The following is a 72,089-nucleotide window of genomic DNA, read 5'->3' as shown; positions in this document are numbered from 1 at the left end:
AATGTCTATTTGTACACAATATATTATTATTTCACATGGAATTGAAAATAGCAGAATATGATGTACGGGGCCAGAGAAATATAACATTGAGTAAAAAGTGAGACAACCTGCCCCAGTCTCCCATACATAGGAGTATAAAGGGTTAATGAAAAACACAATCTGATTTGTTTTGTATCTCATTCATCATATATTTACATTTTAAAACAATTTCTGGTGTTAAATCTTTATTATTATTTTCAATTTCTGGTACCTGGGAATGGTTTTAATTTTTCATCTGAAGTTGAAGTGGTTAAGTGTGAGGTAAAATTGTTAGTCCTCCTCTAGCAAGCACCTATGGAGCATTATAAGGGTCAAAATTAAATCTTTAATTCATAAATTAGTTTGTCAATTCGTAAATTAATTAATACATTAATTTGCCAATTCATAAATTAATTTGTAATTTAATTTGTCAATTCATAAATGAATGAATCAATTCATAAATCAATTAATTAATGTATTGCACTGTTTGCCAAATGATCTTTCAGTTTCATTTGCCAAATGATCTTTCAATTTCATTTGGCAAACAAACTTCTTTTTAATGCTTTCAATCACCCCAGGGGGCGGGGTTTGGCCTTCTAGAGGCACCAATCGCACGCAGCATATGTAATAGAGTGCTGTAACCCCATACACACATTTTCTCAATTTATACATTTATTTTAAAAGAATTCCAATAATTCAGTCATATAGACTACACGTAATTAGGACAGTTGTCTGCGTTAGGAGGGTCTTTACTGTGTATGTGCTGGTGTAGTGGGTAAGAAACACAGCTGAAGGTTGTGGGTGCGATTATACACAAAAGTTATTCACTATGTAGGTGTTGGATTTAAATATATATACAGCTCTGGGAAAAAATTAAGAGACCGCTCCATGTTCAGAAATCATGTGGTCTCTTAATTTTTTTTAAATAGAGTTAAATAGAACAAACAATTATAAGGCGATTAATAAGGCTTTTACATAGCTTCTCTTAATTAGAATCGCGTTTCAATAAGAACAACGCTTCAGGCAACGTGACTAATAGCAAACAGTGACACATTTAGGTGGGTGACACGATGCCCTCGGGGGCATGACAATTTGGGATAAAATGTCAAGTTTCTGTAGGTCGGAGCTCCGCCCGGGATTGGAAGTTCAGCGCTACTGGTTCTGTCCGAGTTAGATACAGTGTAACGAGCTCATATACTACACCAGTCACAGCCGCAACAGCGCTCATCCAGTGCCTGACAATACTCAACTCTTTAATCCACTATGACAGAAAGACTTCATGGACTCGTTCACCTGTGCATAAATATGGACCTCAAACTCATGTCTGTTGATGTTATTGATGAATTCAGGCATCACAACAGGACACTCGCATTCACTTAGAAACCCCTACATCAGAGTTGCGCTCCTCACCGCTTCAATCACAGCTCCACCGGAGTACATCTGTGATTGACAAGCACCAGGAACCGCGTCTCGTTTGCTGCATAATGTCGGTTGATGTGAGGTTTATTCGCCAGATTTGTCTCATAGTGATATGTGGCTGTGAAGCAAACATATATTTGATTCTGCCTAATTTCATGTATTTAATTTTCACAATGTTATTGGGGAGACCCCTGCTATGTCCTGCCTGCGCCACTGGAAGGAAATGTAATGTAATGTAACGATTGCGAGCCTCGCTAAGAGGCCTGGGTAAATTGAATTTGTAATGATTGATGCCTTTACCCAACTGTATTTTTGCACTTATGTTGTAAGTCGCCCTGGATAAGGGCATCTGCCAAGAAATAATAATAATAATAATAATAATAATAATAATAATAATAATAATAATAATAATAATAGGATCCCATGTTGGCACCAGGACCCCATAAGAATGCATTGATTATAAAACAATGTTTTTGTTGTTGTGATTATTCGAATAATTGATAATTGTATGTATAGAATAATCAATTATCATAATAATCGGTAGCTGCAGCCCTAGTTAATATTACTTGATGTAAATTACAGAATTACAGAAGCACAGAATATTGAGCTCTCATTCATCAGACGAAGTCAAAGGAAGGTGTTTAGCTGTTATTTTGTTATTTATTTCTGATTTGCAATCCAAATAAGACAATAAACATACAGGTCAGTAACTAATAATTGTTTTATGTTGTAAAATGCAGATGTAGAAAAATGTTTTACCTTCACTTGGCAGTATCATTTATTTTCTTTATACCAGCTGAAGTTTTCCTCCCCTTGACCACAGATCAAATAACATGTTTGTATTTTCAAGCAGGCTCTGTCCTGTAAGGCTTTTATTAAAATACTTGGCAACACCCCTAACCCCACCCCCATCTCAATGTGACTCAGACTGAATGCACCCATCCTCCAACCCTGAGGCTGCGGGACTGAGGGGGACAGTTTCAGTATCTCGGAATTGTTGACACATTTTATTAATATTGTAGCGACCCAGCAAATAATTAATCTAAAATTGGTTCATAGAGCAGACTTAACTCCAAAGAGATGTTATAAAATGAAACTGATCTCCAGCCCTCTGTGCACTTTCTTCTCCCAGGGTGCTATAGGCAAATTTTTACATATGTTTTGGGAGTGTCCAACTGGAGCTAACCTTTGGTAATGGATTTCATGATCTACAATCACCAGTCTTAACAAAGATAGTCCTAGCTCCGGCCAAATGTGATTCAACATTGGGGTGTCTGTGATAGGACGCTGTCTGTCACGGCACGGCTGCTGCTGACGCCCGTTGATTAGGTGCTCATGTGCCGCAGCTGTGTTGTCGCTCCCTCACTAACAGGCTGTGGACCCACGGCTGCGGGCAATGAGCACCGAGGCAACTGTGATGTCAGTGGCAGCTGTGCTTTCTCTATTGACGAAAAGAAAAATACTAAATTCAATAAAATAGTATTTCTCTATTTAATCCCTCTCCTTCCCTGATGGAGGCACCTAACCGTTGAGAAGGAGGACTGTCAGTACAACCCCTGAGTGCCCGGAGCCCCCTGTTTGTGTAGACATTTGTGTGCTTGTTTTTGCTTTGTTTTTCCAAACCTGACCCTAAATAAAGCCCGGACACCACCGCAACCCGAGACTCTCTACCTGCATTGTGTCTGGCAACAGAAGCAGATCTGGTTGGCTGGCCTCACTGCTGCCTCAAAGATGCTGGCACTGTGCTAGTAGCCTGTTCACTCCCTTTCCTGGCATCTATTACTCAGAGAGACTCAGAGGGAACTGAACCTTTTCACCCTGGAACAGAGGAGACTACGTGGGGACTTGATTCAAGTCTTCAGAATCATGAAAGGCATCGACCACATCAAACCAGAGGAGCTTTTCCAGATCAGCAGGGACACACATTCAATTCAAGACATTCAAAACAGAAAACAGGAGACACTTCTTCACACAGAGAGGCGTCACAATCTGGAACAAACTCCCCAGCGATGTGGTTGAATGGCCTCCTCTCGCTTGTACACTTTCTTATGTTCTATGGATCCTTGCATTTCTCAATATTAATTACATGGACCTTTCTATAGATCAGATCCATGTTGCCAGGTGAGGGAACTTTGGAAGCATGGTGCTGAAGCCATCAAACCATTAATACATGAATATATTTTATTTATGCATTTATTTTTATACTTATTTACAGTGAGGGGAAAAAAGTATTTGATCCCCTGCTGATTTTGTACGTTTGCCCACTGACAAAGAAATGATCAGTCTATAATTTTAATGGTAGGTGTATTTTAACAGTGAGAGACAACAAAATACAGAAAAACGCATTTCAAAAAAGTTATAAATTGATTTGCATGTTAATGAGGGAAATAAGTATTTGACCCCTTCAACTTAGTACTTGGTGGCAAAACCCTTGTTGGCAATCACAGAGGTCAGACGTTTCTTGTAGTTGGCCACCAGGTTTGCACACATCTCAGGAGGGATTTTGTCCCACTCCTCTTTGCAGATCCTCTCCAAGTCATTAAGGTTTCGAGGCTGACGTTTGGCAACTCGAACCTTCAGCTTCCTCCACAGATTCTCTATGGGATTAAGGTCTGGAGACTGGCTAGGCCACTCCAGGACCTTAATGTGCTTCTTCTTGAGCCACTCCTTTGTTGCCTTGGCTGTGTGTTTTGGGTCATTGTCATGCTGGAATACCCATCCACGACCCATTTTCAATGCCCTGGCTGAGGGAAGGAGGTTCTCACCCAAGATTTGACGGTACATGGCCCCGTCCATCGTCCCGTTGATGCTGTGCAGTTGTCCTGTCCCCTTAGCAGAAAAACACCCCCAAAGCATAATGTTTCCACCTCCATGTTTGACGGTGGGGATGGTGTTCTTGGGGTCATTCCTCCTCCTCCAAACACGGCGAGTTGAGTTGATGCCAAAGAGCTCGATTTTGGTCTCATCTGACCACAACACTTTCACCCAGTTCTCCTCTGAATCATTCAGATGTTCATTGGCAAACTTCAGACGGGCCTGTACATGTGCTTTCTTGAGCAGGGGGACCTTGCGGGCGCTGCAGGATTTCAGTCCTTCACAGTGTAGTGTGTTACCAATTGTTTTCTTGGTGACTATGGTCCCAGCTGCCTTGAGATCATTAACAAGATCCTCCCGTGTAGTTCTGGGCTGATTCCTCACTGTTCTCATGATCATTGAAACTCCACGAGGTGAGATCTTGCATGGAGCCCCAGACCGAGGGAGACTGACAGTTATTTTGTGTTTCTTCCATTTGCGAATAATCGCACCAACTGTTGTCACCTTCTCACCAAGCTGCTTGGCGATGGTCTTGTAGCCCATTCCAGCCTTGTGTAGGTCTACAATCTTGTCCCTGACATCCTTGGACAGCTCTTTGGTCTTGGTCTTGGTGGAGAGTTTGGAATCTGATTGATTGATTGCTTCTGTGGACAGGTGTCTTTTATACAGGTAACGAGCTGAGATTAAGAGAACTCCCTTTAAGAGAGTGCTCCTAATCTCAGCTCATTACCTGTATAAAAGACACCTGGGAGCCAGAAATCTTGCTGATTGATAGGGGATCAAATACTTATTTCACTCATTAACATGCAAATCAATGTATAACTTTTTTGAAATAAGTTTTTCTGGATTTTTTTGTTGTTATTATGTCTCTCACTGTTAAAATACACCTACCATTAAAATTATAGACTGACCATTTCCTTGTCAGTGGGCAAACGTACAAAATCAGCAGGGGATCAAATATTTTTTTCCCTCACTGTATATGAATAGTTTTTTTTCTTCTTTTCTGTCTTTGAGGTTCCACTGCTTAGACCAACAGACCACAGACAGATGTGAAACTTCGTCAGAAGTGCACACAACCACAAAAACGGATACACACGTGAGAGATCTACAGAGAGACGTGCATCGATACATGTTAGCAACTTCACATCCCTGTATCTGAGATTGATCCTCTTTGACAGAAGGCAGACAGCAATTTCCAAATAACCAAAGGTATATAGGTTTTTAATTCCAAAATATAGTTTTAAACAGAAAGGTTAGCTGTGAAATTGAATTCACTGCCTTGTCCTTCAGCTCTGCAAGTTGTTTTCTGTGAGCCACCACACAATTGCTTGTTTTTATAGGTTATTGGATAATTTAAAATATAAAAGCAGTGGATAAATGTTTGCACATTTAATATAATAATAATAATAATTATTTTTTGTCTAGGTTGTGGGACTGAGGGTGGCAGTTTATAAGAACATAAGAACATAACAACGTTAACAAACGAAAGGAGGCCATTCGACCCATCGTGCTTGTTTGGTGTCCATTAATAATGGAGTGATCCAATGATCCTATTTAGTCTATTTTAAAATGTTCCCAAATTTTCAGCTTCTACCACATTGCTGGGGAGTTTGTTCAGATTGTGACGCCTCTCTGTGTGAAGAAGTGTCTCCTGTTTTCTGTCTTGAATGCCTTGAAGCCCAATTTCCATTTGTGTCCCCGGGTGCGTGTGTCCCTGCTGATCTGGAAAAGCTCCTCTGGTTTGATGTGGTCAATGCCTTTCATGATTTTGAAGACTTTAATCAAGTCCCCACGTAGTCTCCTCTGTTCCAGGGTGAAAAGGTTCAGGTCCTCAGTCTCTCAGTAGGACATTCAGTTCAGACCTGGAATAAGTCTGGTTGCTCTCCTCTGAACTGCCTCTAGAGCAGCGATATCTTTCTTGAAGTGTGGAGCCCAGAACTGTCCACAGTATCCAGATGAGCTCTAACTAGTGCATTGTACAGTCTGAACATCACTGCCCTTGTTCTCAATTCTACACTTTTGACAATATACCCTAACACCCTGTTTGCCTTTTTTATTGCTTCGCCACATTGTTTGGATGGAGAAATTGAGGAGTCCACGTAGACTCCTAGGTCTTTCTCATGCATTACTTCATCTAGTTCTGTTCCTGCATAGTGTAATTATAGTGAACATGTTTGTTACCTGCATGTACCTTGCACTCTTCCACATTGAATTTCATCTGCCAGGTGTCGGCCTGGATAACTGAATATTATCTAAGTCCCTTTGAATAGCCTGTGCTGCCGAGATTGTATCTCCTGAGCCAGATATTTTTGTATAATCTGCAAATTTGACAAGTTTGCTAACTATCCCAGAGTCCAGATCATTAATATAGATTAGAAACAGCAAAGGCCCTAGTACTGATCCCTGTGGAACTCCACTAACAACCTCACTCCAGTTAGAAGCAACTCCTCTAATTGACACCCTCTGTTTCCTATACATCAACCAGTTCATAATCCATCTACTTACATTACCCTGAATGCCTACAGCTTCCAATTTGAGGATCAGTCTTTGGTGTGGAACCTTATCAAAAGCTTTTTGGAAATCTAAGTATATCATATCATATGCTTTCACATGATCTACAGCTGAAGTTGCATGTTCAAAGAACTCTAATAAATTAGTGAGACATGATCTGCCTCATCTAAACCCATGTTGACTATCTCCAAGAATATGGTTTTCATTAAGATGCTCCTCTATTTTCTGTCTAATAATTTTTTCCAACATTTTACAGGTGATGCAGGTGAGACTGATTGGTCTGTAATTTCCTGGCTCAGTTTTGTCCCCTTTCTTGTGGATTGGTTTGACATTTGCTGTCTTCCAGTCAGTTGGCACATCCCCTGTTCTAAGTGTCTTTTGGAATATTTTAGTTAGCGGCCTATAAATAATTCCCCTAATTTCTTTAAGTACTGTTGGAAATATACCATCTGGCCCAATTGATTTGTTTGTTTTTAATTCTGCTTGTCCCTTTAGTACCTCCTCTTAATTTATCCTGATCTCTCTTAGGGTTTGACTGGACCGATTGTTAACCTGTGGCATATCATCTGTTTTCTCTTTTGTAAAAACCTCTGTGAAATACTCATTTAGAACATTTGCCACATCTTGTTTGTTTTCCAATATACTTCAATTGTTGCCCTTTATCTGTTTAATTTCCTCCTTTATTGATCTCTTGTTGTTTGCATTAGTTTAAGCTCCAAGAGCTATGTTTCTTTCTATTTCCCTCTTTACTTTCCTGATCCCTTTCTTAAGATCTTTGCAGTTCAATTTATTCTTTGTATTTTGTTTCATCTCCATCCCTTTTGTATGCGCTATACAACATTTTCTTTCTCTTGATATTTTCTTGCATACTTCTATTAAAGCATTTTGGCCAATGTTTTTTGGTTCTCAAGTTTTGGCACAAATTTGTCCTGAAACTGTATCCATTGTGCTCCAGTCTACCTCTTCTAAGTGCCGCCTCATACCTTCAAGGTTTGCTTTTCCAGAATTGTAGACCATTGTTTTAGACTTGGTCCTTGTTTTTTGAAATAATGCCTCAAATCTAATAATATTGTGATCACAATTTGCCATTGGTTCTCTAACTAGTGTCCCTCTGACTCTGTCTTGGTCATTTGAAAAGTCAATACATGCGCTCTCCCTGGTTGGTTTCCTGACAGATTGAGTTAGAAAGCAGTCATTTACTATCTCAACCATTTCTATTTCTGCTTCTGTAGTCCCCACTGGGCTTTCCCAATCTAAGTTTGGGAAATTTAAATCCCCATTATAACAGCCACATCCTTGCTACATGCAGTCCTGATTACACTGTACAATGCAACATCTTTCTGAATATCTGAGTTGGGTGCTCTGTAACACACTCCTACCACTAATCCTCTGGATCTCTAGTTCAAAAGTTTAAACCACAAAGATTCTGTTTCGTTACTAGGATCTAATTTGAGTTCTTCTGCCTCAATGTCATTTCTGACATATACTGTAATGCTACCCCGCCACCTATTCGATTTTGCCTGTCTCTCCTAAACTGAGTGTATCCTTTCAACTTGTATTCATCCCCATTATTTTCTGTAAGCCATGTTTCCGTCACTCCTACAACATCATAGTCACACGCCAGCACTGTGGCTTCTAGGTCTAACATCTTGATCCTTATACTCCTGGCATTGAGGTACAAACATTTCAGGACTTTCCTACTAGCAGTTTCCCGTTGTTTTCTTTCCTTAGAGGAACATCTCCCATTGTCAGAGCTCCCTGCCCCCCTGGTCCCATTGTTTAAAAGATTCTCAATTACTCTTCACATACGCTCTCCCAGTGCATTAGCCCCACTTCGGTTTAGATGTAGACGGTCTGGTTTGTACAATTTCAGTATCTCGGAATCAACAATTAAACTGGTGTCCCCTGTGCCACAATGTCATATTTTAAATGCATTTTGAGCATCTTGAGGCTGCCTTTCTCTCATGTAAAAGAATGGCCCCAAAATAATTTCTGGCCCAATTGATAGTATTCAGGGTCCCCTTTAAACCTACAGTAGTGTTATGCTGGGGCAATGTTTGTGGAACTCTGGTTTGAGTAACCATTACTTATTTTTCGAAAACCACGAATCAGAAATAAAACATAAGAAAATTAATTATTTTGCATAAAAACTGAAAACAATAATTATCCATTATTCATCTATTGAGAAACAGTGAATAATATAGAAATAAGGAACCATTACATATTTAAAAACAAAAAAGGAACCAGAGCTTCTTATTTTTTTAAATAAGGAACCATTTCTTATTTTTTGAAAAATAAGAAATAAGGAATAATGAATCAACATCACGGAGGTTCTGTTACTGTGCTATACGTAGAGGTATTAATGTGTCTGTAACGGTAACTATACATAACACCAGGGCCCACATTAAACCACATTGGGCCCCGGGGGCATTGATGTTTTTCTAGGCCTTCCCTTCTAAGCATTTCGTACAGTGCATTCGAATGCAGCAATGCATAGACAATGTACAGTCTGAAGGATAATGCCTCCACATTCTAAAATAACTGAAGCCAGGCCCTTACAGTTCTGTTCTCCTTGATTTTATATGTTGCTTGAACTGAGACATTTTGTCTGCAAAATCCTCTGTAAATCACTATAGTGTTTCCTCTAAAGCAAGACAGTACATATTCGAAGTTCTTGATATAAGAGTTGATTAATATTATTCAGAAATCAAAAAATGTCCAGTTCCAGATATGACGCATACCTCTTATCTAGCTCAGTGACTAGTTTGTCAAAACAGGGGTCCTCATGAAGAAATCAGTGTAATGATTAATGAAGAACTGGTATAAGTGTTTTGTAGTAACTGTATAATGTTTTATATTAATACTAGCATTAGAAATAATAGCATGTATACAGACTGAGCAAATTGGATCTATCAGGCTAGCAAAAGTCTGTTAGAAATTCCTCTCATGTAGCTGCATGCTTATTTAGAGTCTGTTTGTGGACTTAAGTATCTTTCCAAAGGAGGCCAGAGAAGTCACATTATAATGATTGATTGACAGTTGTTAATGATGACCATAGAACCAGACTTCTCAGAGTACATCAAAGGAAGCCATCTGGTTTCCAGATCCCACACCTCCCCCAGGAACTACAAACATTCCAAAGGCCAGAGACCTGTCCTCAAAGCAACACTTCTTGGGAGCATGTGACTGGACCCTGCCCACAGCACCACATGTCATGCTTTCTATAAATGCGGTTACATTTTGTTGTTCGAAGAGACTCCACTGAGGTTGGGGAGCTTCCATGTTGGGGCCTTCCAGGCCGGGCATGTTAAATAAATATATTATTCTCTGTACTTCAAGTCTGCTGTTTTTAAAGAAAGGTTCAACAATTACTATTAACTGAAATTATATGTCTTGACATGTTAAAGGTCAAGCAAACAAGACTGTTTAGCAAAATACGCTGAGCTATGAGATATGGTTTTGCTGAGTCTCTTTTAGCATCTGCTTCTGGTCTTCTGGCCGAAGATATCACATTGTATTGATTGATGGTTACATTGTTCCATTGTGAGATTTTTTTTGGATGCAATAAACAGGAAGACACCGGTTTCCATGATGAGGATGCCCCCCCCAGATGTATAGCCGAAAATCTTCTGCCAGCTTGCACTTTCTGAAGCACCATATGTCATTTTATCTATAACTGCTATAATATTCTATTGTTCTGAGAGACTATATGATGGGACCTTCCAAAAGTTACTACCAAGCTGGCTCATTAAATAAATATATTAGTCTCTGGACTTCGAAGCCTTCTTCACTTCTTTAAAAGGTTCTTCACCTCATAATTTGTCGACTCGTTTCAAACTCGTTGAGTCGTCTCTAATGAATATATTATGTTTTCTCATTAATTGTCGTTTCTCATCACCTGTCCCTCAGAGTTGTCATCAGGTTTTGACGTATGTACTACAAAGTCAATCCGTGGTCTAATTTCAGCACAGGATGGTGGCCAGCAGATATTATAAATGGATGTGATTACAGTATGAAAATAATCAAATAAAAACCAGAGCAGTTGAGAGATAGCTGCTCCTCATCCACTGAGGTCATAGAGTGATGGTTACAAAGTTACATTTATGTGACATTATCGTTGTAATGAATTATCAGAGTGGTTTATGGCATTTGAAAGGTGCTGGAATGGATCTAGAGCTATACCCATTATTTCTTATGGATATTAATTCCCCTTAATTTGTCATTTTGCAATTAATCGCAATCTTCAACAACGCATCCCCTATGATTTTTGAGGACCCACTCCAATTAAATAAAAAACACAGACTTAAAATTTTCGATTGCCTGACATTGACAGCTCACAGTAAGGTGTAGAGGACTCGTCAGGTTGAATTGTGCACCGTCTCTCTCTCTCACTGCGTGTCGGCCTTATAGGTCTGTGCACCACTGGGCAATGTCTTCTTGGCTGCGCTTCTGCCATCTCAACCCCCAAGGGCAGGCAGGTGGCACAGACAAAGCACTTTGTTAACACACAAGAGCTAATCCTATCACGAGCAAAGACGACATAGATACAGTTATGTCCATAAATATTTGGACAGTGACAGTGTCATCATTTTGGCTCTGTACGCCACCACAATGGATTTGAAGGTAATTTGGGGGGTAGTTACATCCAAACTAACATAATCATGAATTAAATTGTGAGTTTCAATACTTGGTTGCAAATCCTTTGCAGTCAATGACTGCCTGAAGTCTGAAACCATAGACATCACCAGATGCTGGGTTTCTTCCCTGGTGATGCTCTTCCAGGCCTGCACTGCAGCTGTCTTTAGTTCCTGCTTGTTCTTGGGGCATTTTGCCTTCTCTCTGAACAATAAAATCATGGTGTGAGCAGGGTCCAGTCACGTGCTTGCAAGAAATGTTGCCTTGGAGTCAGGTCTCTGGCCTTTGGGTTCCTGTGCCATTTAAACAGATGTATCCTGGTTTGGCATCCAAAGTGTCCGATCTCACGGCTCAACAATGGGACAGTGCAATCTATATTCAATACAATGTGATATCTCCAGCTCCTGTGACGACAGATAATAGTAGTTATTTTTCTATTAGTCTATATCAACATCAATATTGTTATAGCATCAATAGCATTAGTAATGTATCCATTATTATTTGTTACATTACTGTTGGTTGACACTTTTGCTCTGTTTGTTTGTAGTAGAACACTTGCATTTACTTACAAGGCAGCTGACTCTCTCTCTCTCTCTCTCTCTCATTTAAACTTTTTTCTTTTCTGAAACTGCTGTAAGACAGGCGTTCAGGGAGATCCCAGGCCACAGACAATGTCACCCCCCCCTCACCTCGCTGAAAAACATTTTAATGGCTCCCATCTTTATGGTGGCAGAGACAAAAATGTAAGTAAATCTAAAAGACACCAAAATATTTAAATAGTGCACATCATAGAACATGTATTGCACTTTAACAAACACTGTACATGTTGAAGAAATAGATTTAGTAATAAATACAAATGTAAATAGTGCACTGTGCACATTGAAATGACAGCAATAACTAATAACAGTTTAGGTAAAAAATACCCACACCAAAAATACTCAGTACTGAAAATATTGTATTCTACTTGCACTATATTGCTCAGTGCATATTAAAAACCTAAATTAAATAATAACTAGAATACTATCAAAAACTTTTACTTGCACAAAATGCGTAGTTAATAAGGAGTTGGCGGAACGAGTACGCGTGTTGGAGGAGCACGTAGATACTCTTAGAAATATAAAAGAGGCCGAGAATTGGCTGGACTCGGTCTGTAGAAACACAGATCCGTCCTCTGTAGTCAGCGATAGACCCACACCGGCGGCTCCAGAGTCACAGCAGGATCGCTGGGTCTCGGTAAAGAGAGGCTCTAGAAGCGCGAAATCAAGAGCTAGAGCTCCGGCGCGCCAGTCTCCGATTTGGACCGCAAACAGATTTGAACCCTCGGCGGCACGTCTGCGGAGAAGGGGCTCATTATTGAGACTCCATAGTCAGAAATATAAAGATTGTGTCACCAGCAGTAGAAGTAAAATGCCTCCCGGGAGCCAGAGTCTCTAACATCGAAGCTAAATTGGACGAACTGCCAGGCGGCGAAGTTTCTACTCTGGTTATTCATGCTGCACTAACGATATTAGACATAGACAATCCGAGATTTAAAAAATACATTTTACATCACTATGCAAAACTGCGAACGATGTTAGAATATAATTGTCTCTGGCCGCTACCAACATTACACAGAGGGGATGAGGCCTTCAGCAGGCTGTCCGCTCTAAATAGCTGGTTGACAAGCTGGTGTGCCTCAAATAATTTAGTTTTTGTGAACAATTGGGATTGTTTTTGGGAAAGGCCTGGCTTATACAGAAGAGATGGGCTCCATCCGAACTGGAGAGGAGCGCTAATGTTATCTGATAATACAGCTAGTTGTTTAAAAACGTGACTCCTCAGAGCACCGGTCAGGCTGTAGGCTCGCAGTCCTACACTGCAGTCTGCCTGTAACTCCCAGCATAGCCTGACCCCGATCCTAGATCCCTGCCTGGGGGCATCCAATAAACTACATAGTCCTGAGATTAAATCTTATACAAACAATAGTTATCCTATTAAAACAGTCATTTGTCATAGGCTTGGATGTATTCCTTCCTCTCGGGGCCCTCGTTTCAACAATCTAATAAAAGTTAACACTACAAGACAGAAATTACCTGCTCACATTACTTCTCCCATGTATAAGCTGGCTGTCTTAAACATCCGCTCACTACCTAGCAAAGCAGCCTTAATAAATGACACCATAACTGACACACACATAGGTGTGCTCACCTTGACTGAGACCTGGTTAAGACCAGACGACACTATTCCATTAGTAGAAGCCTCCTCTAATGACTTCTCTTACTGCCTGAAGGCCCGTGCAACAGGCCGCGGGGGGGCTGGCCACCATCTATCGCACAGACCTGCGCCTCTACTGAGCCATTAGACATCTTCACATCTTTTGAAATTCACCAGGTAGAATTTAGGCTTAATACACCTCTTCAGCTTATAGCTATTTATAGGCCACCAGGCCCCTATTCCTTTTTTATGACAGAATTTAGCGATCTCTTATCTGACTTAGCCATACATTATGATAAACTCATTATTTTGGGGGACTTTAACATACATATTGACATTAAAGACGACCCCCTCACTGTTAGTTTCATGTCCCTATTGGAGTCTGTAGGCTTCACTCAGCATGTGTCTGGACCCACACATCGTCACAATCACACACTAGATCTAGTTATTACCCGTGGGGTACAGATTCACAACCTAATAATATCACCCCAGAACCAGATGATTTCCGACCACTGCCTTATTACATTTGAGCTGCCTGGAGTAGAATCAGACACACAGGAGAGGAATATAGAAACTCGCTGCCTAAATCCCACTGCTATTCATAAATTCACTACCCTGTTGCCAAATGCTAGCTTTATCAAAACAGGATCTGCAGATGAATTATTAAATAATTTCAACAACACACTAAGCACTGCTTTAGATACAGTAGCCCCATTACAAACACAACAAATTAAACCAACAAAACACTCACCATGGTTTGACGAACACACTCGCTCACTTAAAACAGATTGCCGTAGATGTGAGCGTAAATGGAGAGAAACAAAACTAGGGGTCTTCCACATGGCATGGAATGACAGTGTAATAAGATACAAGCAGCCCTGTCCTCTGCTAGGTCTGCCTACTACTCCAATTTAATAGAGACGCATAAGAATAATCCGCGTTTTCTTTTTAATACAATAGCGACACTTACTAACCAGCAGGTAAAGCCTTCAGAGGTCATCCCCCCCAATTTCACCTGTAGTGACTTCATGGATCATTTCAATAGCAAAGTTAACAGCATTAGAAAACAGATAGAACAGGAAACATACACAGATACTATAGCCGACACATGCAGTCCTTCATAGCCCCTGCCTACCTTGGACTCGTTTAACATAGTAAATCACCAGGAATTGGTCTCCTTAATTACTAAAATGAAAACAACAACCTGCACACTAGACCCTATATCCACTAAACTGCTAAAACAATCTCTGCCATTAATTATTCACAGAATACACAATATTATTAATGTCTCTTTATCCTCAGGATCTGTTCCTGATTCATTTAAAATAGCTGTAATTAAACCACTTCTTAAGAAACCCAGTGCCGACCCTAACCAACACTATCGACCTATCTCAAACCTTCCCTTCCTTCCTAAGGTTCTAGAGAAAGTAGTTGCAAACCAACTGCCAGCTTTTTTAACCGATAATCATCTTTATGAAGAATTTCAATCAGGCTTCCGTTCCGGCCATAGTACAGAAACGGCCCTGTTAAAAGTATTGAATGACGTGTTTCAGTCCTCCAATGTAGGGCACACCAGTGTTATTATTCTATTAGACTTAAGTGCGGCTTTTGACACAATTGACAACCGTTTAGAAAACCGTATTGGCCTATCTCACAATGTGCTTTCATGGTTTAAATCATATCTGTCAAACAGACTCCAATATGCACAGATTAGCGAGAACCACTCAAATTTAACTGAGGTTAAGTACGGAGTCCCACAGGGCTCAGTCCTCGGACCTATACTTTTTTCATTGTACATGCTCCCTTTAGGTGATATCATTCGACGACATAATATTAACTTTCACAGTTACGCAGACGATACACAATTATATCTGTCAGTAAATCCTAACAACACCATAGACCTAGAAAAACGAATCTGCTGTCTGTCTGAGATTAAAACATGGATGACAAAAAAAATTCTTATGCTTAATTCTGACAAAACAGAAGTCATAATTTTAGGAGACAAAAATCGAACTGTTCATCATGCACTAACAAAACTGAGTAATGATAACTTTAATTTCTCCCCTAAGGAGATGGCACGAAACCTGGGTGTCATCTGTGATCATAATCTATCTTTTGAATCACACATTCAGAATGTGTCGAGATCTTCCTTCCTCCAGCTTAGAAACATTGACACTGAGAAATTGATACACACATTTGTTACATCTAGATTGGATTACTGTAATGCCATTCTGTCAGGCAGCACAAACAGAGCTATTTCTGCACTTCAGTTATTCAAAATGCTGCTGCATGAATCCTAACAAAAACAAAAAAACATGAACACATCACTCCAGTATTGGCTTCTCTTCACTGGCTGCCCGTGCACTACAGGATAGACTTTAAAATTATCTTATTAACATTTAAAGCACTAAAGGGACTGGCACCTCCCTACCTAAAAGATCTCCTTATGGAATACTCTCAAGGTCGGCCATTGAGATCCCAGGAAGCCGGTTACTTAGCGCTCCCTAAAATACACAAGACCGCAGGTGGTAGAGCATTCAGTTATAGGGCCCCGAAGCTGTGGAACGATCTTCCAGCCAATGTAAGAGATGCCCCCTCTGTCTTAGCCTTTAAATCACGGCTGAAGACTCATCTGTTTAGTCTCTGTTTTTCTAGCCCATAGAGCCGCCGGTGTGCCATGGACATGCAATTGCACAACTGTCTTTGGAAATGTCCTGCACTGCATGACCAGTATCTGAGCACAACTGCCCTCTTGTCTTCCAGCAACAGCCTCCTCTGAGGGTCCAACGAGGCACCTCGTCCCCCACCATGGAAGTCTGATGAGGCACAACCCATCCCAGAAGCACCTCACCACGGAGGGTCAACAGGGCATCCACACCCAAGGTTTGACGAGCCATCGCAACCCAAAGCCCATTGATGGTCCAAACCCTCCACCCCCGATGGCCAGCGAGAGGCCTCCTCCAGAGGGAAGAGCACAGCCAGCAGCACCGATAAAGAACTTTCTGATCTCCTTGCTGCTGTAATAACTATACTGCCTGGAGGGGAGGCAACCATTAGGCCTGGGCCCTAAGCCATGGACCCCCAGAGATTCATTTTCTCCTACTTGCCATCCATAGGAGTTTTTTGTTTTTCTCTCCTCCGTGCCTAAATGGTTTATTTACTTAAATGTTCACTCACTTTATTCTAGATCATGTAAAATGTTTACAGGTCTACATTTGATTTTATTGTATTTATGTATTTTATTTTGCTGTACGTTTGTTGTATGTTTACCTGTCTGTAAAGTGCTCTGTGGCTACCCTGTGAAGGGCGCTATACAAATAAAAATGTATTGATTGATTCTCTAAATCTCAAATAAGACAGCTGTTAGGGAGGCTATATTTAGCTGAATCATATTGTTTAGATTTATGTATCATTGTTCCAGAGTCATGTGTGTTCATAAATACACTGAGTTGTAGCCTAAATCGCATTTCCAGTGAAAGTTCAAATGATTTAATCCTATACACAACCAGCCGGTCATGACACCCTTTATTTTGCTCTTGTCCCCCCTTTGCCACCCCAAGTATGAAATCATTGACAAGCCACTGATTTAATTATTATTAATCATAATCAGATTTCCTTTGTTCATATGCAAACACTAATACATTACATCTGGTCCCCGGCTGGTGAACTGCCCTCATGAGCTCCAGGCTGTCCACTGCAGTGCTTCTGTCCCTGCGGCACGTCAAGGGTCGGAGCAGCAACTTGTGTCCCCGCAATGACCTCGAGTGAACCCGCTCAGACGCCAGGAAACCCGCTGTTCCCAGTTACATGTATACACCATTCACATCACAAACTTACAAAAATGTATGCTATTTAATGTCATAAATAAAGTTAGTGATATTTTTGGCTAATGACACTTGAGTTAGTGCGCCTGGTCCAGATCTGGACAGACTGTCTGCTCTCTCTGTCTCCAGTCCTCTGTCTGCCTGCGGTGTCAGCATCTCGGAATCCCCCCCCACACACTCACACACAGCTGTGTACAACTGACCGGCCACTCCTCCGACCGCACAGTCCAGCCAAGTCCGCCACAATTCCTTGCCTCATCTTCCGAGGCCGACCAGCAGAGGGCGCTACAGTATTAAAATTACTGGGGACGTGTCACCTTTTCAACTGTGAGCTGATTGAAAATATTGCATCTTTTGTCCCGGACTTTCACTTTCGATTCCGAGATGCTGACACCACAGGCAGGCAGACAGAGGACTGGAGACAGAGAGAGCAGACAGTCTGTCCAGATCTGGACCAGGGCTTCAGACATCGCTCAAACACAGCCATTGGAGCAAAGGTATGATTGTGCTGTACAGACACGTGGAGCCTTAAAAAAAGTTACAAGTCGGGATCTATATTTTGGTGGCACTGAAGTGCAAAACACATGCCCAAAAATATGGCATTACAATTAAAACAAACTTACAACAGCAAACTTTAAAAAAGTGTCTGCTACATTAACAAATGTTAACAGCAGTAGTAATGTGCATAATAGTATAATGTTTGTTATCCTGCAGTAAGATGCCCTCCATACATACAGTTAATTATAGTTAGTGTGTAATCTGTATTACTGCGTCCACACGTTGTTTTTGCAATACTACGCGTGTGAGCCTTGTCAGGACAATGACATAGAGCTGTGCACTATCAACGAGTGAGTATGCATTCAGAAGTGTCCAAATAAGCATTTATATAATTATTACTATTAGACTCCAATGATAAGTGTAGGCGTGTTATCGGTCATAGCATATCATTCGTATTTATCAGTAAACCCACATATAAAAAGCCTGTCTTGCGTATTTTGAAAGCCTACGAAAACAGCAGAAAGGCAACAGAATGACAGTAACTCGAGCTGCTGGAGGACGTGTCCTGCTCTACTGGTTCCTCAGGGATCCACTTTCTTTCTTTCCTTGTTACCGTCAAAGCCCGCCTGCTTTATTTTTCATTTCCGCAGCAGCTTCTTTGTATGTGTTAATGTTGCAGACACTTTCTTGTGTGCAGCAACTTTTTTCAATTTGAAGACACATTTATAATGTTGCAGACACATTTTTTTGTTACTTTGCACACACTTCTTATTGTTGCAGGCTCTTTTTTAAGTTTGCTGCTGTTTTGTTTTAATTGTAATGTCATCTTTATTTAATTTGCTGGTGTTGTGCCTAATTAACACTGGCTGAATTAAACCATTAACAATCTGCCATGGCTATGCTAGATATCATAACGATGGGATCCTGTGCCATGTAGGTGGTGGCTTGTGCTTCCAGAGGCACAATGTCAGCCATGGAAGTTGTTTGTGTTGTGAAGTGAAGATGTCATCACTGTGTCACACAGAGTGAAGGAAAAAAGCTTTTCAGACTGACTTCAGGACACATAGATTAGATTCACGTGGCCAGGAATCAGATTTGAATCGGATGTAAACCACCTCTGAATGTGGCTCTTTTGCCTGTTCAGAGTGCACAAGGTAAATCAGATTTGAATCTGATGATGAGTTATGAACAGGATTTGAGTGTTAACATGGCTAACGTCACACTACACAGCAGCCAATGAGAGTTGAGCTGATTGAAGAAAAAAGGAACAAAGCATTCTTGTAGCGCAGATTTCTGCAGTTCTACACGGATCTGCAGAAATCCACTGATCCCATTGGTGGAGCAGTGCAGATCTGTGCAGAACTGCTGACATCTGCGCTACATGAAGGTGACCTGTAAATGGCCAGGTCCATGTTTGTTACCTTTTTCTCTGGGTGCATCACGTGTGTTACCACGAGATTTGGGGGGTTTCGAGGCTGTCAGAGCTCCCCACGACACAGGATTTCAGTCTGTAAGTATGTGACCCCTGTTCTTAAGTGATTGTGTAGTGTTCACGCATTACATTATCTGAAAACTCCCCAGATACCTTAAATACTGTTTCGTATGTCTGTTCTGTGAATGGAATCTTTGGTGTGTCATGAACAGGTCAATCGGGGTGTTTATTTAAATGTGTAAGGTAGGGCTGGTAAACAGTAACCGCCTCACCATGGTGTAACGCCCTCTATGGTGAAAAGTAATTAATCATCAATACCAGTGGTTTTTTCTTGTTTGTTTTTAAATAATGCTTAATAACTGTTTTAATAATAATTCAATAATAATAATAATTGTTTTAAAACAATTGAAAGGTGTCTGTCAGGTTGTTCTCAGCTAAAGCATCAATACATTTCCATAACTGTCTTTGAGTGGACCTGTTTGAAGACGCTAGTGGATCTGCAGTATCTCTGGTGCTTCAGTCACAGTGAGCTGAAGCAGAAACAGTGTTTTATCTGCAGGAGCACAAGACCCCCTTCAGTTAGGGGCCATTAAGTGTTGGCTGTCTGTATCGTTACCAAGCTGCATTTGCATCTAATAATCTAATACATTTTGAGAGAATGTTACATTTCCAGTCCCCCCCAGTAATGTGTGCCTGGCTCCATAGGTGTAGGGGACACGTATCTCCTGCTCGATAAACATATGTATCATGTCAGAAATAATAACATTAGATTCAATTGGAAATTAAAGTCAATTGTTTGATATATAGGCCAGTTCCTAAGATAAAATGTTTCTGCAATATTTCTCTCACGTCACAATTCTCACATCCAAAATACAATCAAACCACAACCTCCCACAACGCTGCTAGAGCAAAATGTGTTTCCTGGCTTATATTTCATAATCGTTAGGTGTGTTTATGATAATATGACTTCTACATGCTGCATTAAAGGTCACTGAATGTATTTATCAGCTGATTAATTGCATTCAGCTATTTATAACCTTTTAAATTATTCTCTCCAAACAATTAATTAACCAGAATGTACATCTCCTCTCCACCCCCGCGCTCTCTCTCTCTCTCTCTCTCTCTCTCTCTCTCTCTCTTTCAAAGGTTCACATTGGGGAATCACATTTCCTGCATTGTTTTATGATGAAACCAATTACGCTGAACAGTATAAAAGATTTGAAAGACACAGAATATGGCTGCCAGGAACCCAGACATGGGCTGAAGCTCCTGTACTGGTTGGCAAAAGACTGTATTACATTTGATAACAATCGCAATATGGTGTCACTGTGTGATCCCCGTGGAGGAGATTACGGGTTTCATCATTTTCAAAACCGAGAGAATCTTCTCCCTCCAATCCAGGACAACAGGTACAGTTACTATGAAGTGGGAAACCTTTATTCTAGAGGAGCTGACAACTTGCCTTACTATGTCATAGAAGACATGTCAGATTACATGGATGACAATAACATGGACCGAATCATCATTAGTCTGGATAACTATTTTCTGGTGATTGATGCAGTCTACATCACTGAGCACCAACATTCGTCAAACTCTTTTGACCCACAGCGTACTTTTCGTATCAGCCGAGGCCTCATCAAAAATATAAAACGTCTGGATCAGCAAACTTTCTTGCTTCGGGTTGGTTACCAGGAGATCTCACAAAGTTCTCACAAAGAGAAACATACTACAATCGACATGCCTCAAACTACAGTCACTTCTCAAAAGGAAAGCAGTTTTTGGGATTTCTGTACAATTCTGTAAATTGTATAGGTTTTATTTGTAGTAGTTGCATTAATGGTGGTGTTTTTAATTATCCAGTATCAGTAGAAATTGTGTTACTAACAAGTCACATTCTTTATTGGGTTATACTGTGGCAAAGCAAATTTTCATGGATCAAAACTAGAAATAGAGAATCAGGGGTCAAAAGGTAATATCCTGGGGGTAAGTGGGCATCCTCCATAGTAATATAAATATATATGGGTTGGGGAGGGATGTTTGTGGGTTATTGTGTAGCTCCCCCTGTCCACGGGTGGTACAGCCTGATAGCGGTGATTGGATGGGAGGGAGTCACCAGATAGGGGGATATATACAGGTGTGTTGATGCGCCAGGAGTCGAGTTGCCTAGGAGTTAGTTAATGTGAAAGTCTAATCTGTGTGCAGTTGATTGGAACATGGAGGAAAAGGGAAATCGATTTACCTCTTTGAAAAGGTTAATAATCGTCAGTTTGTTTTCAAGGAATTCTGTTTCTTTTGCTTTTTATTTCAACAGCGACCATTAAATGGCTAGGTTGCTACAATATATATAAACAATTAAACCATGGAAAGGCTAATGTCAGCTTCTTAACAACTGAACTGAACACTTGCCAGCCTGTTATGTGGATTTGTGTTTGCAGAGGAAAATCCCAAGACCCCCAAACCCAGTTTCAAATGGAAACCTCTGTTTAATGAATCCTCTGGGGAAGAAGGTCCTTTATAATGAAGTCGGATGCAGATTTTTAATAACATTTCTAAAGAAAAATGTTGGGAAATATTAATGAGTAAAATCTTGCCATGTAATCACAACGTAGTTTGCAGGTTGTGAGGCCCAAAGTGATGTGGCTTTTTCCAAGCAAAGTGGTGGCTTTGGTGCAGCAATTTAACTTGCGGCTAATGCATACTTCTTGTCTTCAGAAACATTTAATTTGTTTTTTGTTGTATTATGTTTTCCTATTCTACCCCCCAGCAATCAGTCCAGAGCCTTGCATGTTATTTCTGCCTTTAGTAACAAAGTTTTGATAACTAATGCTTCATTTCCACTGGCTTAAGCGCCCTCGGACGTGTTCCAGAGCTTTCTGTAAAACCAGGCCATTGCAGCAAGTCCATCCCTGTTATGGGAGGAGGCAGAGCGATCCTGGGTTTAGTTTGTCAAATCAAAGACAGACATGTCTATGAGCGATAGAGCCTGACATGAAAAGGACTTTTGTGGCTATTTTGTGATTATTTCTGCTTTACCTGATTGTAAACAGCATAATAAACACACATTTCTGTTAAGTAATATTAGGAAGAGCTAAACATGTATAGACAACATTTTTTTCAGAAATAATAAAACTTTATTTCATTTATACAGGCGCAACAATAACAATACATATTTGTTGTTATTATTATAATCATCATCACGATATGTGCTAGTAGACTTTTCAGACTGTGCTTGTAATTTAGTCATTCATTCTCCTGTAAGATTGCACTTATACAACGTTTTGTCATATTCCTGCCTTGGCATTACTTGCACTTGTATTGTTTATTTTGATATCCCCTACGCTCCCTTTCCCTTAGCTCTTAACTTTGACCTAACATCTTGTCTGCACTTAACAGCTTTTTCATTCTTACATATTGTTTACTGTATATCTCATATACACTTGTGTAAATTGTGAATTTATAAAATGTATTATGCCTTGAACTGCACTTTAATTTTGCACTTTGTATTGCGCTTATATTTTGTATGTCGCCCTGGACAAGGGCATCTGCTAAGAAATAAATAATAATAGTAGATATGTCTTTTAAATGGCACAACTTTACTCCCTTATTACGCTTACTACAGATTTGTAACTGCAATCTACACTTTTTGCCTTATCATTTTTCATTTACTTAGCAGATGCGCTTTACTAGTGTAAGTTAGTTAAACCAAAATACATACGTTTCACGATTAAGTGTGCACGTTTCAGTCATGGCGTTTATAGAATTATGGATACATTTATTAAACCAGTCCATAATGTTTTAGAGAGAAACTCAGATCTGCTGTATGTATTTATTCATTCATACATTTAAGTTGTAAATGGGCACACTTTAACTAAATCATGTTCACCTTCACACTGATTGTCTCTGGAGATGTTGTACAACAGACCTGCACATTCATGATGATTAGTTGTTAATACAATGTTAATAAAATCATCTGATATAACTTAAATTATTGTTTATATTTAACTTAGCATTGCACCAGGGTCGTGTGAAATCTGTGTTCAGCAAGTTTTTAATACACTCGGATATTAACTGTAAGCAGTAATTGTTTCTGTATGTAGACTTCACTCCACGTTGCTAATAATACTGAAATTTATTTGTGATCCCACACACACATCAGATACATCTATCATCTGACATAATGTGACTGATCTCTTCCCTGTCTTTCTACAAGTCAAACACACATCTCCGCTTCGGAAAGCGAAGTATTTTCTTAGTGGGCATGACGGGACACTTACGGACACGTCTGGCAACAGATAGTTAACTGTCCAGAAAACCTGGATGCATCCAGGATGCTTAGGCCAGTGGAAACACTCATTTAAGAGTCCAGGTAGTGGAAACAGGGCATTAGTGACTTCATGGAAAGCATCTGTGACAATGACAAAAGGGGGAACAATTGCCACCATCACATGACCACACCACCCCCATTTTATTCCAGTGAGGAGGGGGTCTCACTATTCCCCCCCTCTCCCCACGCAGGCCTTAGCAAGATCCCAATGCACACACCACAGAGTCGATATTTTGAGTTGCAAAACAAAACATTTTACAGTGGTTGTCGGGCGTGGCACAATGTCCGCCGGGCTAGAGGCCCTATTACTAAGAAAAGAAACTAAAACTGCCTTTAATAATAGGTGATTGCGCTAGCAGTCATTCAAAAAAACGAATCTAAAAAAAAAATAGTATCCTCAGGCTCTGCAGTGCCACCAATCCTGGGCAGGGAGAGAGAAACAAGGAAAGGACATTTTTGAGGGATGCATCGTTGAGGCCAGGTAAGTGAAATCACACACTACAGATGTTATTTTCTCATTCTCATCCACCTGCTATCCTTTGCCCCAGCGTGTCTCTCCACAGGTGCACTACTTTTTGCCTCGGGCCCAGCTGACTGGAGGTGGGGGGACACCATGTCTACCAGTCCTGCAAGATAAGTAGAAATAGTACAAAATCAGTCCAGTATCTATACTTGGATTGATTATTTCTCTTTTCCTCAGGATACTATATTTGTGTTACGAAGACACAGCCAGGAGCCAGGAGATGTGCACAGCAATCATCAACCAAAACTCTGTTTTTCCTCGTTATGGGTGAGGAGATAGATGAAACAGGTGTGCTAGTTGATGGGGTGGGGGACACCGCCCAGTCACCATCCTTAATTAGTCCCTGGAGCTTGAAAAATGCTGCCTTCATATGAAAATATAATTAAAGTGAAGAAAAAGCAAACCAATAGTGAAAATTAACAGAAGTAATAAAACAAGTGAAAATATAAAACAAAACACCCCATAATGAAAAAAAACCCATAATAAATAAACACACCAATTATTAGGCAACATCAATCACCCCTCCCAGCACCTCTTGTAACATATCTTCTTTGTTAACTGAGGTATTACTGTATATCAAAATAATATTCACGTAACACAAATGCCTTGTGACAGGCCGCTTGTAGTTGGAGCAGAATAGAGAACACCTGAGCGATGTTATTGAGAGTCTGATTTGGGGAGGGAAAGTTGATGTACCTACTGCTGTACCTAATAAATCCTCAGTTTTTGTTTGAAATCTTTTTGTTTATTTTTGTTTATTTATTCCAGTACCGAAATCAGAAGTCCAGGTCGCTAGCTTCTCTAGGGTCAGGTCTGGCACAGTATATAAAACTAACGTAATGTCATAGAAGAGGAATCTGGTTTTACAGGATTGAAATGTACTGGTGTAAACTTGCATTCAGGTAAGCGTACCCAGTCCTGGTCCTGGAGGAGCTGAAGGACCTTTAGGCTTTTTTTCCACTGAACTACCACAGTCAGTGTATTATTGTGCAAATTGGACTGATTTCATGACTCTTCCCAGTACTAAAGGGTGTTTGGTGAATTTAAAGAGACCTAGAAAACCTGCAGGACTGACAGCAGCTTCTCTAGGGTCAGGTCTGGCACTGTATATAAAACTACCATGTAATGTAATAGAAGAGGAATCCAGTTTTACAGGATTGAAGAAAAACTCCATGTCACATCTCTTGTGCAGAAGCAGGGTTTATTGGTTAAAGCTGTGCAGAATACACAATTTACTTTGCGTTACACCAAACTAAGCCCCATAACCTCTCATGTGTTCAGTTGTTAAAGCCTTGAAAACCAGCCATGTAACCAGGTAGGTGTGCTGTGTGCTTTTTTCCCCATTAATAACCTGAGAGCACAAATGGGATAAAACACACGAACGGTAGATATGTCATGTCCTGCTAAGCAGCTGCTTCACACTCTCCACTTAGAAGAGCTTCCAGCCAGTTGCTACAATAAATGAACCCAATGTGTTCTACCATCCTGTGTGTTTTTCATTATAGCGAATGCACTGTGACACAGTGCAGGGTGTAGTTGCAAACGGCAGGTAAATGGTCCTGTTGGGACTGTCTTCTCAAGTCTCTGTGGAAAGTTATGTGGAGGCCACCGGTCAAGACAGGCAACTGAACTCACCTGAGGCATCTTCTTCTACCACAAATGTTAGGTTTGATGCTACACCTGCTGGGACTGTCAGCACACCGGAAATGTCCATGGTGACAACTCAGAACATGCTGACAGAAGAAGCTGGAGATAGGGGTAACAGCTCGATAGAGGTGAATCATTAACAACACTAAATGAAAATAGACAGTAGTGTCTTAATATATGCATTATATGCATAAGTTAAGGTAAACAGAGCATAAGAACAGATGAACATAAGAAAGTTTACAATCGAGAGGAGCCCATTCACCCCATCGTGCTCGTTTGGTGTCCATTAATAACTAAGTGATCAAGGATCCTATCCAGTCTGTTTTTGAATGTTCCCAAATTGTCTCTTCAGCCACATCGCTGGGGAGTTTGTTCAGATTGTGACGCCTCTCTGTGTGAAGAAGTGTCTCCTGTTTTCCGTTTTGAATGCCTTGAAGCCCAAATGAAAATGAATAATCTTTGGTAAGGTTATGAAACAAGTAGCCCTCCATCTTATTTTCTACTCTTCAGGTAGCCCTCACTCTCAAGGTTGGAGACCCCTGGTCTAAAGGCTGCTTTAATTTACTCTTTCCAGGTAATCTGCCAAATAAGTGCTGTAATACAGACTATTGTGTGTGTGTGTGTGTGTGTGTGTGTGTGTGTGTGTGCGCTCTGTCCTGCGTGTCCCACCCCTCTGTGTGCACCTTGTCTGCAGCTACACCCTGGCTCTTATAATCCCCTGTATCTTGCTGGGTTTAAGAGCATGTCACTAATAAAGAGCAGAACACATTGCAGACGTGCGTGTTGCTCTGCTGTTGTGAATCAGTCACTGAAGATGAAACTGTTACGTTTTTTCAGTCTGCATTATGTTTATTCTGTCTCAATAAAAAATAGGCCTACGTAATTTAACGAATGTGGCAGGTAACACGTTAAATGATAAACCATGTGTTCTATATTTCTTTCTATGAAATCGAACTTTTATTTAAGTCAATAGCTGACAAATTGCATTTTTGTACTTAATTATATGATTCCAATTTGCCTGCCACGGGAAACACAATGCACGCAACAGTGTCAGCCTGTCAGACAGTCCTGAGATACACACTGTGCGGATTTTGTCCCGGACTTTCACTTTCGATTCCGAGATGCTGACACCACAGGCAGGCAGACAGAGGACTGGAGACAGAGAGAGCAGACAGTCTGTCCAGATCTGGACCAGGCGCACTAACTCAAGTGTCATTAGCCAAAAAACTTAAAACTTAAACTTAAACTTAAAAAAAGTTACAAGTCGGGATCTATATTTTGGTGGCACTGAAGTGCAAAACACATGCCCAAAAATATGGCATTACAATTAAAACAAACTTACAACAGCAAACTTTAAAAAAGTGTCTGCTACATTAACAAATGTTAACAGCAGTAGTAATGTGCATAATAGTATAATGTTTGTTATCCTGCAGTAAGATGCCCTCCATACATACAGTTAATTATAGTTAGTGTGTAATCTGTATTACTGCGTCCACACGTTGTTTTTGCAATACTACGCGTGTGAGCCTTGTCAGGACAATGACATAGAGCTGTGCACTATCAACGAGTGAGTATGCATTCAGAAGTGTCCAAATAAGCATTTATATAATTATTACTATTAGACTCCAATGATAAGTGTAGGCGTGTTATCGGTCATAGCATATCATTCGTATTTATCAGTAAACCCACATATAAAAAGCCTGTCTTGCGTATTTTGAAAGCCTACGAAAACAGCAGAAAGGCAACAGAATGACAGTAACTCGAGCTGCTGGAGGACGTGTCCTGCTCTACTGGTTCCTCAGGGATCCACTTTCTTTCTTTCCTTGTTACCGTCAAAGCCCGCCTGCTTTATTTTTCATTTCCGCAGCAGCTTCTTTGTATGTGTTAATGTTGCAGACACTTTCTTGTGTGCAGCAACTTTTTTCAATTTGAAGACACATTTATAATGTTGCAGACACATTTTTTTGTTACTTTGCACACACTTCTTATTGTTGCAGGCTCTTTTTTAAGTTTGCTGCTGTTTTGTTTTAATTGTAATGTCATCTTTATTTAATTTGCTGGTGTTGTGCCTAATTAACACTGGCTGAATTAAACCATTAACAATCTGCCATGGCTATGCTAGATATCATAACGATGGGATCCTGTGCCATGTAGGTGGTGGCTTGTGCTTCCTGAGGCACAATGTCAGCCATGGAAGTTGTTTGTGTTGTGAAGTGAAGATGTCATCACTGTGTCACACAGAGTGAAGGAAAAAAGCTTTTCAGACTGACTTCAGGACACATAGATTAGATTCACGTGGCCAGGAATCAGATTTGAATCGGATGTAAACCACCTCTGAATGTGGCTCTTTTGCCTGTTCAGAGTGCACAAGGTAAATCAGATTTGAATCTGATGATGAGTTATGAACAGGATTTGAGTGTTAACATGGCTAACGTCACACTACACAGCAGCCAATGAGAGTTGAGCTGATTGAAGAAAAAAAAGGAACAAAGCATTCTTGTAGCGCAGATTTCTGCAGTTCTACACGGATCTGCAGAAATCCACTGATCCCACTGGTGGAGCAGTGCAGATCTGTGCAGAACTGCTGACATCTGCGCTACATGAAGGTGACCTGTAAATGGCCAGGTCCATGTTTGTTACCTTTTTCTCTGGGTGCATCACGTGTGTTACCACGAGATTTGGGGGGTTTCGAGGCTGTCAGAGCTCCCCACGACACAGGATTTCAGTCTGTAAGTATGTGACCCCTGTTCTTAAGTGATTGTGTAGTGTTCACGCATTACATTATCTGAAAACTCCCCAGATACCTTAAATACTGTTTCGTATGTCTGTTCTGTGAATGGAATCTTTGGTGTGTCATGAACAGGTCAATCGGGGTGTTTATTTAAATGTGTAAGGTAGGGCTGGTAAACAGTAACCGCATCACCATGGTGTAACGCCCTCTATGGTGAAAAGTAATTAATCATCAATACCAGTGGTTTTTTTTCTTGTTTGTTTTTAAATAATGCTTAATAACTGTTTTCATAATAATAATTGTTTTAAAACAACTGAAACATTGAAATAGGTGTCTGTCAGGTTGTTCTCAGCTAAAGCATCAATACATTTCCATAACTGTCTTTGAGTGGACCTGTTTGAAGACGATAGTGGATCTGCAGTATCTCTGGCGCTTCAGTCACAGTGAGCAGAAGCAGAAACAGTGTTTTATCTGCAGGAGCACAAGACCCCCTTCAGTTAGGGGCCATTAAGTTTTGGCTGTCTGTATCATTACCAAGCTGCATTTGCATCTAATAATCTAATACATTTTGAGAGAATGTTACATTTCCAGTCCCCCCCAGTAATGTGTGCCTGGCTCCATAGGTGTAGGGGACGCGTATCTCCTGCTCGATAAACATATGTATCATGTCAGAAATAATAACATTAGATTCAATTGGAAATTAAAGTCAATTGATTGATATATAGGCCAGTTCCTAAGATAAAATGTTTCTGCAATATTTCTCTCACGTCACAATTCTCACATCCAAAATACAATCAAACCACAACCTCCCACAACGCTGCTAGAGCAAAATGTGTTTCCTGGCTTATATTTCATAATCGTTAGGTGTGTTTATGGTAATATGACTTCTGCATGCTGCATTAAAGGTCACTGAATGTATTTATCAGCTGATTAATTGCATTCAGCTATTTATAACCTTTTAAATTATTCTCTCCAATAACAATTAATTAACCAGAATGTACATCTCCTCTCCACCCCCGCGCACTCTCTCTCTCTCTCTCTCTCTCTCTCTCTCTCTCTCTCTCTCTCTCTCTCTCTCTCTCTCTCTCTCTTCAAAGGTTCACATTGGGGAATCACATTTCCTGCATTGTTTTATGATGAAACCAATTACGCTGAACAGTATAAAAGATTTGAAAGACACAGAATATGGCTGCCAGGAACCCAGACATGGGCTGAAGCTCCTGTACTGGTTGGCAAATGACTGTATTGCATTTGATAACAATCGCAATATGGTGTCACTGTGTGATCCCCGTGGAGGAGATTACGGGTTTCATCATTTTCAAAACCGAGAGAATCTTCTCCCTCCAATCCAGGACAACAGGTACAGTTACTATGAAGTGGGAAACCTTTATTCTAGAGGAGCTGGCGACTTGCCTTACTATGTCATAGAAGACATGTCAGATTACATGGATGACAATAACATGGACCGAATCATCATTAGTCTGGATAACTATTTTCTGGTGATTGATGCAGTCTACATCACTGAGCACCAACATTCGTCAAACTCTTTTGACCCACAGCGTACTTTTCGTATCAGCCGAGGCCTCATCAAAAATATAAAACATCTGGATCTGCAGACTTTCTTGCATTACGTTGGTTACCAGGAGATCTCCTTGGCTGCTGTGTCACAGTGTTCTCAACAAGAGAAACATACTGGAGTCAACATTGCACATAAGACAGTCTCTTCTCAAAAAGAAAACAGTTTTTGCAGATTCTGTAAGATCTTCTTTGTAGTAGTTGCATTTGTGGTGGTATTTTTAATTATCCAGAATCAGCAGAAATTGTAGTACTAACAAGTCACGTTCCTTATTGGGTTATACTGTGGCAAAGCAAATTAAGAGATTTTTCATGGATCAAAACTAACCCAACATTAAAGAATCAAGGGACAAAAGGTAAAATCCTAGGGGTAAGTGGGCATCCTCTGTGGTAATATAAAAATATATTAAATAAAAATGTAATAGTGTCAGCTTCTGAACAATTGAACTGAACACTTTCCAGACTGTTACATGGTTATGTGTTTGCAGAGGAAAATCCCAAACCCAGTTTCAAATACAGAAATACAAAAATATTTATATAGAAAAATGTTGGTGGAAATTAATGCGTAAAATCCTTCCACCTACTCACAACATGGTTTGGTAATCATCGAAGAGCTTCTTGAGTCTTCCTCAGCTGGTCCAATTAGCATCATAAAACCATCTCTCAAATCATAAATGCAGGTTGTGATGCCCAAAGTGAGCTGGCTCTTGCCAAGGAAAGTGGTGGCTTCGGTGCAGCAATTTAACTTGCGGCTAATGCATACTTCTTGTCTTAAGAAACATTTAATGTTGTTTCTTGCCGTACTATATTCTCCTATCCTACCCCACCATGAATGTGTCCAGAGCCTCCTATGTTATTTCTGCTAGTAACAAAGTTTTGAAAACTAAGTGACTACATGGTAAGCATGTTTGGTAACTGAGGTATGACTGTATATCAAAATAATATTCAGGTAACGCTAATGCCTGTAATTACTTGTCAACAGTTATGTAATAAAGAGGATAACCAAATCAATCAACACATTGCCTTGTAGGTAGAATTGTTAACTAAAACTAAAAAGCAGTCTATTTAACTCTGGTTCCATGACAAGACATCCCCATGTGCTCACCCTGCTCTCTACACACACAGATAGGTTGGGCCATCTGAGATCCGATGGTTGGAGCAACATTCTGTGGTCAGCCTGACTTAATTTTGTCCATTGCAGCAACGTTGCTCCAATAATCCAACCAATTACCCAAGTTGGCTCTATAGGTGCAGTAGGCTGACCCCTACCATACATCAACCTGCTTTCTGATGTTCTTGTAGTTTATACATTTAGATTAATTTAGTCCTGTTCCTTTGTAGTTGTGAACATTTCATGTGAAAGGTTCCTCTAATTGCATAAGATTTGTCATGTTGTGCAGTTTGGGTGAGTGGAAAAGAGAAGCAAAGCTGAGTGGTTCTGGCTGTACATACTAGTATGAAATAAAATCTCTTATACATTAAGTATCCATATATCAAGTTATATGGGCAGCTTAATTGATTTAAATTGATGTGCAATGATGTGTATGTTAATTGAAAAAAGTAGATTAATAATTGAGAATCCATTGTCAGAAACATTTTTATGGTGTTGAATTGTTTTAACCACTTTTGATGACATACAGTGTCTGCTGAGAGTGGAATTTCACCAAGACCCCTGTGACCTGGGCCACTGTGGGCTTCACAGACAGATGTCACTAACAATTCCAAAATACAGAGCAGACTGCATTACTCATTAGCTTCAAGACAAGATAACTTGCTACATGTCTACAAGTACTTCTACACATAGGTTTTTTTTTTTTAAGATCCTGTGTAGATACAGTATTAACTTTTCCACCCACTTTCTAAAGACAAGCAGGTTAGGTTAATTGACCTCGCTAAATTGCCCTGTGCGTGTGTTGCACAGTGATGGACTGGTGTCCAGTCCTGGGTGTATTTCTGCTTTGTGCCCTATGCCTGCTGGGATTGGCTCTAGCTTCCCTGTGACCCTCACCAGGATGAATGGATGGATGATTATTGTGTGTTTGGTTGTGAATAATCATGGTTGATATTATCATAATGTATTTGGATTAATTGGTATTTAAATCAAGTGAGCCTGTTTATTTCTCCTAATGGCTTGCTTGGGACGGGTTTCAGGGGTAACCAGATTATAAAAGGGTTCTGTTTCATTTCTGTAAAAGTCATTTCACAGATATGTGACCAGAAATATGTTATAAAAACATAGAACATATATTGTTTATTCATTTTCTGTTTTTTTATTTACAGCTAAATTGTATTTATGTTCATTTTATGTACGTGATATTTTCTTTTTTTTGCATATTTTATTAATTTCTTACATGTCTTATTACTTTAAGTATTATTGTATCTGTCACCTGGCATCTGGCTTGCAAACTACATGTTGATCTCAATAAAATCAATAAAATGTTTAAACCCTAAAACCGGGATTTAATCTATTACATATAAGGTTTTTTTAGAATTCAAATGTAACCTAGCACAGACGTATACATGCATGTAAATGTTGTGATGATATCTGTTTTATGAGTGATGTTAAATGAAAAATCATCATTGTGCATTAAAGCCACACAGTCAACATGAATATATTAATAAATTACAAAGTTTGTTTGTTCAGTACATACCTGAGAAAACAACATTGCTATTGTCACAACCCCAGTCCAGCACTCCTAAACCCCAGTCTTAGCACTTCCAGAGTTCCCCACCAGAGGTCACCATCAGCCCTTCCATACCTGTCTCTTCTCCCAGCTTCAATCGTTCAATCATCACCGCAATCACCTCGACCACTTACCCCACACATGCCCATCACCATCCAGGTCATCTGCTTCCCTATTTAAACCCCTCCCTGGTTCTCATTCACTGCGAAGTTTTGAATTCCTTGCATTGCATCTCTGAGCTGTTTCCTTTGTTTTGATCTCCTGTTTTCTCCACCTCTGACTTGTTGTGACCTTGACTTCTGATTGCCCCCAACACACTGTGGGCAGGGGAAAAAAAGAAGAGGAGGGAGCAAATGTGTCGGTGTGTTAATATTGACGAGCTGTTGCTGATGTAAGATAATGGATAGCGAGTAGTTCTGAGGTTGTTAATCGGGAGATGTAACTGCTTATAAAGTAGCATGCTCTATTTACAATCACACAGGGGTTTATAACTTGTATTGTATATGTAACTTGACAGGTTCGTAGAATTATGATTGAAAAGCATGGGTGACTTAATAAATGGTCCTGTTTTGAGCAGACCGTGTTTTTATCAGCAGGGTATTCTCCATTCCAGTTGAAGGTCTTCAATGAGTTTAACCAATAGGCGAGTCGAAGTTTGTACCTTTCTTTAGACAGGTGACCAATCAGGAGTGATGTTGAGGTGGGCCATAAAACTCTCGGGGTATTCTCTGCCGACTAAAGGAAGTCAAAGCTCTGACTGCTGTCCAATCATTTGCGAGCAACTGCGCAGCTGTCAACATTAATATTGCTTGCTGTCAACCATTTTACTTGATATTAACAATACAAATACTTTCACAACATAATTATCTTAAATTTTATTTTACATTTGAAAAAAAATGTAGTCTGACAATGGAGACATCAAAGTTGATTTCTTTACAAAACCTTTTTCAACGAGAACGAAAATGACATTTGTAAAAATGTGCTGCTGTGTCTTTTGTTCAGTACAGAAAAGATGTTTTATCTGGGATGTCTAACGAAATCATCTCAAAAACAAGATCGGATTATGTGAACAAGTAATCTGGTGAGTAACTTTCTACATTTGTATAACTTGCAAAATGCAAAATTGTCAAAATAAAACTATTGATCTCTTTTGTGAGTAAAGCTCTGTTAGTGTTTTGTATCCATAATATGCACAGTAGGCTACATAACGCACATTGCAATACAGTACTTCAAAACAAAAGGGTCAAATTGGGGTGAAGGTTGTGACTCTGCTTTCCCGCTTCATGTTGTCGCGGACGCCACTGTTTGTGTCTGACTACCTACTATAAAATGAAAACATTACCCTGGGCTCAGTACAATATACTAAGTGAAATTGATGTAAATGTATACAAGGCAAAAGGTATTAAAATAGTTCATCTGTTTGGATAAACTGATAAGCTGAATTAAGTGAATTATATATTATTGTTTCAATATATATATATATATATATATATATATATATATATATATGTATATATATATACACTCACCTAAAGGATTATTAGGAACACCATACTAATACTGTGTTTGACCCCCTTTCGCCTTCAGAACTGCCTTAATTCTACGTGGCATTGATTCAACAAGGTGCTGAAAGCATTATTTAGAAATGTTGGCCCATATTGATAGGATAGCATCTTGCAGTTGATGGAGATTTGTGGGATGCACATCCAGGGCACGAAGCTCCCGTTCCACCACATCCCAAAGATGCTCTATTGGGTTGAGATCTGGTGACTGTGGGGGCCAGTTTAGTACAGTGAACTCATTGTCATGTTCAAGAAACCAATTTGAAATGATTCGACCTTTGTGACATGGTGCATTATCCTGCTGGAAGTAGCCATCAGAGGATGGGTACATGGTGGTCATAAAGGGATGGACATGGTCAGAAACAATGCTCAGGTAGACCGTGGCATTTAAACGATGCCCAGTTGGCACTAAGGGGCCTAAAGTGTGCCAAGAAAACATCCCCCACACCATTACACCACCACCACCAGCCTGCACAGTGGTAACAAGGCATGATGGATCCATGTTCTCATTCTGTTTACGCCAAATTCTGACTCTACCATCAACAGAAATCGAGACTCATCAGACCAGGCAACATTTTTCCAGTCTTCAACTGTCCAATTTTGGTGAGCTTGTGCAAATTGTAGCCTCTTTTTCCTATTTGTAGTGGAGATGAGTGGTACCCGGTGGGGTCTTCTGCTGTTGTAGCCCATCTGCCTCAAGGTTGTACGTGTTGTGGCTTCACAAATGCTTTGCTGCATACCTCGGTTGTAACGAGTGGTTATTTCAGTCAAAGTTGCTCTTCTATCAGCTTGAATCAGTCGGCCCATTCTCCTCTGACCTCTAGCATCAACAAGGCATTTTCGCCCACAGGACTGCCGCATACTGGATGTTTTTCCCTTTTCACACCATTCTTTGTAAACCCTAGAAATGGTTGTGCGTGAAAATCCCAGTAACTGAGCAGATTGTGAAATACTCAGACCGGCCCGTCTGGCACCAACAACCATGCCACGCTCAAAATTGCTTAAATCACCTTTCTTTCCTATTCAGACATTCAGTTTGGAGTTCAGGAGATTGTCTTGACCAGGACCACACCCCTAAATGCATTGAAGCAACTGCCATGTGATTGGTTGGTTAGATAATTGCATTAATGAGAAATTGAAGAGGTGTTCCTAATAATCCTTTAGGTGAGTGTATGTAAACACACACACACACACACACACACGCACACACACACACACACACATACACACACACACGCACGCACACACACAGACACCCCTCTGTAAGAATGATACTACTTAAATGTACTGAAGGCTGTTCAAACTTGATATTGTCAAGCTATTCTAATGTGTAAATTATATAAATATACATACATACATACATACATACACACACACACACACACACACATAGGATGTGCTGAGATCGAATTGAGTGTATTTACTTAATCTTAATGCATTAATGGATTATATTACATATTTATTTAAATTAATGTGATGTTTGGTTACTAATATTATTACAAATGCTGATTTTATTGAGTTGTATAGAAATTTCCCAGTTTCTACATATATAGTCTATGCTTCTTATATAACATATATATTCTATAACTCTTCTATATTTAAGGATTTCTTAACTTAGTAATGTTACATTTAATTTACATTGCATGCTGTTGTGAACACACACACACACACACACACACACACACACACACACACCTTTAAAACTTCATAATTTTATTTATTCAATCTTTACATTGTATCTGTTATTTAAATAATACGTTTGATATATATTCTGAAATGCAAGAAAATATTGGTCTTGGGTTGGTGTAGTATTTACTGAGATTATGCTGATTACTGAAAGTTTTAATTTACATTTTCTGTATTACATTTCTTTTCATTTTGCTCATATTCAGGATTTTCTAAAGTTCAGTCCATCTTGTATCTTCTACAGATCGCTATCTCTCAACACATTCCCTTATCCAGGGCTGGGGGGCCCATCGCCTCAAATGTAAACAGAGCCGCTTCTTAAATTGAAAACAGACCCACCTGTCATCAGTGCCCTGTTAGCTAAATATACTAATTCTTCACCGATCCGAGGTTACTAAAGACATAGACATCTCCTCGCCACCCCCACTAGCTCAAAAAGCTCCAGACTGACATAACCCTTGTCCATTTGAAAGAGGTAACAGCTTTGGCCCTGTTGAATAGACTAAACAATCGGGAGGGCTTTAATACAACTCTTTTGGAGCTTCACTAGTGTAGGGAAAAATATCTGTGTTTTCTAAAGAATATGAAGGGTATACATAGCGCTCTTTTGGAGCTTCACACGTATACAGAAAAATAGCTATTTTACTAAAGAATCAGTCTGGCTTAAAGACAAATCTTTTGGAGGGTTTGAAAAACAGTTGAAGACCCCCATCACCCTGCACATTCCTTCAGAACCCATCAATGTGGTAATTATTCTGTGACGCGGTACAAGCACCCCTTTGGCTTTTTGACTGTGTCCGCTGTGTTGTGTACAGCCAAAACCATAGTGTGGCATATTTGGAACACAATAGGTCACAAGGAGCTGTAAAAAACAGATGATGACTGCTGCTATCCCTAGGACAGCTGTCAAGTGTCACACAGACACTTGGGGTGGCACATACGTCACTGATCTCCTATGATTGCGCTATAGTCTTGCCAGGGTGCAGTTCCCCTTTAAGCTACACTTTAATATTATTTTTGTGTAATGTTAAAAATGTTATTTAATTAAAATGTTACTTAACTTAATGATGCATTAGTTTTCAGAAGATGTGGGAACTGACTGGGATACTTTGGTATTTTGGTTCTTCAGCCTGATTGCTTACTCACCCAGAGTCATACGAATCTATTGAAACCTTTTTAATTCTGTGCATCCAGTTTGAAGAAATTAGAATTCATGGTTTTGTTAGTATAGCACAATTGATGAAAGAAAACGCTCGCAAGACGCTGACTCTCAAAATCCAGCTAATTTAAAATTAAAGAGATGCGACACCAAGAAATGTCAGTTCTGCTGAAACTGGCTCTTTCATTAGCAGGAAGCACTGCAGAAGGATAATGAATACCCACCCCTCCCACATATACCTACCTATGAGCAGTGCAGCAAAATCCATCCATTATTAGGATAGCAAATGGCAGAAGCTGATCTAGTTGGGCTAATCACAATTACACAGCTCCTTTAGACATGCTTTAGATTCCAGTTTCAGCAGCACTGACATCTCTCGATGCCGCATCTCTTCCTGTAATTTTTCATCAGCATTGGGTAACCACAGTAGGCTATTAAGGTATGTACATTTTAAAATTAAATCACTGACCTATAGCTTGTACTAAGTATTCTTCCCATGCAATTTGTATTATAATTTTAAATTATTAGAAATAAAGTTTTATTAATTTAAGGTTTACACAAACTTCACCCCTCACCCTGGCTGATGCATTAAATATCTTTGGAAAAGGTGAGGGACATACGAGTCAAGACGGTAAGATAACCTGTTTTACTTGTGTATTCATCGTTCTGCTTTAATACTAGCAAAATTAGGGGCAATTACATATTTTAATGCAGTATATTAATTGTTGTGCTTTTTTGTCAATATCACCATCCTTTTGGAGCCTCAATTCAAAACTCTTCAAAGTCTATAATAGGCATTCAAGTGTATGTTAAATATGTTTCATTCATATTAATTTTTTTTTTTTTTAATGAAAATAGATATAATGGAATAATTAAATATATATTTGCATTTAATCTGAAATACAGTTTATACCAATACAGCAGGCAGGAGTTCTTAACATACTGTATAGCTCCCTATCATGTTTTTAAAATGGTATCTTCAATATATATCTCCTAATTGTTCTTGTCAAATTGATTTTCTTTTTAGTAGTACTCTGTTTATTTAACAAGTTAACCCATAATTTAAAAGACCTTACATGTTAGTTCGTATGTGCTTATTGTGTGGAAGCTTTTGATGAATGGAGAATGCTGCTGTTTTTTTATTATTTAAACTCAATACAAAATCTGTACAGATTATCAAGATATACTAATGCAATACAATTAAAATAATATTCAATTTGTGAATTCAAGTAAGGGTAATTGAAAAAAACATCAAATAAATACAATTGCATGAAACATTTAATAAAAGTCTTCTGAGTTAAAATGCTGATTCACATTAAGAAAGCAATAATATTATTTAAGGAAACGGCTTTACATGCAGATTTCTTTTCATTTTGGAGCAATTGAAAACCCAGCTAATCGATTGCTTTGACTATATAGTCTTTCCTTACTGTGTAATGTGTAAAGTGATACAGAGTCTGTAGCCAAGCAGTCATTTGTCAAGACTGTCTAGTCTCTGAATAAGCTAATGTCAGAAAATCTGTCATTACAGCTTTTATTTGCCACAGATAGTCTATATCAGAGTTTATAAAGGCCATTTGAAGCATAACTTTAACATATGTATCTATTATTCGAAGCTTATGTCAAAGGACACTCAAACTGTAGCCGTCTACGATGCCTGGTGGTGAAAGGGAAGAGGGCACCAGGACTAGGACTGTAATTGAAATGGTAGAAACTCTGCACAGGTTTGTTAAACTGGTTCTTCTGGGTTGAGCTAGCTTATGGCAAAGTAAGGCCATAACCTTGAATTACACAGAAACACAGGAACAAGCATACATACATATATCTTTATATATAAAAGTATTTTTATTTTGAGGTGTGTATGTGTCCTGTCCTGCGTGCCCCTCATTCCTCTTGGTGTACCTTGTCTGTATACCCTGACTGAGCAGGATAGTACCTGTCCCCTCCCTTTCAGTGCTGTTTACGCTCTCAATCACAGTAGTGATGGGCAGGATGATTACTTTTTGTGGCATGGCGTGGCGTGATTTGATTCAGTTCGGTTTGGTGAATTGTTTACATTCGTTCATTTGATTCACTGATTCAATAACACAATGCAAAGTTTAGCAAAGACCATCACCACAGACAATGGGCTCCAGCTCATGTCTCACGAACATACCATTTACCTGGAGAGTAAAGGAATCCAACACATCTGCATAGCATTCTACCACCCAATGGCAGGGTGGAGCGCTTCAATCAGTCATTGAAAAATGGCCTGAGAGCATACCTAGCCCAGGGGTGTACATTTGACAAGGCCCTCCTCCAGATGTTGTTGAACTACAGAGCAACACAACACTCCACCACAGGGATCTTGTCTGCATCCCTCTGCTGCTCGTCTGGTATTCTCTCTGCCCTGATTCGCACACGCTACTCCACTGCTCCGCTCCCTCCACTGGCTCCCAATTCCGGCGAGCAATTAGTAGGAGATTGAGGTGGGATGGGAGAGGAGGGGGGACTGTTGAAGAACAGGGATGGACAGGACAAGACGTGAGAGGACAGAGGAAATTAAATTTACCTTGAATAACAACTGCTCTGATTGGCTCACATTGCCTTTCTTCCTGCCCAATTTGTAAGCCACACCCACTAACCTCCCCATTCACAGCTGGGGATATTTTTGACTAGAAAATTAATGTGAAATTCGGTTCTGTGGTACTTTCGCAGCTTTTGCTTTAGTGGCATGCAAACATTTTGTTTAATCTAGCCTCTACTGTCTCTTCTGCCTTAGGTTGTCTAGTCATGGAGGCCAGACCAATAGAAATGGCTGTCCTGGGCCGGCCCCTGTACCCAGGCATGCTGTATGACTGCCGCGATGACTCCTACATCCCAGGTACTGAATCTATGATATTAGCATTGCTATAACAGCAACTGAAAAGAAACCTGTATAGTGTATTATTATTAATACAGTTATTATTGGTAAAGCATACATTGTAGTACAAATGTGCTAATAAGTTCAGGCATAATACAGTAAAGTTCCAGGTGTGTGCTAAGGGGTGTAGTAGACACTGCACAGAAGCTGCAGTACAATGTTACAAGTGCTAACAATACATAAGTAATCAGGAGTTAATAAGAAAGTGCCCACAAGCAAGAGTGCTGAACTACCCAGGTGATCAGGCTGCTGAATTACAGGTTGTTGTAACTTAGCTGTAGCTCTTAGCATGATACATTTGGACTGCCTCAAAAGTGTATCGGTGGAGCTTTGGATAGCTATGAGTCCAAACAGCATAGAGAAAGCTAATGCCACTCACTGCAGTTTGTTCAGCACCTCTACTCCCTCAATAACAATGAAGATGCCCCTTCCTCTTCCTCTCGTATCGCATATATGACCATGGTCTGCTTCTCCAGCTCCCTCTGTGCCTTGTCTCCTTCAGAGTCCTAGAAAACAAAAAGATGACTCACATAGGGACCCTCCATCCTGAGTACCCCTCAGAGTACCCCATTCTACCCTCACACCCATCCTACTACCCCACGCCTCCCACATCCTACTACCCTACCCCACCTGTATGCTACCCCTCCTATATGCTACTACCCCACCTCCCTACACCCATCCAATATCCTACTACCCCACCTCCCCACATCCATTCATGATCCTACTACCCCACTTACCCACATCCATCCTATATGTAACAACCCCACCTCCTCACACCCATCCTATTATCTCCCCCTCCACCTCCAGATGGAACAAATTATCTTACTAGATACTCTGATAAGGCCTGCCTCATCCTCAATATTTCCAAAAGTATATATTTTTAGTGTTAGTAACACCTTCCATGTCCTGCACCCTGCTTTACAAAAAATGTTTAGTTTTTACTTTAAACTTGAAGGAAAACCTTTTTTTTAAGAAACTAAATATTTAATGAGCAGCCCTATAAAACAAATTTTTGTATTCCTATTTTTGAAAACACCATATTTTAAGTAAGGGGATTATTCTACCCTCTTACAACAGCAAAAACAGATCTAAAACAGTAATGATTCAATGTAGTACCTTTAGTGTTAACTGCTGGTGAAACATGCAAAATGAGAACTGAGGTATTGCTGACACTAGTACTACTCTCCCCTCCCTTAGGTGTCACCCTGTGGGATATAGAAGCTGTACGCAATAACCTGGATGTACATCCAAAACCCAACATGGAGATCAACATCACAGAGTCCGACTCCCTCCATGAGAAGTCCAGCCTGATGGACATGAGCGCTTCCCTGAAGGCCAGCTTCCTGGGGGGGCTGGTGGAGGTGGGCGGGTCGGGCAAGTATCTGAATGACACTGTTACCTCCACACAACAGTGCAGGGTCACCATGCAGTACAAGCAGACCACAGAGTTTAAGCAGCTGACCATGACTGAGCTGGGCAATGTGACATATCCTGAAGTATTTGAGAAGAAGACGGCCACTCATGTCATCACGGCTGTGCTGTACGGAGCCCAGGCTTTCTTGGTATTCGATCAGACAGCTTCTAAAGACGAAAATAAGCAGGACATCCTTGGAAACCTACACGTAATGGTCAAGAAGATACCCTCATTCTCCATCGAAGGCGAGGGAGCTCAGATAATGACAGAAGAAGACAAGAAGAAGGTGGAAAAGTTCATCTGCAAGTTCTATGGTGATTTCCAACTGAAACAGAACCCCACCACTTATCTGGAAGCTGTGCAAGTATACAGCAAATTCCCGGAGCTGCTGGGAGAGAAGGGGGAGAAGGCTGTGCCGGTGAGAGTGTGGCTGTATCCTCTGATTGACCTGGACTCCAATGCAGCTCGGCTGGTACGAGATATCAGTGTGAGTCTGGTGTCAGAGGTTGAGAAAGTGCTGGAGCAGCTTGCTGAGGCCTACATGAGAAGTCACAGCTTGAACTCCAAAAATTTGGTCAGCCATTTTACAGATCTGAAAAACAAGCTGGAAGATTTCCAAGGCAAGTTCGAGCCATACAAGGAGATTTTCCAGAAAGCTCTGTCCAGAATCCTTCCGGCCATACAGGGGGGTGAGAATGAGGAGCAGGCACTGGTGGAAATCCTGCAAACCCACAACAAGTCACCTTTCAACTACAAAAAGATGCATAAGTGGCTGGATGAGAAAGAGTCTGAAATAAGGGTGTTGCGATCCTACACTAATGGAATGAAGAGCATCCCTATTGTGACAGATGCTGAGCTCTGCGGATTCCTCTTTGATCCCCACATACACATTGCCTTCTGCTTCACCTTCACCTCACTGCAGTATGAAGACCAATACCTCTCAACACTGACTCAGTACCTCCAGTCTGAGGAGTCCACGCAAGTGGAGATTTCAAGTTCAGTCTTGAATTCCCTAAAAGAGCCTCAGCCATGGTTCAAGTCACCTGAGCTCTCAGCCTCAATGAGAGTGAACCTTCAGCTGTTCACAGAATTTTCAAAGGCCAATATGGATGAGGAGAGAACCAAGTTTGTCATCACTTCCATCTCAGACCCCTCTAATCCTGGAGCATCCATCCGCTGGTATCGCAACGGGATACTAGAGGATCCCCAATTCAAGCCTGTATCAAAGCCTCCCCCACTTGTATTGACTGATAACCAGCATGACCAAGTGACCCTGAAGCTGCTGCCATCCCCGACTGGAAAGACTGAGCGATACAGAGTGGAGCACAGAGCAGTGCAGACAGGGGATAAAACAGGCACAAAGCCAGAGGAGCAGCAGTGGACAGTCACTGACACTCCTGACACACCGGAGACCTGGACTCTGTCAGGGCTAAAGCCAGCCACGCTCTACCAGGTCAGGTACAGAGTGATCAGTGCTGTTGGAGTGAGCAAGGAGAGTGACACCACTGAAATCACGACCAAACCCGACCACACAGGCCCACAAGAACTTTCATTTAAAAGAGTAGGGCAGGGGAAAGTTGAAGTCACATGGAAAATACCAGCTCCCTCTGAGCAGAGTGTGCTTTGGTACAGCGTTGAATATAAAGATGAAACAAGTGAGGATTGGGTGGCACACCTAACAAATACCCAGCGGGGCATTTGCACAATAGAGGGACTGAAGTACACCAAGTCCTACAGATTCAGGGTGCGCTCCATATTTGAAGCAGACACCAGTACAGTCTGCCAAGAGACTGAGCTCCCACCTTTTCCAGGTAAGAATAATGTTTGTAGGTATGGGCTTTTATGTGGAAAATTTAAAATATCACACGAACGAACTCTATAGCCGCTTTCACAATGGCACGTATTGAACCCATGCTCAAGTATTCAAGCCCGCCAGAGTGACTTGAAGCTGCTGCTGGACTCACTTAAGGTCAAGACACAGTGTCTTGCTGTTCAGCTGTATGTTACAATTTGTTACAAAGTGTGTTCATACCAGGGTTGAGATATTCAGCTATTTTACTAAACAGGCTTTAAAATTAAAATAAAAATAAAAATATGAGGAACTTTGTTTTTTGGTTTATACTTCTTTAAATATTTATCTTATAATAATAATAATAATAATAATAATAATAATAATAATAATAATAATAATAATAATAATCCTTATACTAATATAACACTTAGTACTAATATAAAACTCCCAAAGCAGTTTACATTTTAGGGTGTCCCACCTCCACCACCACCAATGTATATAACTCACCTGGATGATGCAAAGGCAGCCATGGTGCACCAGTACTATCACCACCCATCACTCATCACTCATTGGGGAGGTGGGCAGAGAGAGATTATAGACAATTATTTATAGGGATAATTTTTAGGAGCCATAGTTTGAAATGTGTCCAGACACCGGGTGAATACCAATATGTTTTACTCAACTACTTCATGAAATTCAAAAGTAAAGGTGAATAAGAGAAACATTTAAGTGATAAAGAAGAATATTACAACTACAATTACAACTTTACACATATAAGTTATTGTTGTCATTATTGTTATAGCCCACCACAGTAAGGAGGGAAAAATGCAGCTATTTATGCAGGTTTGGAAAGTGAGGGGTCTTCTTTAGTCCTCTAGGAAGGCAACTCCAGTACCTCACACAAAGGGAAAAGAAAACGTGAATTAAATTTGTGAAACTATAGACCTATTGGTGAATGAGGCCCTAAAACTAAAACAGACCAATTTGGTTCACACAAGAAACATGTGTCATATAGAAATAACTAGGGGTGTGCATCTTTCCATCTCTGATGATTCGATACGCATGTAGATACACTGTCACCGATACATTAGATGTAAAAACTGGCTATTCCCCATGCAATTATTATGACAGCTAATTTAACACATAGCAATGTACAAGTCTACAAATGTATATTTTGAGGTTCTCAAACTGGAAAATCAGTCCTCCATTCTAACATGCCTCTCACAACAAAGTCCCAATATTATTTCCTGTGTAAATCCATGCAGATGAAGTTGGCAATTGAATCAGTGATAGCTTTCAACCATAGCAAGTTTAAATTAATTTAACTTTGTGTATTTCTCTTACAGAACCAAGAACGAGGAATGATTTTCTGCAATGTAAGTGCTCTCTCTCTCTGTCTCTCTCTCTCATTCTCTTTCTCTCATCTATTATCTATTATCTGTCAATCAGTGTATAGGGGCTTTCATGAATATGTTCAGCAAGATGGATAACAGTAAAGCACCCCAAAAGTGCTCAATAATAACAAACTCTAAACAGACCAAATCAGAATGTTTGTAAACAACGACTGTTACTTTAACTTCTGGCCCCAAACGGAAACTAAATAAACAAAGTACCATTACACTATAATTATCAAGCTGATTATGTATTATCGATTTCGAATATGTACATTAATCAGACAAGAAATGAATTAATAAAGTACTTAACATAGTTAGACATTCTGACATGGGGTGTCCAAACTACTGCCCTCGGACCAGATACAGCCCATTTATAATATATAAAAGGCCTGTATATTAATGTTAAAAGTGGCCCACATGAGAATTTTCCTCCATAAGTGGTAAGGTTAGGGATAGAGCCTACAACTTGTTAGTGTCATTGGACAACCCAGTCTCACTATAGAAACGTCAACAGGCTAACATTTAGACATTTCTGTTTTCTGACATCTGTTTGTTTACTTGCCTTTAGGAGGCAGGACATATATGGCATGCATGATTGGTAATTTACGTATTGAAGGCGGGACTATGCACAGTATAAACATAAGAAAGTTTACAAATGAGAAGAGGCCATTCAACTCATCGTGTTCGTTTGGTGTCCATTAATAACTAAGTGATCCAAGGATCCTATCTATTTTTAAATGTACCCAAATTGTCTCTTCAGCCACATCGCTGGGGAGTTTGTTCAGATTGTGACGCCTCTCTGTGTGAAGAAGTGTCTCCTGTTTTCTGTCTTGAATTTCTTGAAGCCCAATTTCCATTTGTGTCCCCGGGTGCGTGTGTCCCTGCTGATCTGGAAAAGCTCCTCTGGTTTGATGTGGTTGATGCCCTTCATGATTTTGAAGACTTGGATCAAGTCCCCACGTAGTCTCCTCTGTTCCAGGGTGAAAAGGTTCAGGTCCTCAGTCTCTCAGTAGGACATTCCCTTCAGACCTGGAATAAGTCTGGTTGCTCTCCTCTGAACTGCCTCTAGAGCAGCGATATCTTTCGTGAAGTGTGGAGCCCAGAACTGTCCACAGTATCCAGATGAGCTCTAACTAGTGCATTGTACAGTCTGAACATCACTGCCCTTGTTCTCAATGCAAATCAATTCATAACTTTTTTGAAATGCGTTTTTCTTGATTTTTTTGTTGTTATTCTGTCTCTCACTGTTAAAATACACCTACCATTAAAATTATAGACTGATCATTTCTTTGTCAGTGGGCAAACGTACAAAATCAGCAGGGGATCAAATACTTTTTTCCCTCACTGTATCATATCAGCTGCAGTCCTAAATTCTAATAAATAAATTAGTAAAACAAGTAGTATATTAGGGAGCCTCAAGTAGTATATTCTTAAAATCTAACCATCCATTTTCAACTGAATCTGTATCCAATGTGCTCCAGTCTACCTCTTCTAAGTGCCGCCTCATACCGTCAAGGTTTGGTTTTCTAAAATTGTAGATCATTGATATAGATATGGTCCTTGTTTTTTGAAAGAATGCCTCAAAGGTAACCATATTGTGATCACAGTTTGCCATTGGTTCTCTAACTAGTGTCCCTCTGACTATCTTGGTCATTTGAAAATATCAAATCAATGCATGAGCTCGCTGGTTGGTTCCCTGACAAATTGAGTTAGAAAGCAGTCATTTACCATCTCAACCATTTCTATTTCTGCTTCTGTAGTCCCCACTGGGCTTTCCCAGTCTAAATTTGGGAAATTGAAATCCCCCATTATAACAGCCACATCCTTGCTACATGCAGTCCTGATTACACTGTACAATGCAGCATCTTTCTGAATATCTGAGTTGGGTGGTCTGTAACACACTCCTACTACTAATCCTCCAGATCTTTTATTCAAAAGTTTATCCCACAAAGATTCTGTTTTATTACTAGGATCTAAGTTGAGTTATTCTGCCTCAGTGTCATTTCTGACATATAATGCTTCCCCCTCCACCTCTTTGATTTAGCCTGTCTCTCCTAAACTGTGTGTATCCTTTAAACTTGTATTCATCCTCATCATGTTCTGTAAGCCAGGTTTTGGTCACTCCTACAACATCATAGTCACATGCCAGCACTGTGGCTTCTAGGTCTATCATCTTGTTCCTTATACTCCTGGCATTGAGGTACAAACATTTCAGGACTTTCCTACTAGCAGTTTCCCTTTGTTTTATTTCCTAAGTGGAACATCTCCCATTGTCCCATTGTAAGAGCCCAGAGAGCTGGAATTCCAACTGTATTACCCAATCAGGCACATCATATATGTCCTGCCTCCTAAAGGCAAATAACCAATCAGACGTCAGAGAGCCTGTGACAGGTTAGAATTATTTTAAACAGGAAACCGATATATACAATACTGGAATTTGGAGACATTATGCAAGCAGGCGATATGTGCATGTGATTGCATCACTGAGAGCAGAGTTTGACCAGCGTATTCAGAATTTCTCACAAATTGTGGAGGACATATTCTCATGTCCTTTCACTGTTGACGTGAACAAAACTATTGCAGATCAGCAATTAGAACTGATAGACACATAGTGAAACGCTTCGCAGTCGCCAACAGCAGCTCCCTATCGCGCAGTTCTATCACAGCCTGGATCAGACCAGGTTCGCTCATTGAAGACCCCACGCAAAGAGGAAGCTCAGTTTGTTTGCCTCGACGTATATTTGTGAGCAGACACTCTCTCTCGTGACTCAACAAAAGCCACCTGAGAACCAGCTTGACTGACGTCCATATATGTGACATTCTACGAGTGACAATGACCAACTTTTCACCGGACTATAATGACATACTTAGCACCATGTCACAGCTTCACTACTCACATTCTTTGTGACACCAATGTGTCAATTCCCCCAAGGCAAGTCTAATATTTTGATCAGGCTATAGTGAGGATAAGCCTTACTGGTCTGCAGCTACGCAGCCCCATACGCAACAAACTGCGATGCACTGTGTGTTCTGACACCTTTCTATCAGAACCAGCATTCACTTTTTCAGCAATTTGAGCTACAGTAGCTCGTCTGTTGGATTGGACCATACGGGCCAGCCTTCGCTCCCCACGTGCATCAATGAACCTTGGCCGCCCATGACCCTGTCGCTGGTTCACCGCTTTTCCTTCCTTGGAGCACTTTTGATAAGTACTGACTGGGAACACCCCACAAGAGCTGCAGTTTTGGAGATGCTCTGACCCAATTGTCTAGCCATCACAATTTGGCCCTTGTCAAAGTCGCTCAGATCCTTACGCTTGCCCATTTTTCCTGCCTCTAACAGATGAACTTTGAGGACAAAAAGTTCATTTGCTGCCTAATATATCCCACCCACTGACAGGTGGCATGATAACGAGATTATCGGTGTTATTCACTTCACCTGTCAGTGCCCATCGATCGGTGTATATCCTAGTTACATAGCGTGAATTACCATGTACTAGTAAACTATTGTCTATGATATCCAAAATTATTTGAGAACAGCTTCCACACCAACTATTCAATTATTTGAAATCCTGTATTATCATAACTATTGCTTGACACGTGTACATCATGGGTATATGGGATTATGTCCTGTTAATGTTAATTACAAAAAATATAAAATTTTCAGGGTGCAAGCAGGGGCAATACTATTTTGAGATTATCCATGCCAAAGCAGACAATTACTGTGCAATCCAAAATACATTTTCACCAATTGAGCTGGATTTGAGATGGATTGTCTTGGAAAATTCCACTCAACTAATGCCCCATTTCCACTGGCTTAAGCCTGATTTATGCTTCTGCGAAGATATGCGTAAATGTATCTGTGGAGCGATGCAGAAAAGAGGTTTCTGGGAAAGTTTAGCTCATAGGATGGAGGTTCCTCCTACCACCTCTGCTGCTGCGCCACTTGTGGCCACCACATGCTATCTCCTGGAGATGGACACACATCTTGCCCCACGTGTCTGAGACCCAACCACAACCACAGGGCATGCGAAGACCCCCCTTCTGATGCTGCTCATGCAGGGTCCCAGCTGCATCCTAGACACTGCTGTGCTTGCCGCCACGTCTCTGGACAGCAGGGCTTCAGTAGACCCGGAGTTCCAACCCTGAGCCTCTCCGCTTCCTCCACAATGCTGCTTCTGAAGCCGCCGGACCTGTGGTCCCCGCTCCAACCCCAGAGCACAGAGGATGGCCTATGTAGCGGTGCCCCAGGGATCCCTCCACCTTCTCTTCTCATCGTCGGCCTCCCCACCACAATGCCGGCACAGGGGCCCCAGCTCTGTGGACAGAGTGTTCGATGATGCCCTTCTGGCTCCTCACGCCCTATCACTGCACGCATGGCTGCCTTGATGTTGTGCTGGACGCACTTTCCTAGGCCCCATTTGAACCACTGCAATCAGCTGACCTCAAGCTAGTGTCACTGAAGACCAAGTTTCTGCTGGTGATTATGTATGCCAAATGCATGAGCGAGTTACACGCCCTGTCCATACACCCTTTGTGTGTTCATTTTGTGGGAGATGTGTGCAGGGTTCTGCTCTGGCCTAATCCTGTGTTCCTCCCAAAAGTGCTGTACCCGTTCCATGTGAACAGGCCTATAGAGTTGATGGATTTCCATCCTCCTCCCTTCTCTTTGGAGGAGGAGAGTTGGCTGCACCTGTTATGCCATGTGCGGGCCTTCAGGTGCTACTTGGAGTGCACTAAGGACACTCAGTGCTCAGACCAGTGGTCTGTGTCCTAAAGAGCACAGTCACAAGGCACAGTCTCCTGCCCCTTTGTTTTCCTGTCTGCCCCTGTTAGCACATCCTGGTGAGTTCCTCAGATGGAGCTATGCTGAACCGCTTCGCTTCCTACCAGACTATGACTTCCATGTGAGTGGATCCTGGTCTTGTGACTGCCCTGTAGAGATTGCTCCCAGGGATTGTCACGTGGCCTCGCAGGTGTGTTGCCTCCTGAGGCTGCTCTGTATATAGTTAATTCATTATTGTAATGTTTTTATTTGCTTTATGTTGCAGGAGTACATGTGTGTTGCCCTGTACCTTGCTATGTACATTGTTCCTTGAACAGCAGATCTGTGGCCCCACCCCTAGCTAAGGTAGTGGAGCAGGAGGTCGCTGCTTGAGTTGACTCCTGTTGCCCCGCTGTGCATATACTCATACTTAGTTCGTTACGACATAGAGCTTTCTGTTGCCCTAATTCTAGCTGTGCTGGTTGAGCAGGAGGTGACTGCTCCTGTGTTGTAGTTACATGAGTGCTTTCCTGTTGCCTGCACTGTATACTTATTGTTATATCCAGCTGAAGCTATTCCAGTGCTCAGTTTAGTCCGTTGTGGGTGTGTATAATTCCTGTACTGTATATATGTATGACTGCAGCAGAGGGCATTTGTTGCCTCGCTGTTTTCATTCTGTTTAATTCTGTACTGTAGGCCTGTGGCCCCACTCCTGGCTGCACCAGTAGAGCAGGAGGCTGCTGCTACTGTGTTACGTGGAGGGCACGAGAACTGGCTTCTGTTGCCTTGCTTTGTACATTGTTGAATTACTGTTCCCAGTAGCACGTGACTGTGGTTCTCTCCTGGGCAGCCCAGATGTGGCACCCAGGGGCCCCTGTGGCATTCTATCTAGAGTTGGTTCAGCGAGGCCCCCCTAGCAGGTATGCTGCTCGCTGCCTACTCCCTTGTATCAGTTTGGTTATAAAGTAACCCCTCCCCCTTGGGCAGATAATGATAATGATAAAATAATGATAGGCTGTGAATGCAACCCCGGCTATCTAAGACAGAAAGCACTGCCCAAGGGCAGCAAGGTCATGTGGGACTTCAAGTCTCCCAGGAAAGAGTCCTGTGTGCGTGTCATGTTATATATGGTTATGGTAACATATTATGGTAAACTTATAGTTTTATAATAACCTTAATATCTGTTTGCTTCTTTTTACCTTATTTTCTAACCTCCTTTCTGCTTTGATCAGATGCCATTCAACTGACATTGGACCTCAACACAGTGCAAAGGCAGATCTTTCTGTCAGACGAGAACAGGAAGATGACACATACTAAGAATGACCTGCCCTATCCTGATCACCCAGAGAGATTTGACCACTGGAGACAAGCCCTGTGCAGAGAGAGTCTGTCTGGGATTCAATGTTACTGGGAGGTAGAATGGAGTACCTGGGTACCTTTAAATGGCACAGCACATATAGGAGTCGCATATAAAGGAATTGGCAGGAAAGGAAGTGGTCAAGAACAAGTTCTTGGAGGTAATGACCAGTCCTGGATATTGGACTGCGGCCATGGCTCTTACCGTTTTTTGCACAAGAAAGAAAAAATAGAGATAACTGCCCCCATCACCCCTAGAATAGGAGTGTATTTGGATCACAGTGCAGGAATTCTGTCGTTCTATAGCATCTCTGATACGCTGAAGTCAATGACCCTCCTGCACACAGTCAAGACCACATTCACTGAGCCACTGTATCCTGCGCTTGGGGTGGCTATTACAGGTGCTGTAGCTCTGTGCAAGCTGGGATAGAACACAGAAAGAAAGAAACATTTAAATAAAAATAAATAATGGGACACAAGGTTTCCATTACTGGTTTTATGCCGTAATGCATGTATGGATTTTTAGTGTGTTCTTTAGTCTTGTTTCATTTGCATTTGCTTTTTGGTATCACTTCACAAACAGTTTTGTGAGGGTCATGTTTAATTACAAAGCATTTAAAAATGGAAATAACAGTTTATGTATGTCATATGTAATGTAATCACGTGCATTTGCTACACGTAGGAGATGTAAATCATTACACCCCAAAAAACTATAGAATAAAAAATCTATTAAAATATGGTAACTTGCGTTCCTTTGTGTTTCACTATTGTGCATTGACATAGCAAGTGGTTCCATTCCATGACAGTTTTAATTAACTGAATACAATGTATTTAGTCATTCATCTTTACTGATCTTTAATCACTTTGAGTTTTCCTAAGACTAAAAAGGTCACTGAGTGAAATCTGTACAAAGCCATTGTTCATTATTGATAATAATGTGTTGTGACACTTTGCAGGGTTTGGGCTGTGTATATCCAGGTATTAGGGTTGAATGCTGTGGCCACTGGGTTAATTTATTGTGTAGCAACTGGGTGGAAGTTCTTCTAGGTGGAGAGTGTGAAGCAGCTGGTTAGCAGGACATTACATATCTACCTTTCGTGAAGACCAATGAGAGTGTGACATGAAAGGTTATGGGGCTTAGTTTGGTGTAACACAAAGTAAACTGTGTATTCTGCATAGCTTTAACCAATAAACCCTGCTTCTGCACAAGAGATGGAGTCTTTCTTCAATCCTGTAAAACTGAAATCCTCTTCTATTACATTACATGATAGATTTATATACAGGGCCAGACCTGACCCTAGAGAAGCTGCCATCAGTCCAGCAGGTTTTCTAATGTTTCTTTAAATAAACCAAAAACGCTTTAGAACTGGGAAGAGTAATGAAATCAGTCAGATTTGCACAATAATACACAGACTGAGGTAGTTCAGTGGAAAGAAAGCCTAAAGATCCTGCAGCTCAAGGATTTACTGTGGTTTCCTGTGGGTTCAGCACACCTGTACTGCGCTTTGCCATACTGGATCGTGAGTAAACCATGGTGCATTGTACTAAAATGACCCGTGCCATGGTTCAGTTGTCATAATATAGTAAAACAGCAAGCTGTATCCTGGATGACGGCATTGTACCCACACAAATGTTATAATTATTAAATACCAAAAATAAAATAACAAAAAAACTGTACATTTGTATGACATAAATGTAAAATTAAGTAAGTAATTAATCCAGATAAAACGGACCTTGAAAAATAAAAGAGTAGTCAGCACTAATTAACAATAGGAGCTTCATCGCTGCTCTGTGAGCTTTCTTGAGAAAGTGAGCTTTTACATAATGTGGTGCAGGGCTGGGCAGGGCTACAAGTCTGGTTTGTGCTGTTTCGGCTCTGGACACACACAACACATATGTAACAAACCATCACATAGCAACCATGAATGTTTTAACATCACCACCAGAGATCACTGCTCCCACATGGATTACTATTCTCCTTCTTCTGAATTAGCCCTATTTAGCCTAGTTATCTCTTTTTTCACATACCTGTTCTCAGTTGCACCTGCCCTTCACGTCACTACATCCTTTGTGAAGTCTTGTTTTAGCCCTTGTATCAATTCTAACCCTGCTCTTCTTGTCCTGACCTTGCAGGGAGCTCTGACAATGCTCATGTTCTAATAATGAAAGAAAACAATGGACAATTGCTAGTAGGAAGGTCCTGAAATGTTTGTACCTCAATGCCAGGAGTATCAATCAATCAATCAATCAATCAATTTTTATTTGTATAGCACCCTTCACAGGGTAGCACCCCTCACACCCTTCGCCACACAGTGCTTTACAGGGTGGTAAACATAAAACAGACATACAGCAAAGTAAAATAATACATTCATAATACAATAAAATACATTCAAATAGACCTTTAACAGTTGAAATAATCTAAAATAAAGTAAACAAACATTAAATAAATTAGGCACGGAGGAGAGAAAAACAAAAACTCCTATGGATGACATCTAGGACAAAAATCTCTGGGGGTCCATGGCTTAGGGCATAGGCCTAATGGTTGCCTCCCCTCCAGGTAATATAGTTGTTACAGCAGCAAGGAGATCAGAAAGCTCTTAAACGGTGCTGATGGCTGTGGTCTCTAGTAGGGGACTCTCGCCGACCGTCGGAGGTGGAGGGTTAGGAACATCAACAGCCCTTGGGTGGTGGGGTGCCTCTGGGGTGGGTTGTGGCTTCCACGTTGAGGGACGAGGTGTCTAATTGGCCTTGTGGGGGCTATTGCTGCAAGACAAAAATATAATTGTGCTCAGATACTGGTCATGCAAAGCAGGACATGTCGAAATACAATTGTGCATTGCATGTCCATGGCACATCAGCGGCACTATGTGCTAGAAAAACAGAGACTAAAAAGATACGTCTTCAGCCATGATTTAAAGTCTGAGACAGAGGGAGCGTTTCTTACTTTGGCCAGAAGATCGTTCTACAGTTTCGGGGCCCTATAACTGAATGCTCGACCACCTGCGGTTTTCTTGTATTTTAGCGATCACTATGTAACCGGCTTCCTGGGATCTCAATGGCCGTCCTGGAGTGTATTCGACAATGAGATATTTTAAGTAGGGAGGTGCCAGTCCCTTTAGTGCTTTAAATCCTAATAAGATAACTGTTCTTTTTTTTTCCACTAATTATTTGTTTTGACTATAACCCTTCTGATTTACTGGTGGTGTCTGTGGTGTGTGCTCTGGGATTTTGCGGAACTTGCACGGGAGTGGTAACAAGTCCCCACCTCATGTAACTAAATTGAGGTGGCGTAGCAGACCACATCGGACCTGGTGTTCACTGCCACTCATGACATGTTCATATGTTTTTGTTTTAGTTAGCATTCTGAATCATGCAGAATGGCATTACAGTAATCTCTCATGAAGATCTCAACACATTCTGAATGTGTGATTCAAAGGATAGATTCTGATCACAGATTACACCCAGGTTTCGTGCCATCTCCTTAGGGGAGAAATTAAAGTTATTACTCAGTTTTGTCAGTGCATGATGAACAGGTTAGATTTTTGTCCCCTACAATTATGACTTCTGTTTTGTCAGAATTAAGCATAAGAAAATTACTTGTCATCCATGTTTTAATCTCAGACAGACAGCAGATTAGTGTTTCTATGTCTATGGTATTGTTATATAATACATATACATATATATATATATATATATATATATATATATATATATATACATATAATTGTGTGTCGTCTGCGTATCTATGAAAGTTAATATTATATCGTCAAATGCCATCACCTAAAGGGAGCATGTACAATGAAAAATGTATAGGTCCGAGGACTGAGCCCTGTGGGACTCTGTACTTAACCTCAGTTCAATCTGAGTGGTTTTCATTAACAAATCATTCCTGTTTTCTGTTTGACTGATATGATTTACACCATGACAGAACATGTCTAAGTATAAGGAACAAGATGTTAGATCTAGAAGCTGCCGTGTGACTATGATGTTGTAGGAGTGACAACACTGCTTAACTACAGTTACAGGACTGTATGTGGGTTCACTTGTGACAACCTAGTCGCCCACACTGCTGTAATTCTATAAAGCCTTGATAGAACAGATTCAGCTTGCTTTGGTGCCTTTACCTGAAAATAAGCTTTCCATCTTTTTCAGCATTGTCAGCTATTATTGTCACTTAAAATGTAATTTTTAATGAATTCCTTAATTTACCAACATCAAATCTGGTAAATGCATTTTGAGTTTATTTAATTTTAAATTTACAATTGTGAACATCACTGAAACCTCTATAGCAGGGATGTTGATTCATGTATGCGTGTATTGGTGGATGTGTGCTGTTTCTCTCTCCTGGTCGTCTGTACCGGAAGCTACATTGAGTTCTCAGTCGTTTCTTATAGAGAATTTTAGGGAAGGCGGGGCTGGCATTCACCTCAAGGTGAATTAATGCAGATCAACCACACTGCTAATCCGAGTTCATATTAGTGAAGTATTGTGGTAACTTGCGTATCAAACCGGTCTTGTTTTCAGAGGACTAGACCACTGTGGGTTATATGTATGGGGGTCACTAGATAGCAAGACTTTATTCACAATTATTATTTCCTCTGATATTGATACAAAGGCAAACGAGCCAAACTCCATTTTAAAGTCCTAGGCCAATCAAAAATACTTACTAATAAAAACAATATTTGAAACAATAAATTAAAGGTAATTTGTCCATTACATTTTTTTTTACATTATTTACACAGTTCATCATTTTAATGGCTTTTTCTGACTATTGCATTATGGTAGAACTTTATTATTCTGCCTTATATGATTATTTGTCACTGTCATCTACCTTTCTTGAAGACAAATGAGAGGCACAAGTCCAAACTCATTTTCTAGTTCTCTTGGATTCCTCCATTGTTAAAGATTTTGGTAACAAAACATTACAGTTGCAGAAGAATAATAATACACCACTTATACAGGGAGGGAAAAAGTATTTGATCCCCTGCTGATTTTATACGTTTGCCCACTGACAAAGAAATGGTCAGTCTATAATTTTAATGGTAGCTGTATTTTAACAGTGAGAGACAGAATAACAACAACAAAATCCAGAAAAATGCATTTAAAAAAAGTTATAAATTGATTTGCATGTTAATGAGGGAAATAAGTATTTGATCCCCTATCAATCAGCAAGATTTCTGGCTCCCAGGTGTCTCTCTTAAAGGGAGTGCTCCTAATCTCAGCTCGTTACCTGTATAAAAGACACCTGTCCACAGAAGCAATCAATCAATCAGATTCCAAACTCTCCACCATGGCCAAACCAAAGAGCTGTCCAAGGATATCAGGGACAAGATTGTAGACCTACACAAGGCTGGAATGGGCTACAAGACCATCGCCAAGCAGCTTGGTGAGAAGGTGACAACAGTTGGTGCGATTATTCGCAAATGGAAGAAACACAAAATAACTGTCAGTCTCCCTCGGTCTGGGGATCCATGCAAGATCTCAGCTCGTGGAGTTTCAATGATCATGAGAACGGTGAGGAATCAGCCCAGAACTACACAGGAGGATCTTGTTAATGATCTCAAGGCAGCTGGGACCATAGTCACCAAGAAAACAATTGGTAACACACTACGCCGTGAAGGACTGAAATCCTGCAGCGCCCGCAAGGTCCCGCTGCTCAAGAAAGCACATGTACAGGCCCGTCTGAAGTTTGCCAATGAACATCTGAATGATTCAGAGGAGAACTGGGTGAAAGTGTTGTGGTCAGATGAGACAAAAATCAAGCTCTTTGGCATCAACTCAACTCGCTGTGTTTGGAGGAGGAGGAATGCTGCCTATGACCCCAAGAACACCATCCCCACCGTCAAACATGGAGGTGGAAACATTATGCTCAAGAAGAAGCACATTAAGGTCCTGGAGTGGCCTAGCCAGTCTCCAGACCTTAATCCCATAGAAAATCTGTGGAGGGAGCTGAAGGTTCGAGTTGCCAAACATCAGCCTCAAAACCTTAATGACTTGGAGAGGATCTGCAAAGAGGAGTGGGACAAAATCCCTCCTGAGATGTGTGCAAACCTGGTGGCCAACTACAAGAAACGTCTGACCTCTGTGATCGCCAACAAGGGTTTTGCCACCAAGTACTAAGTCGAAGGGGTCAAATACTTATTTCCCTCATTAACATGCAAATCAATTTATAACTTTTTTTAAATGCGTTTTTCTGGATTTTTTTGTTGTTATTCTGTCTCTCACTGTTAAAATACACCTACCATTAAAATTATAGACTGATCATTTCTTTGTCAGTGGGCAAACGTACAAAATCAGCAGGGGATCAAATACTTTTTCCCCTCACTGTATTGTATTCTACTTTTGCTCTCCTCCTGCCTCCACAAGTCTGCTTCCTGTTTAATTGAGGACTGAAGACACACAGGGCTGCTCCTCAGTTCAAATTACCAGTAGCTCCAGACAAAAATAAAGAAATAAAAGAAAATCAAAGTATCTCATCAAACCCACAACTGCCTCCCTAGTTGCTACCCCAGCCTGTACAGTTACCAAATCTCAGTATCTCCATTTTATTACCTAATAGAAAAGCTTTTACAACCAGGATTGCAAGAACAAATAAAATAATACAATTTCAAACACATATCCTTCTGATTTATTTGTATTAATTTCCTTTAGTGTATCATATACAAACATAAAAACAATCAACATGTAACATTCACTCATAAAACATGGCAACATTGACAGACAAAAAAAAATGCTTTATGATACATTTCAAAACATATCAGGAAATGGGTGGGGGGGGGCAATGTAGTACATTTCAAAACCTGAAGAGGCAGGGGGGCGGTGTTTGTATACTTTTATGTACATTGTTATTTTATGTGCATTGTGTTCTTTTGTGTGCGTTATGTCGTGTAGTGTGCTTTGTGTTGTTGTAATGTGTTATGCTATATGATTATGTTTGGGTATATGGCATTAATCAAGCAATACATTCAGATATACAATTGCAGGTGTCTTACTGAACATTTAAATTTGACATTTTTTAAACAGATATTTTTTCTAATGAGATGTATTCTGTCAAGCCAATGTGTGGTGTTGAGTTTTTTTGTAGGTATCCAATTCAAGAGGATTTATTGGCAATAGATAGAGAAACAAGAATGAGATCGGTATTATGTGATTGAATGTTGGTATCTGAGAGGTCACCTAGTAAACATAATGTTGGAGAGATTGGGATGCTACAGTCTAGAATTGATGACATAATCTTTGTGACTTATTTCCAGAATTGTTGTACTGGTGGGCACAGGTGATTTTATCAGAGAAGCCCATGTTAAACATCTTGTTCTTCAGACATAGAGGCATCACATTCTGAACAAACTACCCAGCGATGTGGTTGAAGAGACAATTTGGGAACATTCAAAAACAGACTGGATAGGATCCTTGGATCACTTAGTTATTAATGGACACCAAACGAGCACGATGGGGTGAATGGCCTCCTCTCAATTGGACACTTTCATATGCTCTTATGTACTGAGTGATATGTGCTGTGTGATTGACCTTGTACTTAATTAGCGGTATATTGGTGGATGTTGCCATAGAAAAGTTTTGGAGCAAATGTGTTAGATCTCATTCCCATTGAATGATTGGGAGCAAAATCATGGAATCTGTATCTTGGAAAAATCTAAATAGTTTTGAAAGCAGTTTTTTAGGTTTATTTCTTCTAGTAATGGTGGTGGCAACTGGTTGTTAATAGTAATATCAATATTTGATTTCAAAATGCTTATTTGTAAATGTGTTAAATACTGCTCTTTACTGACACTGTGCTTCTGGATCAATTATTTTAATGTAAGAAGAGTATTTTAAAAAATCTGATATAAGTGAGTGATGCCTTTTTGTTTCCATATTGTGGAAGTAATGGGTGTTTTATTTATCAAGAATTCCGGAATCCCTATGTACAGGGTATCCTTCTAATGTTCTATTCTACTGAGACCTATATCTCAATGGGAGCAGGGGTACTTATAACTAGATCCATCCCTGTTTCTGTTGTACCAAACACTGGATACACTTTCCCTATGATTTGCTCATTAAAGGTGTAGATATGGCAGCTGCTTTCCACATTGTAAAAGGAGAGCTGCCCTTCCTCCAGGTCCAGGTAAACTCCAACCACTGAAGGAGCCAGTGAATCTGGAAGGTGGGTGGCTGGCACAGAGAGTGCTCTGAACTCTTTATGCTGCAGACGCAGAGTCCAGTAACCTGTCCTTGTGTTCATATCAGTGAACCCATTTCGTGGTGCAGACTCGCTGACCACCCCAATCCTCCAGTCCTTCTTACTCCTGACGTTCACCTCCCAGTAGTATCTTCCTGAGGTGAAGCCCTCTGTCCCCAGGGCACACCACCACCCATCATACTTATGAGGTGCTCTGAACTCTTTTCTGGGATTGCTCTTGCTTTCCACTATTTCTTCCATCCGTACCCGCTTCCCATCTGTAGAGACTTTAAGGTCTGGATTTGCAGTTTTGGGATCCAGCTTTATATCAACTGGACAGCATAGAAAGAGAAGGAATAATTATTCCTCAGACCATGGATATTCATCTTTCTGCTTACCTGTGTCTCAGAGGATCTCAAGTCACACTGGTCTATCTGCTACCTGAGCACAGTCAAGAACAGCAAAACAGTATTTTCACTGAGTGCCAAGGGCACCCTGAAACACCTGTATCAGAACAGGTGCTGCCCTGGGATCTCAATACCATGAAGGCAATGACAATGATATATTTCATTTTAATATTAAAAGTGTTGAGTAATGTGCCTTGTGGAGTAACATTTCTCTGCAGTGGCTTTACTTTACAAGAGAGCATTTCAAACTGATCATAAACCTAATATCATACCATTGGTTTATAGTGCCTTATACTGGCCTTAAAGTTAAAGTATATTAAAATGGTAACATACCTGATGATTGTTTAATCCATTTCCAGACTACAAAAAACAAACATTGATTAGGTATTAGGCAATGCTAACACAAGGACTTCAACTCTTTGAAAAATAGTATGTTATATAAACATACCTGAGTCAGGGATGTGCTTCACAGCAGCTGTAAGCAAACAGAATAAGCATGTGTAAACATTCTTTGATTATAATAATTTGAATTCTGAAAGAATTTCCCAAATGACCGAATGATGCTTTGAATTGTATTGTATTGAATTTGTATTGGAAATATGTTATTTTTTATTGCATCCCAATACCTAGGAGCCAAACAGCCTCCTCAGTATACTGCAGTATTCTTGTGCACAGAATATTTTGTCATATTGTAATGGTTAATGGCAGTCACATACAGAGATGTGTGGTGTTTACATTCTGGTATTTAGTAAAAGTTTGATGACAAAAAAGGATCATTCACAAAGGGTCTACAATCTCTACTTAGAAATCTCATCTTTAACAGAAAATCGCCTTGAAATCCTCATTAATCGTCCTGATCTGCTCTTGGCCCCACACCCCCTGGGCCCGTCTGAGGCAGATTCCTGAGCCCGGCCTTAACACGTTAGTACTCTCTGAGGGCTGAGCTGTCTGAGCCCGGCTGCTGAGTGCAGGGCCAGGGTGGAGTGTGCAGGTCTTACCTTGGCTCCTGAACCTCTGCTTGCTGGAGAGCCACAGCTGGGGAACAGTGCCCTGAAACAAACACTCACTTTACTCATGAGACAGGCATTGTGGGGATGGTGATAGAGCAAAGAGCAAAGATTATTCCCAGGGGGGAGAAGTGTAACAGAGGACTGTGTGCTAGACCAAACCAAAACTTTGATGTAGTTGCAAATTGTAAATTACAAACTGTGTAGATCACAGTTTTTATTGGGTCTAGCCTTGTAATTCTAGATCTGAAGCCACTCCATCCCAGCTGTAGAGACAATGTCTGGTTGTTTCCTGCTGTTTCAAATGTTTAAAGTGATGGTTGTATTTTCTGCTGTCAAAATTATATAAATTCTTATATACATTGGTTTATTAGTATTATTAAGACAAGGATTATACCATACAAATATAGTGATTTGGATGTTACTAGTTATTAGTAATTTAGCTGCTGCCTTCTTATTTCATACATCTTCCTGTATTTTAAGCAATAAATAAAGTATTGTAGACGGGATTTACAGTAGTTATAAGCATGCATACAAGGTAAGAACATTTTTGCTGCTTGTATTGATAGAAACCCTTTAAATTTGAATGCACATCAGCTGCAATCCGACAGATGGTGCAATTATTATTATTAGATTTGTACTTATTGTACAGTGGACTCCCCCCAAAAAAGTATTTGTTATGTGAAATATGTGAAAATAAAATGCAATAAAGGCTCAAAATCTGCAAGAGTGCTCTTTCCACATTCAAACACAGCAAACAATGTAAATAAAGGCAAATAAAGCTTCAAATGCTCATAAATGTGCGTCACCGATTGGCTGAAGCCTGCTGTGTCCCCGTGGGAGTGCTCTGATTGGCTGAAATTGGAGACCATGTGACTTTGTAAGCAATCTGTCAAGCTGGAAAAATGTGTACTGAGAGTTAATAGGGGCCTAAGAGAGGAAATATGTTATCTGATGACTTTGTTATGTGGGGGTTCATTGTATTTGTAATATGAAGTACTATAAGTAGTATATGATGTAATTCTGTTTTACTTTGATGCTCCTGGAATAAAGCTTTTACCCAGGTATTTTAAAATGGTGGAAGAAGCTGCTGTGGCTCTGACTACATGTTTACAAACAAGAGAAAGCCATTCGCCCCATCGTGCTCATTTGGTGTCCATTAATAACTAAGTGATCCATGGATCCTATCCAGTCTGTTTTTAAATGTTCAGGTCCCTCAGTCTCTCAGTAGGACTTTCCCTTCAGACCTGGAATAAGTCTGGTTGCTCTCCTCTGAACTGCCTCTAGAGCAGCGATATCTTTCTTGAAGTGAGGAGCCCAGAACTGTCCACAGTATCCAGATGAGCTCTAACTAGTGCATTGTACAGTCTGGACATCACTGCCCTTGTTCTCAATTCTACACTTTTGACAATATACCCTAACACTCTATTTGCCTTTTTTATTGCTTCCCCACATTGTTTGGATGGAGAAAGTGAGGAGTCCACATAGACTCCTAGGTCTTTCTCATGCGTTACTTCATCTAGCTCTATTCCTCCCATAGTGTAATTATAGTGGACATTTTTGTTCCCTGCGTGTATTACCTTACACTTGTACACATTGAATTTCATCTGCCATGTGTCGGCCCACAACTGAATATTATCTAAGTCCCTTTGAATAGCCTGTGCTGCCAAGATTGTATCTGCTGAGCCACCTATTTTGGTATCATCTGCAAATTTTACAAGTTTGCTAACTATCCCAGAGTCCAGATCACTAATATAGTATAGATTAGAAAAAGCAAAGACCCTAATTGCAGCTGACCTCAGTGCTACTGCTGTAGGGAGACGAAGAGAACAAAGGGACATATGGGCGCTTCTCTTGCTATGTTTTCAAAAGGGCTAGTGATATTTATGATCACGAAAGCATGTCTTTGCAGAAATACATATGTTGACTGTATGCATTTCTGTTCATTTTGAGCAGCGGCGCATGTAATTCAGCAGTGGCGAAATGAACATGCTGCTACACTGTTACACTGACCTCCTGCGGACTCTCCTTGATCACGCTCCACATGATGAACTCCAGTACTGGAAGGATGTTGGGCAGCTGGCCTGTCTTCCACTGCCCCCCCAGCTCCTGCAGCACCTGGGCCACATCCCGTCCTGGACACACTGAGCCCTGGAGAGAAAGGAATAGCACACTGTCACAGTCAGTGAAGGAGGGAGCCAGAGAGAGGTACAGCACACTGTCACTAATAGACAGACAGAGACAGGGCCCAATATAACTGGAGACCAAGAGGGACAAGCATACTGTTATTGAGAGAAAGAGAGAGGGGTACTGTAGGATCAACACAGGACATGAAAACAACTTCTCTAGTCTATGCCATGTTGGAATGCCTCAGAGTGGCTCTGACCTTAGGCCTTGACCCCAGGCTCTTTGCCCACTCAGACAGGATGTGCTGGCTGTCCTTCAGAGTGGGTTCCTGGGTAGGAGTTGAGGGCGATGCTGCTGCCTGTTCCTGCTGCTCAGCGCTCTTGGGCTCTGCTGACTTATTACTGGGGTTTTTCCCTGCAGAAACCTGACACAACACCATGCTTTCACTCATTGGAAACAACTGAGAAACTGCCCACAGTATAATGAACTGTGTGCTAATACATGATATTGAGAAACATGGATGACATCTTTAATTTTAAGTTTTCAAGATATAATAAAGATATCAGTGGGTCTCTTATATCCATTTGTCTGGCCTTAACAGTGCATTCTGTGATTTTGTGATTTTGAAGGTAAATGTTAATCTACTACTCATCACGTGGTTTAAAGTTAAAGTTTAAAGTATTCATAATAGTCGTCTTTTTTGTTAACATTTCGATTTAATTCCTGAACAATTCTGCAAGCACACCTGCATATGCTTTTCTGAATCATTTTATTTTCTATTTGTTATTATATGTGTGTGTGTACCTGTGCCATGTTACGAAGGCCCTCCGCCCACTCCAGTATGAACTCTCGACACTCCTCTAGGCTGATGGTGTCCTCACTCTCACAGGCTCTTGACAGAACTGCACAGTGCTGACACAACCAGATTGTGAAAAACACAGATGGGGACACAGTCACATTCATTGTTTATCTTCAGTATGGTCATAGGGTGCCCCCCCGCCTACCAAATCCCCAATATTGTATGCCTGGCTCTATAGGCGTAGGGGACGCGTCTTCCCAGTTCTGAAACTAAACCTATGCCCCTGAGTAAGGTTATAGTTATTCAAAAGTCATACTATAACACTGGTAACACCCTGAGGGAGACTGTGAAAATACTGTCCCTATGTCCCATGGTAAAAATCCATAAGACTCCCTTGTACCTTAGAAACTCTGTTCAGCTCAGAGGCCAAATTTCTAATGATGGCTTTACACTCTTCCTGGCTCTGGGCTCCTGCAATGATGGTTTTACACTCATCCAGGTTCTGGGCTTGTTTGCTTCTGGAGTTTTTACTGGATCCCTGGAGGAGGAAGAGCAGGTGAAGAATCTCACTGAAGACTAATGAAATCTCACAGATAAGACATTCACATTTCTTTCTGAAAAAGGTCAGATCTGTCATGGTTGTATACACCGATCAGCCATAACATAGCCATTATGACCACCTGCCTAATATTGTGTAGGTCCCCCTTTTGCCATCAAAACAGCCCTGACCCGTCGAGGCATGGACTCCACTAGACCTCTGAAGGTGTGCTGTGGTATCTGGCACCAAGACATTAGCAGCAGATCCTTGAAGTCCTGTAAGTTGCGAGGTGGGGCCTCCATGGATCGGACTTGTTTGTCCAGCACATCCCACAGATGCTCGATTGGATTGAGATCTGGGGAATTTGGAGGCCAAGTCAACACCTTGAACTCGTGATTCATCAGACCAGGCCACCTTCTTCCATTGCTCCGTGGTCCAGTTCTGATGCTCACGTGCCCATTGTAGGCGCTTTCGGCAGTGGACAGGGGTCAGCATGGGCACACCTGACTGGTCTGCGGCTACGCAGCCCCATACGCAACAAACAGCGATGCACTGTGTGTTCTGACACCTTTCTATCAGAACCAGCATTCACTTTTTCAGCAATTTGAGCTACAGTAGCTCGTCTGTTGGATCGGACCACACAGGCCAGCCTTCGCTCCCCACGTGCATCAATGAGCCTTGGCCGCCCATGACCCTGTCGCCGGTTCACCGCTTTTCCTTCCTTGGACCACTTTTGATAGGTACTGACCGCTGCAGACCGGGAACACCCCACAAGAGCTGGAGTTTTGGAGATGCTCTGACCCAGTCGTGTAGCCATCACAATTTGGCCCTTGTCAAAGTCGCTCAGATCCTTACGCTGCTCATTTTTCCTGCTTCTACCACATCAGCTTTGAGGATAAACTGTTCACTTGCTGCCTAATATATCCCACCCACTGACAGGTGCCAAGATAACGAGATTATCAGTGTTATTCACTTCACCTGTCAGTGGTCATAATGTTATGGCTTATCGGTGTACGTTGGGGTACAATAATGTTTTACTCACTGAAAATTGTAATTTTATTGTGTAAGTCTGAAAGGATTTGCTACTGGCACCGTAATAGGTGACACTGGGGAAAATAAAAGGCTTGTTGCAGAACTAGCCTAGCAAGTCTAACCTCTATCAACTTATCTTCCCTCCACCTGCCACTCTCTCTCCCTTCCTCTGTTTCTGTTGTTGCCCCCTGTGATTTTATTCACCTTCAATAACTTCTTCAATGCCTCTCTGGACGTTTTCATGACATCCTTCAGTTTTGTGGTAGCAGCCTTCAGAGAGAACACATTGCATTCAGCAATTTTATACAAGAACAGAAAGCCAGCTCAATGGTGATGATCAATATCAAGCCATAGATAAATTCTTCCATATATACAGCTCTGGAAAAACATAAAAGACCACTCCAAGTTCAGAAATCAATGTTAAATGGTCTCTTAATTTTTTCCAGAGCTGTATTTCCAGTGGGGGAAAAAAGTATTTGATCCCCTGCTGATTTTGTACGTTTGCCCACTGACAAAGAAATGATCAGTCTATAATTTTAATGGTAGGTGTATTTTAATAGTGAGAGACAGAATAACAACAAAAAAATCCAGAAAAACGCATTTCAAAAAAGTTATACATTGATTTGCATGTTAATGAGGGAAATAAGTATTTGACCCCTTCGACTTAGTACTTGGTGGCAAAACCCTTGTTGGCAATCACAGAGGTCAGACGTTTCTTGTAGTTGGCCACCAGGTTTGCACACATCTCAGGAGGGATTTTGTCCCACTCCTCTTTGCAGATCCTCTCCAAGTCATTAAGGTTTCGAGGCTGACGTTTGGCAACTCGAACCTTCAGCTCCCTCCACAGATTTTCTATGGGATTAAGGTCTGGAGACTGGCTAGGCCACTCCAGGACCTTAATGTGCTTCTTCTTGAGCCACTCCTTTGTTGCCTTGGCTGTGTATTTTGGGTCATTATCATGCTGGAATACCCATCCATGACCCATTTTCAATGCCCTGGCTGAGGGAAGGAGGTTCTCACCCAAGATTTGACGGTACATGGCCCCGTCCATCGTCCCTTTGATGCGGTGCAGTTGTCCTGTCCCCTTAGCAGAAAAACACCCCCAAAGCATAATGTTTCCACCTCCATGTTTGACGACGGGGATGGTGTTCTTGGGGTGATTCCTCCTCCTCCAAACACGGCGAGTTGAGTTGATGCCAAAGAGCTTGATTTTGGTCTCATCTGACCACAACACTTTCACCCAGTTCTCCTCTGAAGCATTCAGATGTTGGCAAACTTCAGACGGGCCTGTACATGTGCTTTCTTGAGCAGGGGGACCTTGTGGGCGCTGCAGGATTTCAGTCCTTCACAGCGTAGTGTGTTACCAATTGTTTTCTTGGTGACTATGGTCCCAGCTGCCTTGAGATCATTAACAAGATCCTCCCGTGTAGTTCTGGGATGATTCCTCACCGTTCTCATGATCATTGAAACTCCACGAGGGGAGATCTTGCATGGAGCCCCAGACCGAGGGAGACTGACAGTTATTTTGTGTTTCTTCCATTTGCGAATAATCGCACCAACTGTTGTCACCTTCTCACCAAGCTGCTTGGCGATGGTCTTGTAGCCCATTCCAGTCTTGTGTAGGTCTACAATCTTGTCCCTGACATCCTTGGACAGCTCTTTGGTCTTGGCCATGGTGGAGAGTTTGGAATCTGATTGATTGATTGCTTCTGTGGACAGGTGTCTTTTATACAGGTAACGAGCTGAGATTAAGAGAACTCCCTTTAAGAGAGTGCTCCTAATCTCAGCTTGTTACCTGTATAAAAGACACCTGGGAGCCAGAAATCTTGCTGATTGATAGGGGATCAAATACTTATTTCCCTCATTAACATGCAAATCAATTTATAACTTTTTTGAAATGAGTTTTTCTGGATTTTTTTGTTGTTATTCTGTCTCTCACTGTTAAAATACACCTACCATTAAAATTATAGACTGATCATTTCTTTGTCAGTGGGCAAACGTACAAAATCAGCAGGGGATCAAATACTTTTTTCCTTCACTGTATTTCTACATAAATCAGGGTTTGTCTCTTACTAATGTCTCTGAACTGTACCCAGCTTTTAATATTTAAATATTTTTTTAAATATTTTAATATTTTAATATTTATTCACTATGAAATAGGAGTATTACACACTTTCTCAAACCACTCTGATGGCTCTGAATCAGCAGTGTGTTGTAGATCAGTAGAGATCTCAAAGCTGGGACTTTCATGTCTGTTTTTTATTCCTTTATATCTGTACCATCTTACCTGAGCCAGGCTGAGGTTGGGCCTTCCATAGCCATATGACTGGCTTTCTTTCACTTTGGTCACTTCTTCACTATGGCTGCCAAAGCTACCAAAGCTGAGGCACTCTCTGATGCTTCCTTCAGCTGAAACAATGGACACAAAACACTGTCTATAATGAGCAGGGTTTAGTGTTTCTCACATAACATTAAACCACCTCTGCAGTCTCACAGAACATCTGTGTTTGAAGTTGTGTTCTTAAACAAGGTCAGAGTCATACCACACACAGTTGTCTTTAAATTTGTTATTATTTTTTAAATAATTCGTACCATGAAAATGGAGACGAGTGACGATGTTGGTCTCGCCAGTCGGATTGGCTGTCTTCAATTGTGGCTTCTTCATCTGATCTTGTTGCACTTGAGCCATGATGCTCAGGAACACAGACAAACTGTCCTTTGGGTGCCCTCTGTCAAGTGGGGGAAAAGGCAGTGTTTAAACTAGTGTTTACTCTGAGAGACTAATTAAGTCATACTCTTAATTGAGTTATCTAATGTACAGGTTTAACTCCCCACCAAAGATATTGTCCTCTAGTACCAATATAACCGTCTTGTCTCCAGAAAACATTAAAATATTGCTTGACCAAAGCCCTCATTGAGCAATTAAATTAAACTCACTAGGCTCTCATCTCAGGGTTTCAAGAGGGACGTTTAATTCAGGCAGGCCTTCAGAGCAGAACACAGGCCAGTGGATCAGCAAAAGTAAAGTAAAACACACACACAGGTTTTTAAGTTTCTACTTATAACCTTGTTGTTATTTGTTTTTATATAATGGTGAGCTTGAAGACTATTAGTTTGACTTGATTCACATATTCAAGTATTTTGAAGACTTAGATACAATTTGCTTAAAATCTCAGATTGTTCTAATTAACATGGGAACTAAAATGACACATTATTGTAAATTAGGTCTCAGTAGTAAATAGTTTTAAAACTTTTTAAATTCTCACTATGTATCCCACAGATTGTGAGACTATGCTATTCCTTCCCCGTTTTGACTGTGAAGACATGAATAAATCAAACACAAGACCTACATCTCTTTCCCTTTGCTTTTTCACATTCATTACCACCCATTTGATATGTATATTGCAATAGGATGTAGGACTTGTATTTTGTATTTAATGAATATTTTTTCCTATGCACTTGTGTATTTTTGAACTTGTAATTGTATTATGTTTTGATCTGTAATTTTATACTGTATTATTGCACTTTTCTAATGCTCTTATATTTTGTAATCACCGTGGATAAGGGCGTCTGCCAAGAAATAATAATACAAATATTTGGCTGGCACACCATGCGGATCCCCTCCCAGTCTCTGCCACATAATTCTCAGTGCCATTTGGACTTTAATGTGCACCGGTATGGCACAAGTTGTCTGGTTTTCCAGATCTCCCTTCAGCTCTTCACACAGGTCAAATATTGCAGCTATATCCAGCCTGAATCTGTTTTATAACCTCATAATTGGGCGAGTTAAGAAAAGACATTCTTAGCGTAAAGATTTCTATGCAGATTTGCCTTTGCTGACCCTGATTATACTGTTGTATATGGAGGATAACTTGTTCCTAATAAATACATATATAAATAAATTAATTCATAGAATATGAAACAAATTCATGAATAAATTAGCATAAATAACTAGATTAACAAAAAGGGAAATCAATCTAAATGTATTTATCTAATTATGTATATATTGCATATGTATTAATTTAATTTGTATTTTATGTATTTCGTATTATATTTATGTTTTTAATTATTTTAAAATTGTGTCACAAATTATCCTCCATAATTGTATAGCATCCTTTATAAATTAATTTGTTGCGAGTGCTGCATTGAAAATGCATTTCCGCAAACGCCACAGCGCCGTCCGTGTGGTGTCCGTGTTAGGACAGCTTCAACGTGGTCTTAAACTGGGACATAGAAAACTGTCCTTCTTTGCATCCTCATTAACTCCTTTTCCTGAAATCAGGAGCGATTAATCAAACTTCCAGTTCGAAATAGCGACAGTTCTACAGTCATTTCTGTCCGAACTTTATGCATGAATTAAAACAGGGACAACCTTCGAGACAGCACAATCCCCAGACAAAGGGACCAAAGGGACCCACAAAGTGTGGATAAGGCCAAAAAATACGCACTTAACCAATAGTGAAGCATGAACCTATTCCAAGGTACAACAATACCCGTAACGTTTTTTGCAGCAATCTGCAAGTGTAAATGCTGGTGCTAAAATAAAACAGTATCTTGGCACACACAAGAAACATAATTGTTCAGCAGTTGCTTGTGTTCTGGGAAAAGTAATGTAATTGCCTCCCATCTCCCCAAAGCTCCTGTCTGTGTTTTTAGGATTTGTCAGATTTGACATGCCATGACGTCACACAGGTGTCGGGAGAAGCGACAGATCTCAGGAAGGTTTATCCTCGGCTCATGATCCGTCTCTCTAACCTGCTACAGATCTCATCTACCCAGCAACAGGTGACTGCAGACACTTAGCCCTTTCAATTGGACACAATACACTTCTTATTTCAATACTCGTGTAAACAAAACAAGTTGCATTTCAGAAATAATAATCTCTACATTTGTATCAGTACATTTAAAAACCTAGCAACAAAGTTACAATGAGTGTCCAGCCATGAAATACTGTAGTCAATGTTTTCAAATACACTTATACTAACAGGCTTTAAGTATTTATACATTTCAAAAGTTAAAAGATTCTAAGCAATTCCTATTTATCAATGTTATATACAGATTAGCTATCCAATCTATGAAAACTAAAGGTATCACTGACAATTCACAGTAAAATATGTTTTGTAAATGTATGTATTGGTGTACTTGGTGGTTAATAACAGTCCATAGCCTTTATACACCATTTTTCAATGATCAGTTAACAAAATAAGTTGTACATTCAAAAAACCTTTACCCCATGCATGTTAAAATACCTTTTAAAACAAAGTGTGAGGCTATGAAAAGCAAATCGTACAATCCTCCTTTGTCTCTTGATGTGAAGATTGTTTTCTTTTGGGTTTAGTTTAACATTTCCTACCCAGAAACCACTCTTCCCTTAGTTCCAGTATTAAAATTGTATGTATAGGTTTAACATTTTAAGTCACACATTTTCAATAGGTAGAAAGTGTATAATTTTACTTACCACAAGCTGTGCCTTCCCTTGGTGCCAGTCGTTGTTGTTCATCACAACAGGTAATTCCTGCTTTACTGTCGGTGTGAGAAAACACAAGCGAAACAAAGTGAAACTGAGAGACTGCGGTCAAATGAGCCGCGTTTACTTTCGTGTGCGCTTTAGCTTGAGAGAATACGGTAGAAATATGACTGCGCTGTTAAAGGGTAAATACGTCAGTGTACAGAGAAACACTGTAACAATGTGGTATCGCTGCTCTAGAGGCAGTTCACACCAGAGCAACCACACCAGACACACGCAGACTGGATAGCATCCTCGGATCACTCAGTTATTAATGGACACCAAAGTACATTGAGACATTAAAGTTCAGTTATGTGTCGCAACTGCACTCACAGCTGTAGGGTCTTGAGGAAATGAACGAAAATGAATAAGGACTTGTGAGCTGAGATGAAGCATTGGAAACCTCTCTCTCAATCTTAAGTATTGTAGTAACAATTACATGTGCAGTAAGACTCCACAAAAACACATACAAAAATGCTTTTGCACAACCTTAACCCCCACAGACAAACGGGATTGTTTGTGCAAAGGGGTGAGTTTGTCCTTGTCGAGGATACAAATAGGGAACACGAACGTTGACTCGGAGAGTACAGTTTTTAGAAAATCTATATAGCCTTTTAAGTTAATTAGATGTTAACTATACACTAGAACCAGTTTATTTTTGTGGGCTGCAGAGCGCTCTTTGTTAAACCAACTAATGTCCTCTTGCCTCCTGATCCAGGGACAGTCTTCATGTTCCCTTCTGTCTCTCTGCAGTACATCCTCAGTTCACCTTATAATTTTAAGCAACTAGAGACATAGAGAAAATATGACTTAAAATGTTTTATTCACCCGGCAGAGGACCATCATATTAATTCTGGTGTCAACTAAGAAAATATTTGAGGTGTCCAGGTGCCAGTTGAAAGTGAGTTGACTCCAGTTTTAATTAAAATGGCAGCAATTTGAAGTATTGGTTATAACTTTGGACTCCTGAGTGGAGGGTTCTGGGTTTAATAGTGCTGTATGCTTTAGTGAATGTAACAGGTGAGGATAGTTTAGTTAACGAGGCCTCATTAACACGGCATATATAAACTAGCTTCTCAGCATTGTCAGCAATCCATCCATCCATCCATCCATCCATCCATCCATCCATCCATCCATCCATCCATCCATACATACATACATACATACATACATACATACATGCATGCATCTATCTTGCCTGTTTGTGTTGAAGGTATGTTTTTGTTCTGATTATATTATAGATTGGTGTTTATGTATAGTTTTATATCAGTGCAGTTGTAATTATTCTTACTGCCGTCTGTAAGTTGTGTTGTGCCGGATGCTGCAGTATATCATGGTAATGATGTATATTGTATATGATAGAGGTATTGGGTAGGCCAAGCCTAGAACTGCCTGGAGTGATCACATTGTTATACACTGCCACGGCAATGTTGGGTGAGTTGAACTCCCCGAGGTATTTTGTGTAAGTATGCTGACATTGCTGTGAATTTGTGTCTTTTATATTTTTTCAGATGGAACACGTGTCAACTGCTGTTTTTGTATTTGTTTTATGGATTTGTTTGCTTTGTGATATTTGTAGATGCATATGACAGGGAGGAGGGGCTAGATAATGTCTTGCTGTTTTGTTTGTTTACATTTTT

The 72,089-nt window shown here is 40.5% G+C and overlaps 2 protein-coding genes and 1 long non-coding RNA gene across 3 annotated transcripts; 2 read left to right on the top strand and 1 right to left on the bottom strand.

The window, feature by feature from the left end:
- The first annotated feature begins 17,758 nt into the window (after window positions 1-17,758).
- On the top strand, window positions 17,759-23,329 carry LOC136764250 (uncharacterized). Its single transcript, XR_010821170.1, has 2 exons — window positions 17,759-17,911; window positions 20,491-23,329. It is a non-coding gene; the product is annotated as an uncharacterized LOC136764250 (long non-coding RNA).
- An 18,018-nt stretch (window positions 23,330-41,347) lies between these two features.
- Window positions 41,348-52,066, top strand: LOC136764249 (stonustoxin subunit beta-like). Its single transcript, XM_066718116.1, has 3 exons — window positions 41,348-43,362; window positions 44,690-44,719; window positions 50,734-52,066. Exons 1-3 carry the CDS (start codon window positions 41,397-41,399, stop codon window positions 51,285-51,287), a joined length of 2,550 nt encoding a protein of 849 aa, XP_066574213.1. The 5' UTR covers window positions 41,348-41,396; the 3' UTR covers window positions 51,288-52,066.
- Window positions 52,067-57,462: 5,396 nt separating this feature from the next.
- Window positions 57,463-70,524, bottom strand: LOC136764248 (E3 ubiquitin-protein ligase TRIM7). Its single transcript, XM_066718115.1, has 12 exons — window positions 70,402-70,524; window positions 67,536-67,672; window positions 67,231-67,352; window positions 65,148-65,213; window positions 63,774-63,911; window positions 63,379-63,486; window positions 62,834-62,998; window positions 62,461-62,598; window positions 60,439-60,490; window positions 59,889-59,915; window positions 59,774-59,800; window positions 57,463-59,365 (listed from the first exon to the last, which is right to left on the bottom strand). The coding sequence occupies exons 2-12, from the start codon at window positions 67,630-67,632 to the stop codon at window positions 58,818-58,820; spliced, it is 1,488 nt and encodes a 495-aa protein (XP_066574212.1). The 5' UTR covers window positions 67,633-67,672; window positions 70,402-70,524; the 3' UTR covers window positions 57,463-58,817.
- Window positions 70,525-72,089: the final 1,565 nt, after the last annotated feature.

Source organism: Amia ocellicauda, chromosome 12 (assembly GCF_036373705.1).
Source record: "Amia ocellicauda isolate fAmiCal2 chromosome 12, fAmiCal2.hap1, whole genome shotgun sequence".
Classification (NCBI taxonomy): domain Eukaryota; kingdom Metazoa; phylum Chordata; class Actinopteri; order Amiiformes; family Amiidae; genus Amia; species Amia ocellicauda.
This window is presented reverse-complemented; position numbering and strand designations above follow the sequence as displayed.

Coding starts and splice junctions, on each gene's coding strand:
- LOC136764248 (XM_066718115.1), bottom strand. CDS start 67,632: ATGGCTCAAGTGCAACAAGATCAGATGAAGAAGCCACAATTGAAGACA. Junction 67,353..67,535: donor CACTCGTCTCCATTTTCATG/GTACGAATTATT, acceptor CCATTGTTTCAG/CTGAAGGAAGCATCAGAGAG. Junction 65,214..67,230: donor CCAACCTCAGCCTGGCTCAG/GTAAGATGGTAC, acceptor TTCTCTCTGAAG/GCTGCTACCACAAAACTGAA.
- LOC136764249 (XM_066718116.1), top strand. CDS start 41,397: ATGGAGATCAACATCACAGAGTCCGACTCCCTCCATGAGAAGTCCAGC. Junction 43,363..44,689: donor TGAGCTCCCACCTTTTCCAG/GTAAGAATAATG, acceptor TTTCTCTTACAG/AACCAAGAACGAGGAATGAT. Junction 44,720..50,733: donor GAGGAATGATTTTCTGCAAT/GTAAGTGCTCTC, acceptor TGCTTTGATCAG/ATGCCATTCAACTGACATTG.